The sequence below is a fragment of the Punica granatum genome, chromosome 2 (assembly GCF_007655135.1).
Source record: "Punica granatum isolate Tunisia-2019 chromosome 2, ASM765513v2, whole genome shotgun sequence".
Classification (NCBI taxonomy): domain Eukaryota; kingdom Viridiplantae; phylum Streptophyta; class Magnoliopsida; order Myrtales; family Lythraceae; genus Punica; species Punica granatum.
This window is the reverse complement of record NC_045128.1, coordinates 26,965,950-27,036,470: the sequence shown is the minus strand read 5'-3', so window position 1 is coordinate 27,036,470 and position 70,521 is coordinate 26,965,950. Positions and strand designations below refer to the sequence as shown.

At 38.6% G+C, this 70,521-nt stretch overlaps 7 protein-coding genes across 8 annotated transcripts; 5 read left to right on the top strand and 2 right to left on the bottom strand.

The window, feature by feature from the left end:
* Positions 1-10,214: 10,214 nt before the first annotated feature.
* Positions 10,215-12,419, top strand: LOC116193841. The gene has a single exon (XM_031522592.1). It carries the CDS (start codon positions 10,215-10,217, stop codon positions 12,417-12,419), a length of 2,205 nt encoding a protein of 734 aa, XP_031378452.1.
* Positions 12,420-14,249: 1,830 nt separating this feature from the next.
* On the top strand, positions 14,250-27,952 carry LOC116193840 (cleavage and polyadenylation specificity factor subunit 3-II). Its single transcript, XM_031522591.1, has 19 exons — positions 14,250-14,397; positions 14,490-14,673; positions 14,786-14,858; positions 15,585-15,702; positions 16,074-16,147; positions 17,485-17,621; positions 17,813-17,876; positions 18,508-18,573; positions 18,696-18,765; positions 19,406-19,510; positions 19,732-19,873; positions 20,344-20,440; positions 20,687-21,487; positions 21,630-21,754; positions 23,045-23,962; positions 25,578-25,697; positions 25,925-26,057; positions 26,684-26,842; positions 27,438-27,952. The coding sequence occupies exons 1-19, from the start codon at positions 14,373-14,375 to the stop codon at positions 27,597-27,599; spliced, it is 3,573 nt and encodes a 1,190-aa protein (XP_031378451.1). The 5' UTR covers positions 14,250-14,372; the 3' UTR covers positions 27,600-27,952.
* A 2,142-nt stretch (positions 27,953-30,094) lies between these two features.
* LOC116197863 (nuclear pore complex protein NUP155) lies at positions 30,095-39,535 on the top strand. The gene is made up of 13 exons (XM_031528118.1): positions 30,095-30,533; positions 31,927-32,096; positions 32,796-32,922; positions 33,323-33,585; positions 33,701-35,375; positions 35,469-35,681; positions 35,793-36,040; positions 36,294-36,705; positions 36,842-37,044; positions 37,482-37,821; positions 38,419-38,637; positions 38,801-39,126; positions 39,251-39,535. The coding sequence occupies exons 1-13, from the start codon at positions 30,375-30,377 to the stop codon at positions 39,366-39,368; spliced, it is 4,473 nt and encodes a 1,490-aa protein (XP_031383978.1). The 5' UTR covers positions 30,095-30,374; the 3' UTR covers positions 39,369-39,535.
* Positions 39,536-39,719: 184 nt separating this feature from the next.
* Positions 39,720-43,007, bottom strand: LOC116197864 (putative pentatricopeptide repeat-containing protein At3g16890, mitochondrial). The gene is made up of 2 exons (XM_031528119.1): positions 40,481-43,007; positions 39,720-40,298 (listed from the first exon to the last, which is right to left on the bottom strand). Exon 1 carries the CDS (start codon positions 42,842-42,844, stop codon positions 40,994-40,996), a length of 1,851 nt encoding a protein of 616 aa, XP_031383979.1. The 5' UTR covers positions 42,845-43,007; the 3' UTR covers positions 39,720-40,298; positions 40,481-40,993.
* Positions 43,008-44,815: 1,808 nt separating this feature from the next.
* On the top strand, positions 44,816-48,656 carry LOC116197865 (ankyrin repeat-containing protein At2g01680). The gene is made up of 4 exons (XM_031528120.1): positions 44,816-45,358; positions 46,358-46,767; positions 47,363-47,914; positions 48,065-48,656. Exons 1-4 carry the CDS (start codon positions 44,995-44,997, stop codon positions 48,386-48,388), a joined length of 1,650 nt encoding a protein of 549 aa, XP_031383980.1. The 5' UTR covers positions 44,816-44,994; the 3' UTR covers positions 48,389-48,656.
* Positions 48,657-50,186: 1,530 nt separating this feature from the next.
* On the bottom strand, positions 50,187-59,741 carry LOC116196198 (protein VAC14 homolog). The gene is made up of 20 exons (XM_031525801.1): positions 59,323-59,741; positions 59,116-59,229; positions 58,888-58,953; positions 58,041-58,130; positions 57,828-57,947; positions 57,703-57,731; positions 57,469-57,611; positions 57,294-57,388; positions 56,942-57,028; positions 56,681-56,788; positions 56,445-56,536; positions 55,996-56,077; positions 55,282-55,347; positions 54,998-55,113; positions 54,714-54,834; positions 54,416-54,577; positions 53,635-53,763; positions 52,883-52,951; positions 51,395-51,694; positions 50,187-50,715 (listed from the first exon to the last, which is right to left on the bottom strand). Exons 1-20 carry the CDS (start codon positions 59,410-59,412, stop codon positions 50,620-50,622), a joined length of 2,175 nt encoding a protein of 724 aa, XP_031381661.1. The 5' UTR covers positions 59,413-59,741; the 3' UTR covers positions 50,187-50,619.
* A 5,027-nt stretch (positions 59,742-64,768) lies between these two features.
* Positions 64,769-66,443, top strand: LOC116194997. 2 transcript variants are annotated; one of them, XM_031523941.1, is made up of 3 exons: positions 64,769-65,136; positions 65,787-65,967; positions 66,064-66,443. In XM_031523941.1, exons 1-3 carry the CDS (start codon positions 64,807-64,809, stop codon positions 66,093-66,095), a joined length of 543 nt encoding a protein of 180 aa, XP_031379801.1. In that variant the 5' UTR covers positions 64,769-64,806; the 3' UTR covers positions 66,096-66,443. The 2 variants fall into 2 exon arrangements, with proteins under 2 accessions (XP_031379801.1, XP_031379800.1); XM_031523940.1 differs by having other exon boundaries at positions 65,787-66,443.
* The last annotated feature ends 4,078 nt before the right edge of the window (positions 66,444-70,521 follow it).

The window sequence follows — 70,521 nt, the reverse complement described above, 5'->3', positions numbered from 1 at the left end:
CCGACTTACCTCTGGCATTGTCGTTTAGGCCATATTAGCGAGAATCGCATCTCTAGACTCCATAAGGATGGATTACTGGACTCGTTTGATTTAGAATCGATCGAGACATGCGAACCTTGCTTAATGGGGAAAATGACTAAGGCCCCTTTTACCGGAAAAGGTGAGCGAGCTAGTGATCTTTTGGCTCTCATACATACCGATGTATGTGGACCAGTGAACAAGCTTGCTAGAGGTGGGTATCTCTACTTCATTACATTTACTGATGATTTCAGTAGATTTGGATATGTGTTTTTGATGAAACACAAATCTGAATCCTTTGAAAAGTTCAAAGAATTTAAGAATGAAGTGGAGAATCAGTTGGGTAAGAGCATTAAAGTTCTTCGATCAGATCGAGGAGGTGAATATTTGAGCTATGAGTTCGCTGACTATCTTAAACAGTGTGGGATTTTATCTCAACTGACTCCACCTGGAACACCACAATGGAATGGTGTAGCTGAGAGGAGGAATCGAACTTTATTAGATATGGTTCGATCTTTGATGAGTCATGCAAACTTACCTGACTCCTTCTGGGGATATGCTCTACAGACAGCTGCTCTCATATTAAACAATGCTCCGTCGAAATCAGTTGAAAGGACACCATATGAGATGTGGTATGGGAAGCGTCCCAAGATGTCTTTTCTAAAAATATGGGGTTGCGAAGCTTATGTGAAGAGATTGTCTTCGGATAAGCTTGGCCCTAAATCGGACAAATGTTACTTTGTGGGGTATCCTAAGGAAACTCGAGGATACTATTTCTATAATCCCATCGAGGGCAAAGTGTTTGTCGCTCGAACTGCGGTATTCCTTGAGAAAGAGTTTCTCTCCAAAGGAACTAGTGGGAGGAAATTAGAACTTGGGGAAGTTCTACCACAAAATGACATTGACCAATCGACGGGCGATGTTGCAGAACAAGTACCACAAGTTGTTGTGGCACAATCTTCTACACAGGTGACACAGGAGCCTCGTAGGTCTAGTAGGATACGTCATGAGCCCGAGAGATATGGATTTCTCGTGACTCAAGACAATGACGTATTGCTCATAGATAATGATGAGCCTACAACCTATGCGGAAGCCGTAATAGGCCCAGACTCTGAGAAATGGCTGGAGGCCATGAGATCTGAGATGGAGTCCATGTACACTAACCAAGTATGGACTTTGGTTGATCCACCTGAAGGGGCAAAACCCATTGGGTGTAAGTGGGTCTTCAAGAAGAAGACTGACATGGACGGTAATGTGATTACCTTTAAGGGCCGACTTGTGGCAAAAGGTTTCAGACAAGTTCATGGTGTTGACTATGACGAAACCTTTTCCCCGGTAGCTATGCTTAAATCCATCAGGATTTGCTTGCAATTGCAGCTTATTATGATTATGAGATCTGGCAAATGGATGTCAAAACTGCTTTCCTGAACGGGAAGCTCCTCGAGGATGTGTTTATGACACAACCTGAGGGTTTTGTCGATCCCATTGTGCCGGAAAGGTTTGTAAGCTACAACGGTCTATTTATGGACTGAAGCAAGCTTCTAGGAGCTGGAATCTTCGTTTTGATGATGCAATCAAAGAGTTTGGTTTCATTAAGAATGTAGATGAACCCTGTGTTTACAAGAAGGTTAGTGGGTGCGTAGTGATCTTCCTGGTGTTGTATGTAGACGACATACTTCTGATTGGGAATGACATTCCTTCCGTACAGTCTGTGAAGACTTGGTTGGGAAGGTGTTTCTCTATGAAGGACTTAGGCGAAGCTACCTACGTGCTAGGTATTAGGATCTATAGAGATAGATCCAAGAGACTGCTTGGCCTAAGTCAGAGTGCATACATAGATAAAGTGCTTCGGCGCTTTAGCATGCAGGATTCTAAGAAAGGGTCACTGCCTATGTTACATGGCATAAGCCTTTCGAAGGCTCAAAGTCCTTCTACTCGAGAGGAGAGGGACCGAATGAATAGGATTCCATATACGTCAGCTATTGGATCTATCATGTATGCTATGTTATGCACTCGATCAGATGTCTCGTATGCTTTGAGTATGACGAGTCGATACCAATCAGATCCAGGTGAAAGACACTGGATTGCAGTAAAGAACATCCTTAAGTACTTACGAAGGACTAAGGAGATGTTTTTGGTATATGGAAGCGAAGAAGAGCTCGTTGTAAGAGGTTACACCGATGCTAGCTTCCAGACCGATAAGGACGACAGTAGATCGCAGTCAGGGTATGTGTTCTGCCTGAATGGAGGTGCTGTGAGTTGGAAGAGTTCCAAACAGGAGACAGTAGCCGACTCTACCACAGAGGCCGAGTATATTGCTGCCTCTAACGCTGCAAAAGAGGTCGTTTGGATCAAAAAGTTCGTGACAGAACTTGCTGTGGTTCCTAGCATCGCAGACCCAGTGGATCTCTATTGTGACAACAATGGAGCCATTGCGCAGGCTAAGGAACCCAGGTCTCACCAGCGATCCAAACATATACTCAGGCGCTTCCATCTCATTCGCGAGATTATCGACAGAGGAGATGTGAAGATATGCAGAATACCAACAGATGAGAATCTCGCAGATCCACTTACGAAGCCTCTTGTGCAGCGCAAGCACGAGGCTCACACTAGATCTATTGGCATTAGACAAATGCCAGATTGGCTCTAGTGCAAGTGGGAGATTGTTGGGAATTGGTGTATGCCCTAGAGGCAATCTATCATCAGTTCTGTAATATGACATGTATTTCATTATATTACGAGGCGTTTCTGTTATTGTGTAGATTGCGTTAAATATGATTTTATATAATAATGTCCTTGGAATAGTATGTTCAATAGGCATCAAGTGTGACTTGATTGTGAGATCCTGTAATTACCGAACATTATTCCTAAATGTCCATAGTCAAAGTATTATCGTTAATTAGGACAACGATAATACGGTTAGACTAGTGTGGGTGTTGATTGATGACCAAGTCTCACAGGTCATGGATATGGAGATATCAAATCACATCACATGTATACATTAAGAGTAATGTGTATTGGACTGATCCGCCATGAGATTGCTACATGGGTTGTTACGTGACTGTCATTAGCATATCTCAAAGTGACTATAGTGTAATGGTCCTTTGACTTGAGGTCACCATGGATTCCTACGTGTAATGTCGTATATTTTGATACTGTCAAACGCCACCGTAACAGGCTGGTTATAAAGATAGTTATTGGGTATGCCACAAAGCATGGAAAAGAATGTGAGTGACCAAGATAGGATTTGTCCCTCCTACGAAACGGGAGCGATATCTCACGGCCACTTGGTGGTTAAGTCTAAAAGTGTATGCATACCCAAATGAGTCGATATAATGATATCGAGCTCATTTGTTCTGATAGACTTACCCGGTAAACCAAGAAAAAGAGATATTGAGCCATACAAGGATGTCATCGACCATGCCTTGGGCTCAATAGAGATATAGAGGACAAAGAGATTATATTACACGGTAACGTAGGTCACAAGGTTCGTCGAGAAATTGACTTTCCGATTACTTGAGTAATAGTGATGCATTGCTAGATGCCGCTCACTGTTTGTAATATTGAAATAGAGATTTCGATATTACTATCAACGTAATTGGGAACCTACAGGGTCACACACTACGACTAAATTGACGAGATATTTTGAAATAATAAAATCGTCTAATTTAGATTAGATGATTTATGGTGCGACTAATTAATCGGATATTTAATGAGATTAAATTTGTCGATTAATTAGACTCGATTTATTAGATTAAATGGACACAATTGATGCACGATCCATGTGAGGACACATGGCAATTTGGAATTCTAAATTCCTCTTGTCCCACATCGGTAAAGAGACTTGAAAGTCTCCCCCCTGATGGTTATATATATGTGTGCATGTAAATGTACATAGATATATACGTGTGCTATATATATACATATATATGTGATATATATGTATGCATAAGCATATACATACATATGTGTGTACGTGCATTAATGAGGGGAAATTCAAGTTGAATTGTTCAATTTGAATTAACCCCATTAGTCTTAAAAATTCCGGGTGTCGCACCGGTGCTTCTTTCGAGTGTTGGCCGCTAGAACCGCCGATCTCGAAGACTCGTCGACAAAGTCGGTGTAGATACCGGTAGAGGCGTCACGAGTGGGACGCTCGGTCGACAATCTTAAATATTCCAGGTACGCTTTTATTTACTCTTATTCTTCTAGTAGGTCTTGGAATTAGTTTCATGGGTTAGAAATTTTGAATTTCTGTTCCTTTTTCGCTTCCGTTGCGCCCCGTGGAACTAGCAATATGCAGTGTTATTAAAATCGGATTGGACACTAAATCGGTCAAAATATGGATTCACGGGTTTATGGATCCAATCGAGGATTCGATGGGTCAAATTGAGCATCTAATTAAATAACAAATAATGCATATAAAATTAAGAAAGACTATGATATATTAAATAGATACACAATAATTCAAATATATGAAATAATGAATGAAGAAAGTTTTTTTATTGAAGTTGTTTCTTCCTTTATTATGCTTAAAGAGATAAAGAATGATCAAAAGGAAATAAATATGGCTATTGCCTAAATGGCTAAGAGGCTAGGCATGTGGCTTTTAGGGACGTTGAAGTCCTTGGTTAAAATCTTCATGTATGCAATTTAATTTTTCAATAAAAGTAAATCTAATAGAATCAACCGGTTCATATGAATTCGTCGGGTTCAATGAATTCGTCGGGTTCAATCAAAACTATCGGTTTAATAGGCTTGCCGGTCTAAAGGTACAACTTTGATCTTTAAGAGAATCGGACTAGACAAGGTGTCGGTTCTCGATCGAACCGATCCAATCGGCCTGTCCGGTCCGATTTTAATTACACTGGTAATATAATTGGGAGTTTCATCTCAGTTTTTATATTTTGTATATAGATAGGGATATTTCATTAATGGCTTTAATTATGATGGATATTGGTTCAACTTTTCGTATGATGCAATCGAGATGACATGGAGATGACGATTTCTTCAATAGATATTAGAAAGTCAAAATTTGACTTTGTAATATTTCTTTCTCTCCTCTCTCTCTCACGAACTTTTCGTATGATGCAATGGAGATGACGATTTCTTCAGTAAATATTAGAAAGTCAATATTAGACTTAGAAATATTTCTCTCTCTCCTCTATCTCACGATGGTTATCTCTGCTAATTGCGCGAATATATATTATTAATTATTAAGTCAATAAAAAAAATATAGAATAATGATACACGTTTTTATCTCGTGACTAAGAGATTCTGTATTCAACTTTAATGATAGGACTATTGGGCCTCTTAAGTGTTAAGAATTATTTTATAATTATATTATACTCATCAGTCTTTTTTATGGGGAGAGGTGATAAACTATAAAAAAAATTGAAAAAAAAAAGAAAGGGAGAGCCGTTTATCTAACTAAAGTTTGTCCATATCTGAATAAATTAACATATATTATGATCTGTACTCCTGCATGGGAAAGCGACCTTCACCTATTGAATTGGAAGGTTGAGGAATTATACCGTACATATAAACACGTTGACTTAATAAAAAACATACGGAACCAGAAGTTTGTGTCGGACGGTTATAATAATATAGATTTTAAAAAATCATACATGCAATTATATTTACTTCTTCGAAGGAAAAAAGTTTAGCATTCTCAAAATGTTTAATTTGATCTCCAAATCTTTACGAATAACAAGAAAACTATATTTAAATTATCAAAAATTCTCTATTATACAATAAATTCAAAAGATAATTGATAAATTCGGAAAAATTAGAGATTTTATTTTTAAGGAATGACAATCTTGTTAATAGTCTTTAAAGATTCTAGATAAAAATGGAAACAAAAATTCTGTCTTTAGTATGGATATATAAGTAAAAAATTTGCACTTTCACTAGGACAAATAAGAAATTTCGGGGGCAAATTTAGAAACAACATAGACGGGATAGGGACAGGGACAGGGACAGGGACATTTTTTTTCTGAGGATGGTTTTTTTTGTGTGTGTGGGGGGGGTGGGGGGGTGGGGGGGGGGGTGGGGGGTGGTGGGGGGGGATTGGTTGTTAGTTTATATAGCATCCTCAAAAATCACGGCCTCATTCCTTATACAAACGAACTCCCTTCGTTGCCGACTAGAGATGTCACCGGTGACATCGTTAGGAGGTGGTACCCGTTGACAAGGTCCCACACAGCCCTTCCCCTCTTCCTCCATTCCACGATCTGATGCTCCCTTTATTTAATTTTTATTTTCAAAAATATTTTTTATTTTAATTAATTGCCACTTCAGTGTTAATTGACGGAAGAATAACGGAAGGACTAAAGCTGCACTAGGTGAAAAGATTGAGGACCTATCCAACCCAAAAGAAGGTTTAGGATAAAAAATTATATTTAAAAAAGTATAGAAGGTTGGAAACCAAAATAAGCCTTTTCCCTTTGTTTTTCCTTTTAAGTCGCTCTCTCTTTTTTAGTTAATTCTTTTACCCTTTTTTTTTTATAATTAGGCCTTCTGTTTTTATAAACCATGAAGACAACTTGATCTACTCAAGCCTTCATCTCATGCCCAATCATCTCATATAAAATAGTTCCTTATGTGCCCAAATTCAATTTCGAATGGCCTTTTCTGCTTTTCTTTTTTGAGTCAAATCGTGGGGCCAAATTGAATTTTGAGATAGTTATTATCTATCACAGTGGTTCTATGCCGTGTGGGTCTTAGTTTCTCAGTTCCCATATTGCTAATTAGATAACATGTGGAAATCCAATAATGGATTGGTTCAACTCTTCATATGATTGCGGATGGATTTTGGGTTTTTTTTTTGGGTGGCAGTTTTGCCCTTGAATTCAGAAAAAATTATAATTTTTTTATTGAAAATTGTCGAGTTTATTAATTTTTAATAAAATTAACCTCTTTCACCCCCTTGAATTTATAATGCAAAGTTTTTTTGGACTTTGTCCCATGAACAAAATTTCTACATCTATCCCCTGCATACCATCCAATGGCTTTGCCATTATGAGTAGATGCCCATGCATTCTACTTCTCATAGTCCTTTTCAGGTGTGTTGCTGAGAAGTTAGAATAACATAGTGGACACAAAGAAAAAAAGGAATTGGATTTATATGAAATTCAGATTCCAACTGCTTAAAAATTTCAATTTTTTTTTCCCTTCTCAGTCGTATGGTTGGAGAGTCAAAATAACACATTGGAAGCTAAAAAAAGGATTTGAATTTATATGCAATTTGGTTTCCACTTCTCAACAAATTCTTTTTTTTTATTGATCAGATATGAACTTAATATATTCAATATAGATCCAATAATAATTTAAGACTTACGATGAGGATTATTTGATAATTTGCTACAACATAGCGATCAAGAAGTCAATGAAATGTCGACTTTCTAATATTTCTGTCTCTCTCTCTCTCTCTCTCTCTCTCTTTTATGTCAATCAAGAGCGGTTTATCTAACTAACGTTTGTCCCTATCTGAGTAGATTAGCTAAAAGATGAGCTGCACTGCTGTATGGGAATGCGACCATCGCCTATTGAATTGGAAGGTCAAGAATTATATGGTTACGTTTGGTTTCATAGTAAAATTTTAAAATTAAATTTTGATTTTGATTTTGAGTAGTATAAATGGGACCCACCCTTTGACTTTGTATGAGTTATGTTGTTTTGTTGTGGGAAAAAGTGATATAAATGGGGCCCACTCTTTGACTTTATATGAGTTATTTTGTTTTGTAGTTGGTAGAATTAAGTTAGAATTGTGATTCTAAAATACAATCGCGAAACCAAATAGGCCTATCTCACATATAAATTATATATATCTAATTCAAATGATTTGGTGCTTATCCTCCTTAAATAAAGTATTATAATTGAATATTATGAATAGAAAAAATTTACGCCGTGAGAGTTTTACCCCTTAATACCAATTTTACTCGACTGGATTAGTCGGGGTCGATTGAACGTATAAATACCATTGTTCACTAAAAAACAAAAAAGACGTTGACTTGACCTATGAAAAATATATAAAGCGTTTTCTTATTCAACATCAGAAAAAAAAAAGATATTTTGGAATATAAGTATACGTACTATTTATAAAGGATAATCAATTTCCATTTTTACCCATGGTCGCCAAAAATTTAATTGACAAATCACTCTTTGGATTGAGAAATAATGAATTTTAACAAAACGATAACTAAGTACTCTCTCTTTCCTTTTCGTTCTTTTCTCTCTTTTCCTCATTAATTCCTTAAAATTACGATACCCATGAATTATTTTTAAAAAAATTTGTTATTGTAATATCTATCACAATTTGCACGAATTCATTAATTTCTGGTCAAGAATGTATCCTGTATATTCAATAAGAGGAAATTAGTCCGTTAGGTTTTAAGGTCGGTTTTTAAAATTTTAACTCTAATTTTAATTCTATTTATTACACAACAAAAGTCAACAACACAATTATTACTTTTTCTCTTTTCTTCAATTTTTTTAACCATTCAATTCAATTTTTAATACTAAATTCTCTGAACTATTCATTATTTTTTCACACTTTTTCTTATAATTCAACAACACAATCATTACAATCCAATTAAAATCAAAATTCAACTTTACTTAACTCTAAAATCAAATACACTGAAAATCACTCTCACTATGGTTATCAAAGTGGTGTCAAGATATAATGAGAGGATAACGGAGACTAACGGAAGTTAGCACACAAAAGTCAAATGGAACTAAGCATCAGCTTTTCAAAAAAATGGGTGAGTGTAATTCATGCGGATCTCAGGGGTAGGGGTGTAATTTACTCAAGTATTAACTTAAAGATATAATTAGATCATTTTTCATGAAAAATAGTCAGAGAAAATTTTTCATTAAGAAAATAATAAATTGCACTAGTGGTTCAAAAAATTTTATAAATATTTCAATATGATATAAAAAGTTTCAGTATAGTACAAATCGTCATTTCGCCATTGACGCCGTCAAGTCGTCTTTTACAAGACTGTAAATTTTGCACTATTATGTAATTTACGTAAAATATTTTGTACTATTAAATTACAACTTCAAAACATTTTACATCACCATGTAACGTCCCAAAAAAACGGTTTTTGCACCATCAGCGTCGGCTTAACTGCATTAACGGCGAGATGACGGTTTGTATTATACTGAAATATCTTTGAAATATTTTGTATCATCAAGTAGAAAAAAAAACTTTTTGTACCATATTAAAATATTTATAAAAGTTTTTGGACCGTCAATGTAATTTATCCTTAAGAAAAAGAAAGAAATATTAAGGGAAAAAAACCTGTTGCAGCGAATTAAAGGACCTTTCATTGATTAATTTTTTTTTGTTACCAGCAAAATACTGGTTGAATGGCAAGCAGTTTCAATTCACGTAAGGATGATAACACAAATTCGAATCCGAGAAGTATACTGATTGGAAGAGTGAATAACCTTTTTAGTACTTATTAATTTTCAAGAATTACGAAAATAATATTTTTTTAAATTTTTATCCATAGATAAAAATTATTTTATTATTGTCTAGCCAGTCGAGCTCTGCCGCCCCGCTGCCCGCCCTCTCCCGTTTTGGCTGATTTATTTGTCAGTCGAGCTCTGTTGCAATTAATCGGTTGTACTTTGGCTAGCCTTGAGGTCGGCAGGGTTCGTGTGGCTGACTCCCCAGTCAGCAGGGGTTTGGCTGGCCCATGGTTGGCAGTCTAGTCGTTGTTTTGGACGGAGGCCGCAACGATGTACCAATGTCAATTATGGTGGTATCAGTAAATTATGTTCGTTCGACCACAAAAAAAAAAAAAAAAAAAACGCTTTTTTGCAAAAGATATCCTACTTTTAAGTGATCATCAAAGTTTGTTGAAGGAGGCATCGGCCAGTGTACACACGCTCATTTTAAAACCAAAATATTTTATATTTGATTCTCCGATATTCTGCAAGGAAAAAATGTATTTCTATATTAAAATTTGTAATTTTTTTTAAACTAGCTTGTGGTTCTCTTTTATAATCGAAATTTGAACGCCTCTTTTCATCAACCTTACAAACTAATTAAAGCATGTGCATGCGTGTGTGTATATATGTATTGGGGGTGATTTGGGGTTCAGTCATTTTCCATCTGACAATACCTCACAGCTCACGAGTACCCTAAGCTGACCTTTTCTTTAAGCAAAGCCAGAGATTGAGCGAGCATGGCATACGACCCGATCCCGGAGAATGTAAGAAAGTTCTGGGACTCATGGAGCATCCGAACCTTCGTCATCTTGAGCCTCTCACTTCAGATTTTTCTTGTTCTCTTTGCTTCGTTCCGTAAGAAAACCGGCAATACGGGGGTCTATTCTCTTATATGGTCTGCTTATCTACTGGCGGACTGGGTTCCCACATTCACCGCTGGTCTCATCCTGAACACTCTGAGCAACAACACTGGCGACTTCGGTACCTCATCCATTGATCATGGGTTGACCAATGATCTTCTGGCATTATGGGCAGCTTCTCTGCTGAGGCACCTTGGCGGCACCTTCACCATCACCGCGTTTTCCCTTGAAGATAATGAGCTGTGGCTAAGGCACTTCATTGGCCTCATAGTCCAGTTCACGACGGCCTTGTACGTCTTTCTCTGCACCCTCCCCAACAAGAAGCTTCTAGTCCCGACAATTTTCGCCCTTATTGGAGGCATCACCAGTTATGCTCAACGGGTGAGATCTATGTATCTTGCAACCTTGGATAAGTACCGCGAAGACATTGTGAGACACCCTTACAATCCAGATGAAGAGTACAAAGAACTTGGCCTGGATAAGCTGTTCAAGGAAGCTCGAAGAGAGCCGCTTGATCAATCTGATGTGTGCCAGGTCGCATACCACTATTTTCAGATCTTCAAAGGGCTCATCGTCAACGTAGAATACATGCCCACGGACAAAAAAGAGAGTATCAAGAGCTTCCGTAATAGGATCACGTCACAGGATACACTTCAGGTGATATTACGTGAACTCAGTTACATGTACGAGGTGCTTTACACCAACCACCTAGCTCTCACGACGTTTCTGGGTGGACTGTGTTCAAACATCTCCTTAGTTTCGGGTGCGGTTGTGCTTGGCAAGTTTGTCCGTGCAGGGAAGCAAGATTTTCATCATGTCGATATCAGAATCAGTTATGCTCTGTTTATCGTACCCATTGTGCTGGATGCATTGGTAAGCTATGGAGACTCGCTGCGCCCATTGTCTCCGTATCCATTGACATCGAGGGGCATAGCTGACCAATTTTTACACATGATAAAATCATTTTCAAATGATGTTCTTGACTTACTGTTTTGTGGAATTTTCCATAAAAGGAAGCTGAAGATGTTGACAGTTCAGATAGAGCCGGGTATTGAGCACGAGGTACATGGTACATTCATATTGTGGCGGGAATGGTCAGAGTGCATCTGCGCCCACAACCTCATTAGCTATTGTTTGAAGGAATGTCCTCGAACGATCTCCAAGCCAAATGGACCATGTCGAGTCCACATGAGTAAGATCCTCCATTTACCATTACTTGCTGTGATGAAAATATTACTATTTGTACGTCCTGTCCTCGATATGCTGGGCCTCAAGGACATTCTCGATAAGGCCATATATGTATCTAGATGTCCTTTTGACAAGCAACTGTGGGATTTCCCATTCGCCAGTTTGGGGGATATGTCCTCCAAAATGGAGAATGGAGATGTGAAGTTGGTATCTGAGGCCAGAGGTGGTTGGGCCCTCCAAAGTGATGGAGAACCGAGCTGTGATCGCCGTAAGTTGTTGGCTTGCATCAATGGTGTTGAATATGATGAGAGTCTTCTCCTGTGGCATATTGCTACTGAACTCTGCTACAATACAGAGGAGGATCAGCGCGCCAAGAAGATGGGAAGTCATGCTCGAGTATTCAGCAAGATCATGTCAGATTACGTGCTGTATCTCATGGTCTTTCAGCCCAGTATGATGTCCACAATATCTGGTATGTTCCTCAAGAACTATGAGGACGCTTGCGAGCAGACATATGCAGCTCTAAGGGAAATCCGTCGGGGAGGAGGTGACAGAAAATTGAAGGATGCTTGCACGAAGATTCTCGACTCCAAAGTGGAATTCAAAACGGCCAAAGATGGGAGTAAGCCTCTGCTGTTTCGAGCATGCACCTTGGCCGAAGAACTTAAGCAGTTGCAGGAGGGAGAAAGGTGGAGTATCATGGCGCGGGTGTGGGTTGAGATGCTGACGTACGCAGCTGCGCATTGCAGAGGAGATATTCATGCCCGGTCGCTGAGTAGGGGCGGGGAGCTCCTTTCCATGATTTGGCTCTTGATGGCTCATTTCGGGTTGATAGGCAATCAGAGAGACGGAGCAATCGTCATTGAGCAGGAAGAGGAGCAATCCTGTGTGTGATTAATGTCTGATTGGAATTAAGAAACTGCGGGTCTTGTCTTGCTCATTCATGTCTCTACTTATGTCTTCCTTTTCTAATTCTCCATGTCCTTGTGATTCCCTGTTAGTTTGTCCAGTAACTGCAACTGGTCGTGTTGTCTTTAGCTTTTCATGAAAGAAATGTCGCGTGACTTCTTTTTTATACGTTTTGTGGTGACCATCAGCTACAAGTTTGTGAGGTATGTAAGGATTTCGTTCATTACTTAGAAAAATTACATGATTGAGACAAATAGTAGAAACCTCCTAAGCTAACACGAAGGACAATATACAAGGTAAATAATCACCTAAGAATATCAGTGCAGTGCAAATTGTAGTCCACCCATCTAGAACCTCGGCAAAGCCTCCTTCCGGCTGCGAAGGATCCCCAATAAAGACCGCAGAGAATGTGGTTTAGTGTAAAGACACTCGCCCTCAACATACAATCAAGAGGTTGTGTGTTTAGTTCCCGTCAATGGAGTCTCTTAAGCACATTTATTGGCTTTTCCTTTCTTCCCCTTTATCTTTTATTAGGCTCGTAAAACTTCTCTTACCCCATATCAACGTCAGCTTATGTATTCAATCAGGGTTAATTGAGTAAAAAGCACAAACATTTGTTGTCAGTTTCAAATATATCCCAATGTTTGAATTATTGTAAAAATAGGCCTATGGTTTATAATCTTTGATAATATGAAACTCTTTGAATTTCTATCGACTTTTACCCCGTCTCTTGGCCACCGACTCAAAACTGCATAAATCTAGAGGAAACGTGAATACCATTAATATTTCTAAAATATGACCCATTGTGTCTAATAAAGAAAACTGTCAAGTTGATCGCTATTGTCTAATTGAATCTATTGTGAGAAATTTCGAAACTTTTAACCTTGACGGTGACCTCGAAAGAGGATGAGGATGCCGGTTGTGAACCACCGTAACATTTGGAAGACTAGAACTTTAAAGTTAGAGTCAAGAAAAGTATATGGAGAAAAAAGAAAAATCGCCAGCAATCCCCTTTTAGCAAACATTTGAAACAATCCTTTTTTTTTTTTTGGCTACAATGGTATAGATTTGAAATTGATTTTACGCAATTGACCCTTGTACAGCAGAAAATCCACCTCACAGTCATTCTTCTGCTTCGAGATATTCAACACTCTTTTTTTTTTTTTTGTTTCGGTGGGTATTCAACGCTCATTCTTCCTCCTTCCACAAGTAAAGGAAGAGATGAGTGTCTGTAGTTCATCATCATCTTCGTTTTGCGTGTTAGACTTGGTGGTTGTTATTATTAACTTTTTCTTTACGTAGTCTTTCTTTTTATTTTAAAAAAATCTTTTCAATTGTAAAAGAGGTCTTAACTCAACATCGTCTTTCATTCCTCTTGTATGGCCATGAAATAAGGCTTGCTAGTATTGCCTCGAGGTTGAGTATCTTGAGGCCGCATGGTCTCAAATCTTCTTGCTCTATCCCAAGAGGAATTGATATGCAGCATGACCTTATATCGCTATCCTTATAGTTCTCATACTCGGCCTCTACCTGCTACTTGCATGGATAGCTCTAGAACTTCTTGAAATCATCCCAGAGCATCTTCATTCTGGTGTAATAGGCGAGAAATTTTAAGATGATCACAACCATCATCAACTCCTAAAAAAAAAAAATTAGACATGATCTGATTTATTTATTTCCTTGGAAATTGTGGAAGCCTTTTAAAGCAGAATTTGGCTGTGAAGCGAATATCTTCTCTTTCCAGGCCAACCAAAAGATGGATTGGGGCACATTTCGAAAAGCAAAAAAGATTGTGGGTTATTTTTGAAATTCTTGAAAAGTTAAAATAGTGAGGACTGAAGACTGAAGAGTTTAGACGAGCGCGCCATCGCTGCTCCTCTCCCTTCCCGCGAAAAGCCACTCCTCCACCGCCGCAAGGCAACCGGCCGTTCCTTCTCAATGGCAATCGACTGCCTTGTCCTGGGTAAGTCTCGGCACTCCTTCTCTCACCGCACATGGGACTGCTGATTGATGCCATCTTTTTCTTCTACCTCAAAGCTCTGCCAATTTTCCCAGGGGCAGGGCAGGAAGTGGGCAAGAGCTGCGCGGTCGTCACCATCAACGGGAAGAGGATAATGTTCGACTGCGGGATGCACATGGGCTACCTCGACCACCGCCGCTACCCCGACTTCTCCCTCATCTCCCTTTCCTCCTCAGGCGGCTTCGACAGGGTCCTCGACTGCGTAATCATCACCCACTTGTGCGTACCCAATCCCCTCTTTCTTTCCTTCTTTTTTTTTCCCTCTCTCAGTCGTTCTGTCGAACATGTTTAGTGCGTCAGGAGCTCTGATTGTGTAGTGAAATCTCTGCAGCCATTTGGATCATGTCGGGGCGCTGCCTTACTTCACTGAGGTCTGCGGCTACAGTGGACCCATCTACATGACGGTAACTCACTTTGGTTATACTGTGCTGTTTATATCTGCCATGTTGCCGTGGATTTTTTGATTTACATAGGCATGAATCAAATTTAGGATTGTGGTGATACGAGCAATAACGTCAATATTTGAATGAGGCCATCTATCTCGAATTTGAACGATGCTAAACGGTGTCGTATATTGCCTTCTTATTTGTGTTTCAAAACAACATTGAACTCGTAGAAGAAGATACATTCCGTCTCTAAGTCGGCTTGAAGCTCTGCTTTATGTTAGTGAAAATCAAGTCATCATCTTTCGTCTTTATTTACGAAGATTGCAAGTTGATTCAGTTGAAGTGGATCTACTCTTCACATAGAACTTTTTCCCCCCTCCAGAATTAACAAATAACTTTATCTTACAGCATAATGTGTTCCGTGATTTGGTTTTGCCTCTTGAGGCTTCGCTTATTTTGAGTTATTGGTGTATACGATGATGAAGGTCCCAAATGCCTATATTTGTCTCACTGAAATTCTCGAATAGGATGGTGAATTTACTATGTCTAATTACAAATTTTAGAAAATATGAGGATGCACTCCATAGCATTGATTGGAGAATTTGAATACCTTGCAGAAAGCGTTATTCCTATCAGTGCTGGCTAGCTATTTTACTTTGTTTTTCTCTAGCCTAGGAATTCAGATGGATTGTCTTTTGTTCCGATTCCAGGAGTTTTAATTTACTTACTTCTGTTTCCTTGCAGTATCCGACAAAGGCATTGGCTCCTTTGATGTTGGAGGATTATAGAAAGGTGATGGTTGAGCGAAGAGGAGAAGAAGAACAATTCACTTCCGAGCATATTGCCAACTGCATGAAAAAAGGTGCTGCTTTTTGATAGATAATTTAGTTGGAATTTGGTTCATATGAGAAGAAAAGAAGTATCAATATCAGTTCGTATCAAGTATTCTTCTTGCTGTGTTTGCGCCTTGCCATCACTAAAATTGCTTCAAGATGATAGTCTTGATCCATGCTCTTTTAAAGTAGTCAGAAATTCGTGCTTCTCCATCCACGCATTGAATGCTCTTTTATTCTTATAATAGCTTACCTTAATAAAACTGAAAATTTTTCTATCATAAATATTTTGTAAAATATCATATGTGATTTGAAGAAAATGTGGTAATGCCCAAATCTAGTTATCTGCCCTTTTCTTCCCATTGTAGCAAAACTTAATATTTTTCCTTTTTTGGTTCAGTCATAGCCGTGGACCTGAAGCAAACTATTCAAGTTGATAAGGATCTTCAGATTCGTGCATATTATGCAGGCCATGTAAGTACTTTTCACTTAATCGGCTTAGCTGACACTCTTTCCAAATTTCCATTCAAATTTTCATCTTTCTGTGCTTGGCATTTTTTTCGCCTCCCTTCTGTTTAAACACTGGGAGATGGGACTTAGAAGTGAGAATTTTACATAATGGAAATGGAAGAACGAAGTGGTATAAGTAAGACTGGTTCATGATTGATGTCTTCTTAATATATCTCAATAATGAATCTCCAAGTTAGACCTTCTATTTGTATTCTAGAAGGTGCAGTATCAGAGATCAGAAGTTCAGCAATAATGGTGTTTCCTAATGTTTTCCTATCATAATGGAGTTGGTGTCTAAAGTTAGATACCCTCACTTAAGATTGGACTCTTGGTGAATAGGTTTGATTGTGTTGGGACTGTTGATAGTTTTAACCCTTCATATGCATTATCTTTGCTATTCTGCTATCATGAAGTGCACCCACCAACCCCATCCCCCTCCCCCCACAGCACACACCCAACACCCAAAAAAGAAGAGTATCGAGGGTTGCTTGTTTATTGGAAGTGGAAAACTCAGATTGAATGCCAATCTAAGAATTGATCTCATCTCTTCAAAACTAATCTTGTCTCTCAAACTGATCTACATTCTACTTACCTTTCGTGCGACTAACATGCGATAATTCTAGTGTTTGAAGGATCTCTGTGACAACTGTACTTTCATTATTTCTTTCTACTTCTCCACAGGATGATATCAATCATCACAGAATACCCCCAAGAAGATATTCTCCATTTTTTTGTTTTCATATCCATCCAATTTCCAATTAAGCAGCATAAGAAGCCTAATGCTTTATCCAATATCTGAAGGATGATATTCTGATTGCCCTATTCCAACATCCAGAAAATGATACTACTCTTGTGTATGTTTTTTCTTCAATCAGACGGATCCAACCTCTAGGCAACGTGTTTCTGAAAATTGTGTTTCGGGATACCAAACTTTAATGAATTGCCTTGGTCGTAAAACCTTAGCTTAGTCCTTTTATGTTTACCGAACATTTTTCCTAAATAGACCTACGTTTTGATAGTAAGCTATCTAAGAATGTTGCTGAGGTTCCACTTGTCTGAGGATTTCTTTCTCTCTAGGTTAGTTAATGCTCGTTAACTGTAGGATATTTCTTGTAGGATGCCCCTATGCTCTTCTGCATCACATGAGCATTCAGAAACCATATTATGAATATTTCTGCTTATCATGGATTTGGTATATCCTACATTGTACTTGCTGTATGACCTTCTTCAAGTGCATAACCAAAAGAGAAGGAACTGCTCTAACTGCTCTTTTCTTTTTTGTTGATTATGCTTTACTGAAGGTTATTGGAGCTGCAATGTTTTATGCAAAAGTTGGAGACGCTACTATGGTATATACTGGAGATTATAATATGACCCCTGATAGACATCTTGGAGCAGCTCAAATTGATCGGTTATCACTGGACCTTTTAATTACTGAGTATGCAGCCTATTTCTCTTGAAACAGCACTGTCCAAGCCTTGAGTTGATTGGTTGAGAAAGATCAAGTTTTAGTTTTAGTTTGAACCTTTTGAAATATTCTTTTGTTTCCTCCGTCAAGATTTTTGAAATTTCTAGTGTCTTCTTTGTCTTAAGAGAGTTTGTTTTTATTATGATATTATATTTCTCCAGGTCAACATATGCCACAACAATACGGGATTCCAAATATGCACGGGAAAGGGAATTTCTTCAGGCGGTATGTGATTAGTGTGCTCACACATATGTACCTTTTGTAATTTTACATTATTTCCCTGCTTCATCACTCATGCTTATCATATTTACAATTCATTGCTTTAAATTCGATGGGCTCTTTCTGGATTTTTTTTTTAATTTAATTCATGTTGATGTTCACCTTTCAATTGCTATTCCTAGTGCTACATTAAAACGATTTAGATCCCACTTGTTTGAATTTTTATGTTCATGATATCTAATGCTGAGCATCTATTATAAGTTTGATGTCTGAAAATTTCCTTCCTTGAAAAGCCCTTTTAACTCTAACCTGTCCCTGTATAAATCCCAATGTTGCTTACCCATTTTCATATCCTAAGATGATGGGTTATTGGGAAAAGTGCTGCTTTCAAGGTGTTTTCGAGGATTTTAAGATATGATGATGGTGATTGCATGAACAATACTACGCCCTTTTCATGTTTCACTGCCATGTAACTGGACTGGGTCTGAAATGAAACAAGAATCTCTCTCTCTCTCTCTCTCTCTCTCTCTCATGCATTTGGAACTGGTAGGCATTATGATTTTAGACCTCTAAATTGTATCTTTGAGATTCTGCTTCTTTTCTGGTGATTACTGTAGCTGGATTCTGATAAATGCAGGTGCACAACTGCATAGTGGGTGGAGGGAAGGTACTCATCCCGACATTTGCCCTAGGAAGGGCACAGGTATTAACATTTATTAAATTGAACCTCTTTTTTTTTTAATGCTGATTGATAGTTTACAATCAATTTAAACATCACGTGGCCATTCTTTGCTGTCATACTAACATTATTGCTATATCTTTAAGGAACTCTGCATATTGCTGGATGACTATTGGGAGCGTATGAATATAAAGGTCCCTATATACTTTGCAGCTGGTTAGTTGAAGTGCTGTTCTTTCAGTTATGATGCGTGTATATTGTTATATGCCTGCACTCGAGTTGTGATGTATTTTTGTGGTTGCACTTAAATGGTTATTAAAGGAAGGGTGAGCTACGTATAGAAATTATGCATCTTTGGAATGTTTTTATTTTGTGAGATTCTAGGTTTTGATTCAGTAACTGCAAGAAACTATAATTTGCTTTTTGTTTTGGTAATGCCTAAAAAGTATTGTGAAACCTTTATATCGTGTTATATGTATGACATTTCTTGTATTTGTGCCAATTTTATGGAGTTAGTGATGCTTCTCGAGTATGCTAATGTAGTCCATATTGTTCTTTCTGGGAGACTGCTTGATTTGCTTTTGACACTTCCTGCCGGGGGCCCTCTTCTAACACTAAATTTGTACTTCTAGATGGCTTTATGTTGGGCCTCTATCTTACCTCTGATAGATGAAATCATATGTGGTCTAAATTATGAGATTGGTGTTTTATTCTTTTCTTAATAATCTTCGGTAGCTTTATACTTGATATTATAGTTATTGATTTGGGGAACAGTCTGAAACTATATTGTACTTCATAGATGAAATTATATCGGGTTTAATTATTAGTTGGCAATTCCTTTTTTTTTTTTTTTCAGGTTTGACCATTCAAGCCAATATGTACTATAAAATGCTTATCAATTGGACCAGCCAAAAGGTCAAAGAGACGTATGCTACTCGTAATCCATTTGATTTCAAAAATGGTATGTTTATCCTTTTCTAGCGATATAGTGATGGTGAAATTGCAAATGCGAAGCGATTGCATTCTTAGCTCTGTCTTTGATATTTCATAAGAGCGCAAGTAGGCCTCTGCAAAAGCCATAGTCTGCACAATTTGGATAAGTCGGTGAGAATTCTTTCATGACTGATGGAACAATGCGTTTGCTGTTTCTTTGTGTTTCTTATGGATTTTTTTATTTTGCAGTCCACAAATTCGAGCGCTCAATGATACATGCTCCTGGACCTTGTGTTCTTTTTGCTACACCAGGGATGATCAGCGGTGGATTCTCGCTTGAGGTTTTCAAGCACTGGGCGCCTTCAGAACTGAACCTGATTACATTGCCTGGGCAAGTCTCCCTCTCATGATTTAGATGGTCTCGGACATGATACTATTTGATGTGTGTGGTAATTGGGATTTATATGCTTCTACTTACAGTTTTATGGTTTGGTTTCGAACTTCAATTATGGGAATCAAGACATCAGCTGCAAGAATTTTTATTTGATGTTTGAAGTTTTCCAATGATTCATGTGATTGAAACTTTTTTTTTTTTGGTGAATAGCATTTATCACTAAGTATCGGTAAATGCAAATTCTGCATGGGATTTCTTGATGGCAATATATTAGTGATCTCTAATTGTTAAAGCTGTCATTAAAAAAAGCATGTGCATATAGAAAAGTTTATCAGATAAAAATCTTAGATGATGCAGCTTAGCTTTGGTAAAGATCTAATGTTGGTTTTCATGAGAGCACACCAATGCTATTTAAAACATATGACAATTTGGTCTAAAATTTCCTTGTGAATTGTTGCTTTTTGTAGGTATTGTGTGGCTGGAACAATAGGACATAAGCTAATGTCTGGAAGGGCGACCACAATTGACTTGGACAAGGACACCCGGATTGACGTCCGATGCCAGGTTTGTGTTTGTCTTCATTTGTTAGCATCTTTTTCAATTGTTTACATTGTCTTGGGTGATTCCTCTGTTCAAGTTAAGTTTAAATTTTTTTTGCAATTGTATGCGTCAATAGGCTAAAAAGAGAACACGGGAGTAGGTAATTTGTTTCTTTGTTGCCTAGCATGAATGCGATGGGAATGATGCATTTTCATCTTGACAACATTCTATCGAGTAGAACCATCTCATAAATAATGTTTTCTCGGACAGATTCACCAACTGTCTTTCAGTCCCCACACTGATTCCAAGGGGATTATGGACCTGGCAAAGTTCCTTTCCCCGAAGCACATAGTACTCGTCCATGGTGAGAAACCTAAAATGGCTTCTCTCAAGGCAAAGATTGAGACGGAGCTGGGAATTCCATGCTATGACCCCTGCAATAACGAGACCGTGAGTGTTCCCTCAACTCAGTACGTGAAAGCAGATGCTTCGGATGCATTTCTGCGGGCTTGTTCTAGCCCAAACTTCGAGTTTTCAAAGAGACGCCACACGGAAGGTGAATATTTGGGCTTGGACGATCCAGAGTCTAGTCAGTGTTTGCATGTGAATGATGAAAGAGTCAATCACGGGATTCTAGTCTTGGAAGGGAGCAAGAGGGTGAAGGTTATTCATCAGGATGAGCTCCTTCACTTGCTGGGAAAAGAGAAGCACGGGATAGAGTATGCTTATTGTTTGCCCTTGAGCTCGAAACAGCTAGCAGAAAACGAAGGCACTGTTCTCCCCTCAGCAACGGTGAGAAGCTTAAATTTGCTCCGGAGTCTGCTCTTGAGACTCTCAAGCGAACTCCCAGAGGAAAGTATCCAAGACTTTGGAGAACAAATTCGAGTTGAGTCGATTCAAATCAAAGTCTGTTCGAAGGATAGTTGTCCTTACAGAGTAAGGGGCTACGGCGAGAATGACTCAGGAGCAGTGTTCTTCTGCTGCAGGTGGTCAGCAGGAGATGAGGAGCTTGCATGGAAAATAATTACTGCCATGGAATGTCCAGAATCGAGTTGGATTGCTCCAGTAACTTAAGCTGATATAGACCGTTTGTGTGTATCTGCAACTTGTAAACAAGAAGATGAAGATCTGGTGGATCGGATTCTCAGACGGTCTCTCGGTCCTTTTCTTTGTATTGTCTTCTTAATCTATATAGCTTTGGGTGTCTGTTTAGTCGGCTACTCATCGGAGCAGGAACTCCGAAGAGGAGGAAGGCTTAATCGGCTGTCCTTTTTTTGCTGATGTAGATTCAACATTGAAGATGCAAAATGATTCGATTGATGTCATTCATGATATCATGTAGATTTTTAATGATGCTTCTGGGTGTCATCTGCTCGTTATGATTGCACCAATCCTAGATATGATAAAGTACGAGAATTGCAATCATAACAACCTTTAATGTGATTTCAGGGGAAAATTGTGCCATGCCGTACATTAGGCACCTCTTACCGTTGTATTGGGGGGTTCGAGCGCTCCTACTAAATTAGCGATGGTCGTGGGCAGTATTTAATGCTGCGTTTGATTTGTTAGAGTGATTTTAAAATCATGATATTGATTTTGATTGTGAAAAAAGATAAATGAGATGGTATTATAAATTTGACTTGGGAAACGTGTGTTTTTGTTGTTTAGTGGGCAGAGTTAAAATCAAAATTACGATTCTAAAATAACTTTTAAATTTCAAACGGGACATAAGATTGCTCGATCCTTCCCAAATTCAAATCCTTTAGAAAGGGTTCGTTTCCAAACGTTATTCAAACCCATTAATAATTTATAGGAAAAATCTCATTTCCCACTAAATTAACAGGCTTCCACTGGGAACCCGTCTTTGTCGTTAATGTGTTCATAAGGGTAACGGTGTGATAGGGTGATAGCTTGAGTAAATTGGTGCTTGACCGGTGAGGAGAGGCCAGAATAAAAAGGTAACGGTGAGGGTAATGCATAAGTGTGGAGAGGACAAAGGAAGGGAATAAAAAGAGAGGTGCAGAGGTAAAAGGAAGCAACGATGAAGGCGATGAGTAATGCATGAACCCTTAATTGAAGCGTATTTTATAAAATTAATAAATGAATTGAGGTATTTTTTGGGCCGGACTTTAATGCCAAATATCATATCCTTCCAAGCCGTACAGAATTTTGACGAAAAATCCCTGAACACATTCCATAATTCAAGAGCAAAACTCTTTTATTATCCATTAGGATCCAATCAGGGTTAAAACTCTCTTAAAGAAACCCACCAACATTCTTATAATAAACGTTACTTTCTCTCTCCAATGGGAATGACGCTTGAAGGTATCGGTACCGCACTGGTACGTAGAACTTCCCCGATTGAGGAAGGTGTTGTCAAAGGGAGAAATATCACCATAATATTTTGTTTCATCATTTATTTTGGAAACTCGTTCCATTTCATCTTCATTTCATAATAATATATGAGAGTTAAAAAAAAGAAAAGAAAAGTATATAGTGCGGTGATGCATGTCTTCTACCAATGATTTAATGACAGGTTTGATATCGTGCACACTTGATAATAAAAAAATTGAGGTTTGATATTCGTGGAATTTCATTTTCCTCCGTGTAACTGAATAAATAATAAAGGAACAAATATAAAAACGAACGTGAAGAAGGGCAGTTCTGGTTGTCTACATCAAAATTCCCGAACGCTGTCTTTCTTCTCTTCACTCTTTTCATCTACCATTCAACCAACAAGAACAGAAGCAAAGCGAGAGAAGCTGTTGTTCTCCTCGTCCTCCTCCTCCTTCGTCTTCCCGAAAAGGCTCAAACTTGGAAGCAGGAAAGCCAAGAAAAAGACAAAGGGAAGACAGGATCTTCACCTCCCACGCTCTCTCCTTCTTCTCCTCTCACTCTCTGCCTCTCTGCGTCTCCCTTTCCCCATCAATTTGTACCCTTTAACCCCCTTCAAAGCCCCAACCCCACCCGCCCAAATTATGCAATAGCAGAGTCAAAACCCATGTCTTCCTCTGCAGCCCGCTCCTCCTCCCCCACCGCCGCTTCCCCTGCCGCATCAGCAGGGTCGGAGGCCGAGGGGGCCTCCGATGTCAACGCGCCTCTCCTCACCCCCCGCCAGGGCACCCAAGAACAATCCGCCTCGCTGGCTGCCCTCCTGGGGCGCGCCACGGGCCGGCGTGGCCCCTCAATGCTCGTGAGGGAGACAGCCGCCCAGGAGCTCGAGCAGCGGCGGGCCGACTGGGGCTACTCGAGGCCGGTGGTCGCCCTCGACATGGTGTGGAACGCCGCCTTCGTAGTGGTCTCTATTATCATGCTGGTCTGCACTGTCGACGAGCACCCCAACACCCCAGTTCGGCTCTGGATTTGCGGATACGCTGCCCAGTGCCTCGTTCACGTGGTCCTCGTGTGGCTCGAGTATCGGAGGCGGAATGCCCAGAGGGTCCAGGATGAGGAGCGGCAACAGGACCAGACTTATGCCAATAACAGCGATGACGAGGAAGCTGTTGGCGGGTCTGATCGGCGTTTCAGCCGCTTGACTCAGTCCAGGTGAGCCCGAGTATTCCATTTGACCTCCAGGTTTGGGTTTTCTTGTTCTAGCATCGATATCTAGCTAAACTGGATGTGAATTTTGGTAAATGGGAGATTAATACGAAGAGCTGGTAGAGGATTTTGACAAGTTTGTAGCGAGTGATAGTTTCGAGTTGTCTCGAAGCAGAGACTGCAAAGCCTGTCTTCTTAGCTGACTAATCCAAAGTTCGGGTTTTTAGCGGATATGGGATCAGTAGGTCTCACAATTCATGATCTGATTCCGATGACAGGGGAAGAGTTATGAAATGATTGATAGGTGGGGGAGCTCAGATTGAGATGATGATTCATTCCAATCTTTTATGGTGAGATGCGTGTTTGGGTTTCCACTGCGAGTATTTTCAACCCTGACAACTGGCATAAGGGCATACTTATGCCTTCTCCATTATTGTCAACTTGGCTGCTACTTGGGAGTTTGCATAATATAAATCTTAGATATATTTACTACTCAAAAAAAAAAAATTGTTAGATGCTCCGAGATCCATTTGTCATTGAAGGCTCATTCATGTGGGAGAAGAAAGATTTCTTTAATTGTTTATTCTAAGAGAAGGTTTCTTCAAGATAACCAAAACACCTACTTTAGGTTCTAGACGGGTCATATGTTGCATGTGTGGTTTACCTTTGCAAAGGGGTGACTCTTCCTTCTTCTCTTGTTTATGAGATCACCTCGGGTTTCATAATTATGATGTCGTCCTATCGGCATTGGTGTTGATGGGAAACGTCGTCAAGTGGCTACTCTTCTTTCTCTTCAAGCCAGGGGAAATTATAGGGAATGAAATGGACCATATTCAGTATCAAGGAAATAGTAATTGATTGTGCCATGAAATGGATGATTTCATCCTACGGGTCATTTCCATCCTTTTGTGCCTTATGCGTGGAAAAAATAAAGAACTAACTGTGCTTGCAACTAACATTCCTAATGTGAGGGATATAGAAGGTTGATCAGGGAGTGATGTGTCTGCCCATTCTCCTTCCCAGATTGATTAGGCTTTGTTAGAGTAATTCACAATGACGGAGGCCTATACTAGATTTGGAATATCAATACATGTGCACGAGAGGAATATAGGTTATTAGAAGACTCAAGGATGTAAATCTAGTAAATCTTGGGTCCTTAAATTCTACTACTGGACCTGGTAGTGACCTCTTGAACTTCCTGAACACATGTTTTCAGTGTCTGGATTATGTCTGTTCTGGGCCTTGAGTACAAGTTGCTACAGATTAGTGTGCCTTCTGTCATAAATATTTCTATGAGTACAAGAGTTAAGATGATTCCTCACATTTTATGTTTTTACGACTTTTAAGTAGAATTCGAAGGGTTTTGCATCTAACCAGATCATATTATAATTTACGGGTCCATCACCTATGCTGAGCTCAGTTTTCATCTGCAAGTTACCATTATATTTCCAAGTGTTACTTTGTCGAAGAAATTGATGGATAGACTAACATGATTGCCTTCTGTCACTTTATATGGATTTCTCTTTCGTCTCTCCATTTTTTTGTTTTTTTTTCTCTCTCTCATCTCAATTTGTTTTCAATTGTAACCCATTTACTTGTACATGTTGATGGATTCTTTTAGTGCTGCTAAACGCTGCGAATCAGTGAACACGATGGCCTCGTTCCTCTGGTGGATCGTCGGGTTTTACTGGGTAGTTTCAGGTGGCAATGATCTTCTCCACAATGCTCCACGCCTATACTGGTACTATTTTCACAATCTAACTTTTTCTTCATTCTTTACTTGATCTAGCTCATAAATGAAGGATTATCATGAGGTCTATTAAGTGAATTGGATACCCTTGAGTATAGCCATATTGAGATGTAACATCATTCTTAAAAAATTAAAAAAGATGAAAATAAATATTTTTTAAAAAAATCCATGTGCTTGTAAGTTTCATGGACCGATATCTAATTCAGAAATTTGTGCAGGTTGGCAGTGGTATTTCTGGCATTTGATGTGTTCTTTGCCATCTTTTGTGTTGTTTTGGCATGTTTGATTGGAATCGCTCTTTGTTGCTGCCTCCCCTGCATTATAGCCATTCTTTACGCTGTTGCGGGTCAGGTATGGAGAGAAGTTGTACTTCCATTCATCTTATTTAAGATCCGGTTTGGTCCTATTTTATGTTATTGATAGCTGATGCCTAATAGAGTTGATGGACAAAGGAAATGATGCATGGCAAACTGATATTTTGATTGGAATTTCGGTTCTTTGGTTAGTGAGAATTAGTACTTCTGTATTTTGTTTTACATGAATAATTTTTGGAATAGGAGAAAGCTACAGATATAAAATCACATATTTATTTCTTTAGAAACGTAAAAATCAAAGAACAGAAGAATGCAAAAAGAAATGGCTATGGAACTCGGGCAATACTGAAATCAGATGTTGTTGAGGTTTTGGGTAAATTGGAAATTGTCTTAGTTGTGATAGGGAAAGTCAGTAGTTCTACTCTCCTGATCAACCAGGGATTGTCGTGGTTGACAATCTATGAGGCGTGCCACATACAGAAACTGGAATCGACGAGGGTTTCTGATGGAGGATAATCTGAGCCATGTACTGAAACTAGAATCCTGATAATACATGAATTCCATTTGATGATAACCTAGACGAGAAAGGATATTGCGGTCCAATCGAACACTGTAAAGGTATTGTGGAATCATAGTTCTCTTTCTTTATTTTCTTTCATGTAGGAGGGTGCATCAGAAGCGGACCTTAGCATCCTTCCAAAGTACAAGTTTCAGATAGCGAGCGACAATGACAAACAAGCTGTTGGGGCAGGGAAGATGATTCCTGTGGAAACAAGTAGCGGATATTTAGCAAACGAGCGGATACTGTTATCCGAGGACGCAGTAAGTTCTTGTGCTCCTATCATGGAAATTTTTCTATTTTAATATATATATATATATATATAAATTGAATCAACCTGGAAAAGTCCAAAGGGAAATTAGTAAAAGGTCCAGCAAACATTTTCAGGAAAAGGCGATAGTTATCAACCTATGGTTTTGTGGTTTCTGCGTATCTCGTGGTCTTGTTCAAAGGGACATTAATTCTTTTATATTTAGCACTTAATATTTAGATTGGTTCTGTTCCGAGGTGAATTAATAATTGGAATGACAATTCTTTTATGGCTAAATATTAGAGATCATTTTCATACAATTTTCAGCAAACATTTAGATGTACATACAATTTTGTGCATATTTTCACTTTATCAGATTCCAATTCCGACCCCTTCTCATGCACAAAGAAAGTGTTAACTTCAATTCTGCCTAGCACGTTGTGAAGTGGGTATATACTTTGAAAATTCCCTGAGCAACTAGTAATTACCGGACCCGGAATTGTAACTGAATGATTAGATATGATGAATTTGATCTGTCCTGTCGGTTTTAAATCAATGATGGATTTGATTTTGAACCTTCTCTCTTTTTCCTACCTCTTACTCTTTAGGAGTGCTGCATATGTCTGAGCCCATACGAGGATGGAGTGGAGCTCCGCACGCTCCCCTGCAACCACCACTTCCATGCCACCTGCATTGTGAAATGGCTCAAAATGAACGCAACCTGCCCTCTCTGCAAGTACAACATTCTCAAGGGCAATGAACAGATATAACGCATAAACGCACACAGAAGAAAATGGGGAGGGAGAGGAGGAAGATAGTTCCCAACAAAATTTCCTTCTGTATGTACAGGACAAGTCGAGCCAAAGGCCTCGGATATTCTGAAAATTTTATTTATTAGAGTGTAATAAGTCGTATAGCGGTAATCAGTTGGTCTGTCGGTTTGGTTCAGTGATTTGAGCTTCAATGCTGCATACATGTTTTGGTTGCTTCTCGTCAGGCTATCGGGAGTTTCTTGTGCACTTTCTTGCACTTGTAGCTTCAATTGTTCGGACAGATGTTTTTCGAAGAAGAGGTCATTCCATTTGTTTGGCTGTCTTTTGACCCATTCAATTATTTTTGTACATTTTTTGGGCATTTCGTATATTTTTGCATATATTTCGTAAGCCTTTGAGGATTTGCATTACCTTTTGCGAATTGTCAGTCGCCTATTGAATGTTAACCAAAATATTACTGCAAAAGCCCCCACTGCCCCCTCCCATTTCACTGTGTCTGTGATCCTTTTTTAAAAATTTTGTAATTTATTTAAATGGTGAAAATTAGTAAAAAAATTGTTCATTGGAAAAAAATATGAGTTTTTCTGACAGAAAATTAGACAGTGGGACTAAAACGGCAAAAAAAAAAAAGAAGGAAAAGTTGAGGATAAGACCAAAAAAAAGAAATTAGGATCAAAATGACAAAAAGATGGAGAACCAAAACTGTCTTTTTGGTAACAATATATTAGATGGTATACTACGTAGAGATATATATAGACATTCTTCAATCCGTAATCTCGAAATCTTGATATATATTGTAAAAACGACTTATATGAGCATTTATAAACATTGACATGCCTTTTTGAATTATGTGGAATATCCCATAATTTTTAATTGGAATAAAATTATATTACCTAAATATATATTACTTACTTAAATTATTTCGAAAATTAGCTAGTTTACATAATTAAAAAGTTGGTAAGGTTGATAGAATAAAAATATATTATCTTAATATATATTACCTTTTTAATTATTGAGAATATCAGTTTACATATATTAATAATTACATACTCAAATTGATGATGTAACAGTCCGAGAATGCATCATAAAATAGTGAGAAACTAAGTACATAATTTTTAGATAATAAGTGCTTAATCAATTAAGTAAAACTTGTTTAGTAAAATAAAATCATATGAGTTAATTTTGTCACGGCTGCTACCACCTTTTTACTCATCAAAAGAAAAGATCACAAGTGCTGAAAATTTGGAACCCATATAATTGATGGCTCAATAATTTACTTTTTAACACTTTCAACTCAATATTTTATATTGTATTATTCTTAATTTCCAAATAAAAATTTTTGAAATAAAAAGAAAAAACAAAGTAATTTGTCGTTTGGTGTCAGTGGCTCATCGAATGACCACATGCACCCGTGGCAAGGTCATCTACAACCCTCATGGACTCTGGCGACCTCGATTGGAGCTATGATGGCCGTTGACGAGCCACTAGAGCTCCGATCTCCTTCCTAATCTCTCCTCGCGAAGAGAAAAGGAAGGAGATCGCAATTGCAGTGGCTCATAGGCAGTCGCCGTAGTTTCCGTCGAGGTCGCCAGCATCTTGGGGGTCATCGACAATCTCATTATGGGTACCGATGGCCATTGATGAGCCATTAGCATCCGAATCTCCTTGGCGATCACTACAACTCCAATCGAGGCAGCAACATATCCTCAAGGATATAGGTTAAAGATAGTGGTGGATCAGATCCTGACCACCACCGACCATGCGAGGTTGCCGACGACCACTGACGACGTTGAAGACGTCATCGATGTCATAGAGGCCAACGACTAGCGGGACCTCTATCTGTTTCTTTGATCCGTTGCCCCTCTCTCTCAATCTCCCACTCTATCTATAGTGGGGCTGAGATACAATTACACAAAAAAAGGGGGTTTAGTTGTAAAAACTGAAAATTTGGCACGGAGATGAGCAAATTAGTGAAAAAAACAATTAGGTTTGTGTTTTTTCTTTTACTTATTAAGTTACGCCTTTTTTTTCCATTATCAAAGTGAATTTAATTAAATATAATGAAATTTTAATTTAAGCATTTAATTTGAGTAGTCAAATACTACCGTGGGTTGCGAGCAATATTTGTGGAGACCTGATGCTAGCTTTGTTGATTTTCCTTTGACGATCAGAGATGGAAAGATATTGAAGATTAATAAATATTTTAGTGTGGTGCTGACGAGTGACATTGTCACATTAGCGAGTGAATAAAGGTAATATTGTTTTCATAAGTTTAAGGAAAAAAAGAAAAATTTGTCGTCTGGCTTGCGTAATGCACGAGCCAACCGACTAGTTTTCTTCAAAATCGGAAAGAAAAAGAAAAAAAAAAAGAAAAAGAAAAATAGTAAGTAATCCTCAATAAATAAATTATTTTTATTTAAATTTCAGAAACAGCTTCTTTTTTCTTTTTCTTTTTTTAAATATGAAAAAGCTTAATTTGCCCGCCACCATCACCATTAAACCCTTTATCGCTTCTCAAAAACCCTACTTCTCAAAAACCCTTCATTACTTCTCAAGAAACTCTCACTCATTAATTCATTCAAACTCCCTCCCTCCCTCCCTCGCAATTTTGAAGGCCCCAAGCCAACCGATGATTTGATTTTCCCGGGGAAATTGCAGGGCGCTGGAATTCGAATTAGGGTTCCTCGCCCGCACAAACAGACAAAGTCCCACAGCTGCTCTCCGTCCGTCTCTGTCGTGTCGACCCTCCAGTCTAGGGCATACGCTGGGAAGATGTCGTGGGAGGAGGAGATTGTGATGAGGGATGTCACCAATGCTGGTACCGTCGTGACTGACCGGATTGTCCGCGAAGCTGCTTCTCACATCGACCTCGAAGATGCCCTTGAAGCTTCTAGATACGCTAGCCATCCTTACTCGACGCACCCGAGAGAGGTAATGCTGAAAATTTCTCTCTTTTGAATTTAGGGAATTTTGAGGTCCTTTTGATGATGACGATGATGCTGAAACTTTATCTCTAGAATGCAGCATAGGTTGAAGTTTGGGATCTTCTCTTTGGGTAGAAAAGCAGCTTTTAGTGCGCGATTCTGCTTTAGCTCGATTTCCATCGTTTTCCGGATTTTCATTGGAACAGTTTCTGGTTTTATTGAGAACAGAAGAAAAGACCAAGGAGCTAATTTTCTTTTCACCCAACAACGAGAAGAGTGAAAATCAGCAGCTATTGGAAAGTTTTTATTTTTCTTCCACTCAACTTTCTGATGGTTATAGACCAAAAAGATGTTCTTTTTACTATTGGCTTGAATTTATGGGATGGAGAGTAGAATTCTTGCTTTTTTGGTGAGTGACGTGGTCCGATCAATATGATAGCTATACTGTTCTTCGTCGTTTCTGCAATGAAATGCATATGAAACTCCTGGTCCTAAATGGTCATTGGGGATTGACACTCCATGGATCTGCTGCAATATCTTATTTATCTTGATGTGGCAAACTAGCCCAAATGGCTTTCCCAATGTATAGGACTTTCTTTAGCTAGTGTTGGTTCAAGTGCCATTTATTAATACTTGGTTGGATTTCATAGCCGCAGCAGCTAATCCGTATGGGTCCACTGAGGTTAATAGTGGCAGCTTGAAATCGGAACCTTCTCAGCTTTTTTGGCCTTAAGTCTGGAGATTTTTAGTCGGATATGAATTTATAGCTTTGTGGGAAGTCTAATTTTCTTCTTTACTTTTAGATCTTAGATTCCTGTTGTGAGCATCTCGGAGGGTTGCACGGCCCCTTGGTCTTGTCCTCCTATTTTGGATTAGCGATATTTGGCTTGCTAAAAGTTAGGTATTTGAAATTATCCCAAAAAAAAAGAAAAAGAAAAAAGTTCTGTATTTGATTTCTTGATGGGGTAGCTTTAGCTTTCTGGTTGGCACGTATGTAAAATGCAATGTCAGCTGACGAAATAATACTTCAAGATTGGTACTCAAACTGATGGAGATATACAGAATTGAGTCTCATAGTGAGCTTTACATTGTTAGATTTCTCCTCTCTCTCTCTCTCTAAACAGTTGCAGACAATATTTTTCTCTTAGCATGTTAATATGGCTCAAATTAAGTTTCCAATTGGGATTTGAAACCAAGGATTAGGTATTGGATTTCGATTGGTCTTGATCAGTGACCACATGTTTCACTTTGTGCACCTCTCCCTTATCTTAGAATGAGCATACTAATGCCTGTAACCACTATGAAAAGACCATCAGCAATGGGGTGCTTACTGTCATCATTTTTTTAAGTGGAATTTGGGAGGTTCACAGACTAATCATTAATTTGAAATTACATTGCAGTGGCCTCCTATGGTAGAGGTAGTGGATACATGGGAGTTGCCTTCCATACTTATTGAAAGATATAATGCAGCTGGTGGCGAAGGAACTGCTCTATGTGGGATATTTCCAGAAATACGCAGGGCATGGGCATCAGTAGATAATTCTCTGTTTCTTTGGCGGTTTGATAAGCGGTGAGCTTGTCTTTATCTTTCTTGCTGAATATTCACATCCTGTAAGTTGCTAAAATAGGTCCTTTGCCAATGATATTATTGTTTCTTTATTCAGTCTAGGTTTAATTGATAGAGTTAAATCCAACCTGATTAGCTGAAAGTATTCATTTAATGGGCAGATCTTGTCATTCCAATTATAAAATAATATAATTTTCAATTCGATGAAGGTGAGAGACCTCATCGTTTGTGAAGATAGAGGCACATAAGAAGCCATGACAGAAAGAAACATGGTTAAGCTTTCTTCATCTGAAAATTTATTGATCCATATGCAATTGTTGCTTCCCATTAAGCTTTCAGTTGGATATTCCAAAAGATAATTCTTAATATATGCAAGGACTGGAGGTTTCTCGTAGCAATTGAATTGGACTAGGTGCAATTGTGAAGGAACATTTTTTTTTTCAGCTAGCTAATTTTATTAGCTCATTGCTCTAGTCTGCTGTTTCTTTGTTCATATTTATTGCCTTAGGTCATTGGAACTTGTTCTTTTTACTAGGTTGTCTTCTGTTCAATTTGATGATGGATGTATGCAAGAGTTATTTGGCATTACTTTTTGCTGGAAGATCTTCCTTTGATGTCACCTTCTATCCTCCAAGAAGTCATGCCATGATTTTTCATGGTTAACAAATTCGTCTCTTTTCTTCACTTTTTTCTGTTGATTAGGGATGGCCAGTGTCCTGAATTTAATGTTGAGGAACAAGCTATATGTGCAGTTGGCCTTGCCAAATCCAAACCTGGCATTTTTATTGAAGCAATCCAGTATTTGTTGATTTTAGCAACGCCTATTGAGGTACTAAAGTTTATAGCATTCTCCCTTTCTTCTCTGATTATGAATGCATATAGGGAAATTGTGATTGGGAATAACTCTTTATTTCAGTCACACCAGATGCTTGCTGCTGATTTTAACATTGAAATTTCTGCATAATTCTGAACTTTAGAGAACTCAAAGGGGTTTGGCCTAGTGGTAAGGAGGAGCTTAATATCCCCACCCGATCCCGGGTTCGAAACCCCTTGGAGCCACTGGAGTGCCTTTGGCGTGATTACCTGTCCGTGCATCGCCGGGGGTTCACGGAGCCCTGGGAATTAGTCGGGCGAAGCCTACACACCTAGGGTTAGCCAAAAAAAAAAAAAAATTCTGAACTTTAGAGGCCAAATCTTGTCATTTCTTATCAGTCTATTGCTTTTATCAGCTGATTCTTGTTGGAGTGTGCTGCTCAGCTGGTGCTGATGGTACCGATCCGTACTCGGAGGTCTCACTACAGCCTTTGCCAGAGTATACAGTACCCTCTGATGGAATCACTATGACTTGCATTACCTGCACGGCGTTGGGTAGAATTTTCTTGGCAGGTCGTGATGGGCACATTTACGAACTGTATTACACCACTGGTTCAGGGTGGCACAAACGTTGTCGTAAAATTTGCCTTACAGCTGGTATAGGGAGTGTTCTTTCAAGGTACTTTTCTTCTTTCTGTCACTATATTTTTGAAGGTGCAGATTGGATTTTGTCAATATCTTGGCATTGCGAGGATTTTCATGCCAAACTTAGAGATTTTTTATTACTTTTCCAGGTGGGTTGTGCCAAATGTATTCAAGTTTGCTGCAGTTGATCCTGTTGTAGAGATGGTCTTTGATAATGAAAGACACATTCTATATGCACGGACTGAGGAGATGAAACTCCAGGTGTTTGCCCTGGGATCCAATGGAGATGGTCCCCTGAGGAAAGTTACTGAAGAAAGGAACCTAATCAGTCAAAGAGATGCACAGTATGGTGCTAGACAATCTTCAGCAGCACCAAGAGCCCCAAGCAGATCAGCTAAGCCCTCCATAGTATGCATTTCCCCTTTATCGACCCTAGAATCAAAGTGCCTACATCTCGTTGCAGTCTTATCTGATGGAAGAAGGATGTATATTTCCACTTCACCGTTCAGCGGAAACACAGGCAGTGTTGGAGGATTGGGAAGATTTAATTCCGACCATTATAAGCCAAGCTGCTTAAAAGTCGTGACTACTAGACCTTCTCCGCCTCTTGGGGTCAGCGGTGGGCTTTCCTTCGGGAACCTATCTTTGGCAAGTAGACCCCAAAGCGAGGACCTCTCTCTGAAGGTGGAGTCAGCGTTTTACTCTGCTGGAATTCTTGTACTTTCTGATTCATCTCCCCCGTCCATGTCCTCTTTTCTTATTGTGAGTAAGGATTCCAGCACACAATCCTCTTCAACTGGTAGTTTAGGAACAAGTGCAAGGAGTTCTCGAGCATTGAGGGAGTCAGTGTCTTCCCTACCTGTTGAAGGTCGAATGCTCTTTGTCGCAGATGCCCTGCCCCTGCCAGATACAGCCGTCACTGTTCAGTCACTGTATTCAGAGCTTGAATACTATGCGATTGAAAGCTCAGGGGAGTCCCCTGAGAAGACAGCAGGAAAACTTTGGGCAAGAAGTGACCTTTCCGTACAACATATCCTTCCCAGGAGGAAGTTCATTGTTTTCAGTACAATGGGCTTGATGGAAGTCGTCTTTAATAGGCCTGTTGATATTCTGAGGAGGTTGTTTGAATCCAATTCACCTAGATCTGTATTAGATGAGTTCTTCAATCGTTTCGGTGCAAGTGAGGCCGCTGCTATGTGTTTAATGTTAGCTGCGAGGATTGTCCACTCTGAGAATATTGTGAGCAATGCTGTTGCTGAGAAAGCTGCTGAGGCATTTGAGGATCCAAGAGTTGTGGGAATGCCACAGCTTGAAGGAAGCAGCGGATTGTCCAGCACTAGAACTGCAGGTGGAGGCTTTAGCATGGGCCAGGTTGTGCAGGAGGCAGAGCCCGTCTTCTCAGCGGCCCATGAAGGGCTCTGCTTGTGTTCATCAAGACTGCTGTATCCACTGTGGGAACTTCCAGTAATGATCAAGAAAGGGGACTTCACTTCCTCTTCTGATGCACCACCTGAAGCTGGGGTAATTGTGTGTAGGCTTCCTACGGGGCCTATGCTACTTCTTGAGAATAAACTTCGTTCTTTAGAGAAGTTTCTGAGGTCCCGAAGGGATCAGAGGAGAGGTCTCTACGGATGTGTGGCTGGCCTGGGAGACTGGTCTGGCTCTATATTATATGGAGCACATTCAGAATTAGGGGCTGGGGACAGGAGTCTGATGAGGAACTTGTTTGGTTCTTACTCTCGCAATGTTGAGTCTAACGGTAGTGGGACCGCTAATAAGAGGCAAAGGTTACCATATAGTCCTGCAGAATTGGCTGCAATGGAGGTAGGTCTAGATAGTATAATTGAAATACAAATTCAGACTTTATTCTTTGGCTTCTATTCTTATATATCTGTTCATCCTATTTCTCCTTGGCAGGTTAGAGCAATGGAGTGCATCAGGCAATTGCTTCTCAGATCAAGTGAAGCTCTTTTTTTGCTTCAACTTATTTCACAGCATCATGTGACACGATTGGTTCAGGCTTTTGATGCTAATTCACAGCGGGCGCTACTTCAGCTTACATTTCATCAACTAGTTTGTTCCGAGGAAGGTGACCGGCTTGCGACAAGGTTCATATCTGCTCTGATGGAGGTAATGCAGACTTGACTGATATAAGGTGTTCTTTTTAAAAGTTTTTCCCATTTCCTTTGTAGGCTGTCTGCTCGATTGATTTTCTTAACAACTTTATGAATATTTCTCCAGTTTTATACTGGTCCTGATGGCAGGGGCACAGTAGATGATATAAGTGCAAGGTTACGGGAGGGTTGTCCTAGCTACTTTAAAGAGTCTGACTATAAGTTCTTCTTGGCTGTGGAATATCTCGAGAGAGCTGCGGTCACTACAGATACTAGGGAGAGGGAGAATCTTGCAAAAGAGGCCTTCAATTTGTTGAGCAAAGTTCCAGAATCTGCTGACCTGCGAACTGTTTGTAAGCGGTTTGAGGACTTGAGGTTAGTTTAATGTTATATCCTGCATCTATATATTATCACATAATAAAACCTGGTAAAAGATAAGCAGTTCCATGTTGGAAAACCGGCAGTGGCTTTTCCAGGGCCAATTTTGATTGTGGTGATTCTTTCTTCTCCATTCTCTTCTTTCTACTTTTCTATCCAAATTTTTTTAGAAGCATTCTCCACTAACAAAGACCAAAAAGAGAATGTGTAAACATCTGTTTCCATAATGCTAACATGGAGGCCGGTGCAGGTTCTATGAAGCAGTGGTTCGGTTACCTCTTGAGAAGGCACGATCACTTGACCCTGCCGGTGATGCTATAAATGACCAAGTTGATGCAGTGATTCACGAGCATGCCATAGCTCAGCGTGAGCAGTGCTATGAAATTGTAGTTAGTGCTTTACGCTCTCTGAAAGGTGAGACCCCCCGAGAGGAATTTGGGTCTCCTATTAGGGCTGCCACTTCCTCAGTCCTCGATCAGGCTTCTCGAAAGAAATATATATGCCAAATCGTTCAGCTTGGTGTTCAATCACCTGATAGATTGTTTCATGAGTATTTATATCGCGCTATGATTAACCTTGGCCTTGAAAACGAGTTGTTGGAATATGGAGGCCCTGATTTGGTTCCTTTCCTGCAAAGTGCCGGACGAGGACCCGTGCAAGAGGTATTATCTTTGTTTTTTTCCTCTTCCAGTTTCATTTTTATGGGTATAGATTGAAGTAATACATGAAGTTAATATAGTCTTTAACGAACCATTTTTAGCACCTAACTCATGGAGATATTTGCCATCTGCCTTGCAGGTTAGAGCTGTTTCTGCGGTGACATCTACATCTGCTATAGGACAACTTGGAGGAAACATTCAGGCTAATCAGGCCAAGTACTTTGATCTTCTTGCTCGGTATTATGTTCTAAAGAGGCAGCACATACTTGCAGCTCATGTCTTACTAAGACTGGCAGAAAGGCGATCCACTGGTGATGGAGATGTTCCCACTCTAGAACAGAGGTTGGGGTCCATCGTTGATAGTATTTTATCTTTCAAATATTTGGTCTCTGAGGTTTAATTTTTATCCTTTTCTTTTAAGGTAAAATTAACTATCATGATTCATCTAGCACCCTTCGGTCATGTTTCTCGTGAAATTAAGTTAGTTGCTTTTGTGGCTTATATTGTGGTCATAATTCTATCTCATCTCTGAGTCTTCTTTTTTAATGCAAATAATATTCTGATTTAAGTGTTTTATTCTGTGGCTGAAATTTATATGGTAGATATATTTTCCTGGAAGAATACTATCACTAGCAGCCAGTAGTTGGTTACTTCATTATTCTTATAGAAGAAGTTTATGAGTTCTGCGCTGAAGACATGGAAAGAGGGATATCGATTGCCAATTCAAATTGAAATTGAAGAAATTGACTTTCTCATTGCTCCTTATCTTCCTCTTTCAGGTTCCAATATCTGAGTAATGCGGTTTTACAAGCCAAAAATGCTAGCAATGGCAATGGCCTTCCGGGACCACAGGCTTTCGATAGTGGACTGCTAGATTTGCTGGAAGGGAAACTAGCCGTTCTGCGATTCCAGATAAAAATAAAAGAGGAACTGGAGACAATAGCCTCGAGGTTTGATTCCCAAGCTGAAACCTCCGATTCTACCCAACCCAATGGCAATGTGACTATTGACCCGAGTTATGCCAATGCTGCACGGGAAAAGGCCAAGGAGCTATCACTGGATTTGAAGAGTATCACTCAGCTTTACAATGAGTATGCTGTTCCATTTGAGCTTTGGGCGGTAAGTCCTTTTGATAGCTTCATTTATTTCAATCTTCAGAATGTATGTGGAATTAGGTAAAGAGATTTGTTCTCATGTGTCTTCTATATTGACACAAAACTGTTTGAGAGTAAATAAAAACACTTATACCCATGCCTTGCTATGATTGCTCTTGGTGATTTCTGAAGTCAATATTGAATATGATGGGAAGGAAAAGAGTTGGTTGATGATGACCATTTGAGATAAAGCTTCTGAATTGTTTGAATATGAGAGGGAGAGATACCAGGGTGGAATTTCAATGGGTAGAAAAACATGGACAGAGCGACTTGAATGCTTAGTCGGAAGTTCCATAAAATTACTGACATAAACTAAGTTTTCTATTTCTTTTTTTTGTTTCTGGTTATGAAAGTTGCAAGAAGGGTATAGAGAATTGGAAAATTCGTCATGTTGAGGCGTTATATCTTACTAAGAAATTCTGGTTCCGAGCCAGAGATCATCACGAAGCTGCAGTTTCTATGTTTATTTAAATTGGGATATCATTAAGCTGGTTTGCATCTCTTGTGCTTTCTTTCTCTGCTTCTTCACTGTTTTTCCTCGCCTCTATTTTGTTGTTCCTAGGTATGTCTTGAAATGCTATACTTTGCAAACTACTCTGGTGATGCTGATAGTAGCATAGTGAGGGAGACTTGGGCTCGACTTATTGATCAAGCCCTATGGCGAGGTGGCATCGCCGAAGCTTGTTCGGTGCTGAAGAGGGTTGGTGCAAACATCTATCCTGGCGATGGAGCAATTTTACCGTTGGATACTTTGTGTCTTCACCTCGAGAAGGCTGCATTGGTTTGTCGTCTAATCCTCTGACAATTACCTCGATCATGTCTACAGCTGTTCTTATGTTTCTTTGTTTCTTTCGGATGGGAATTATATAGGAGGGGACAATTGATATTTCTACCAATGTCTTGTGATAGCTCAATTATTTGACTGGTATTTTGATTTTGTGCAGGAGAGACTGAATTCAGGTGCCGAAGCTGTCGGAGATGAAGATGTCGCAAGGGCTCTTCTTGCAGCCTGCAAGGGTGCCATTGAACCCGTGCTTAACACATACGATCAACTCTTATCCAACGGAGCCATTTTACCATCTCCAGCTCTTAGGCTACGCCTCCTCCGGTCTGTGCTGGTAGTGCTCCGGGAGTGGGCCATGTCCACACTGGCTCAGAGAATGAATACGAGCCCTGTGGGTGCATCCTTAATTCTTGGTGCACACTCGTATGACCAGACAGCGGCAGTTAGTCAAGGTGTCCGAGACAAGATCACGAGCGCAGCAAACAGGTCTGATTTGTTGTTTCATTACTATCTTTGACCCTCTTTGTCTTTTCACCTTACTTTGAAGATCGATAGTTTTCTCGGTCCTAATTGTGAACTCTACCTATACTAATTGGTTTTGCAAAAACAGGTATATGACCGAGGTGCGCCGGTTAGCCCTTCCACAGAGCCAAACGGAGGCAGTCTATTTAGGGTTTAGAGAACTTGAAGAGTCTCTCATAAGTCCGTACTCCTTCAATCGGTTCTGATTGTTCATTTACCATGGATCTTGTACGAGCTTAGCTTTTCACTCAGTTGCAAATTGCTTGTGCCAATAATAGCATTCTTGTTGCATATATATGATGCTGATTCGGTGTTATTAAATTTTCCGGAGAAGAATGCAAATTCAGAATGAAGCTCCTGCTCGTTAAACAGTTGACCGGTCTGGTGGCGAAATTTATGCTCTGTTTTGCTAACTTCCATTCTCCCATTCATCTCATCCGTTCATGTCATTAACTTTGTAACAAATTCCAACGAAAATTCTTAACATGTAATTGAATTTATCATGCGGATGGACACACCTATCTCAAGAAGTGACATTGGAATATTGTTGTTATAGATATAGAACTTATTTCAGCTTAGAAAACGACACTAGAATCATCATCAGTACACAATTGTAATATATACCGAAGTGGATCATAAACTTCTAAGGTAGAATACCAAGTATTTGTAATCACGTGCACGGTAAGTAATTGACATAAACATGAACTTGCCACGCAATTTTCCATGGAAAACACCTGAAACAACTTAGAGATGTTGCAGAGTCGAAAAAACTGGTACAGCGTCAACAGAATCTTACAGATCATGGCTGATTTTTGGCACTCAACCCCTTCTGGCTTCCTCTTTCTGTGTGGTTTTTCAAAGTTACCCTTCACAATTCAGTCCAACATACAGTGATCCATACTATATTCATTTCGAATATGACAATTTTGAAAGCGTTTTTTCGCAGATTAGATCCGCTTTGTTTTTAGGACAACGTAGAAATAGTCCTTCGGATATGATGACATGCAGTAGTAAACCTTATTATTCATGCTCCCAATAGTAATATGGTGGCAAACCTTTCATTGCTTTGAGATGGATAGCCGGACGCCACTTTCCAAGACCAAATCAAGCTTCTTCCTGCCAACGGAAATTCATTTCTGGAAAAAAAAAAAAAAAAAACAGCAGTGTAAAATTTATTAATTCTCGGAAAATAACTCAAATGCAGCACCAATCAAAACATCCATAATTCTAAGAATCACAGTTTGTCCTGTACTCATGTTAATTGACAATGCACTTGTTGAAGCATACACAAAGGAATCACAAAAGTTGATAGAAGAACCTGGAAAGTGGACGATCTGTCTAGCGATGACCTTGCCGACAAAAATATCATAAATAGATGTTGCAGCGGTTAGTATTCCATTCCTCTGGACCTTTTCGACCATAAAAGGCACTCACTTCATAATTGCTTCCAAACTGAATTTTGTGATATAGTCCATCATCCGAGAAATTCCAGTAGAAGGTGCTTTCATAATTTACAGCTTCCATAACTTGCTCTTGCTCTCAACAACAGCGAACTCATCCTCCTCTCAGAACGGTAAGGTCACAGTCAACATGTCCATTTTTATTACCTTTCTGTCCTTCAAAGCCACATCAGCACTGAGGACAGCATTAGTTACATGCTCACTGAAGCACACCAATGTGACCTATCTGATCAGTTCGAATAATCTTCTTCCCTCGAAAAGACAAGATCATAAGCTGAATGGATTCCTCTTTCTTTTCATCTTGTGAATGCACCTCTTGCCTCATGTCAGCTATGCTACTGAACTAGATGATCCTGAATCAAGTCACTTGGTTATTTGCTTTCAGAGACATGTGGATTACTGCTGGGATTCAAACCCAATCTTGACCTTGAATAAACAATCTTCTCTGCCTTCTCAATCTTATTCATCGTATAGTAACTTCGAATGACAGAGTTGAAAGAGAGGACCTCAGGGTCAATGCCACTTTCTTGCATCTGTCTAAGAAGTTCCTGTGCCTTACCTACATTTCCAGTGATACATAAGGAGCGTATCAAAGTATTGTATGTGATTGAATTAGGGGCAACACCCCACTCCACCATCTCCATGAAACAACTTAATGCATCCTCATCTCGGTTCACTCTACATAGGCCATCAATTACAGCACTAAAAGTAACAACATCGGGTTTCAATCCAAATTCAAAAAGCATCCCTAACATATTGCGGACCTCGTTTATCTTACCGCCCTTAGCATACGCACTTATAAGAGTATTAAAGGTAATGAGATTCGGCACAACACCCTTATGATGCATCTCCCTGAGAATATCAACTGCCCTTTCCAACAGTTTAGCTTTGCAGAAGCAATCGATCACCATATTATAAGAGACAACATTTGACACAAGTCCGTGCTCGATCATCTGAGCAAAGTATCGATCACCATCCACAGTTCTTCCTGATCTGTACAATACTTCAATTAGCATGAGAAAAGTACTGAACCCAGGAATCAATCCTCGGCTGGTAAAACCCTCTAATATCTCAAGGACTTCATTTAGATCCAAACCCTTGATTAGGCAGACCAGCGCGATATTAAAAGTACCTCCATCAGGAACATAGCCTCTCTTCCCCATCTTACTCAAAAGAAAAGCAACTTCTTTTGCCATGGAATTGTTTGAGAGGCAATACACTAGCGTATCATAGGCCACTTTAGGCAAGACGGGTTCCCTTATCATAAAATCCAACAACAACCGAAATGCCTCCTCCTTATCCACAGCACGGAACACTCCGTGAACTAACGACCTCACAGTCGCTTCACTTGGGTATACCTTCCTCTTCCTCATTGTCTCCACAATCCTGAAGGCTTCACTAACCATCTTTGCGTTACAAAACCCATCGATAAGTATAGTGTATGTATAGACATTCGGGAAATATCCCGTTGCCTCCATCTGTTTGACCAAACGGAGAGCTTCGTCCATCACACCCGCCCGACAGACTCCGTGTATGAGTATGTTGTACGTGAAAAGATCAGGCTTACACTTATCTGCTGCCATCTGCTGGAACTTCAAATAAGCCATATCGAGCGAGTTCGATTTCACCAGCGCATCGATAATAGCGTTGTACAGCCTAGTGGTCGGCGAAAACCCAAGAAACGAAAGCTGCCCGAAAACTTCATCACTGTACTTTGCCAATCCCAATCTCCCCCAGCTGCCAATCAGAATGCATAGCAAATCTTCCGTGAACCGATACCCCGAGTTCCTCATATCCTGAAGCAGCTCAGGAGATAGCACGACAGGGCCTTTCCTGCAAAAGGCTCTCGCCAGGATGGCTCGAACCGACTGATCCCGAGCGAGCAAAGGGTCGATATTTGAGACCCAAACGAAAAACTTCAACGGGTATGCTGGGTTTTCTTGATTTTGAAGTATGCTCACGACGGAGTGAGGAGTGAGGAGGATCCTCTTGGCCTTCAACTCGGAGTTTAGGAGCAAAGACCAGTCCTTTCTCGAAAGAATCCGAGAGATGTAGAGGTGATCGATCCGATTGCGACGTGAAGTGGGCTCCGCGCCAATGGGAGCTGAAGCGGAGGAAATACCTTCTGCGGCGATGGAGAGGAAGGGATTCTTCGAGCACAGGATACTTCGAGGAAGGGATTTCAGTGCCGGTGAAGCCCTATCAGCTAATACTGCGTGCATGGAGCCAGTCTTAGTTACAGCTCCGCCGGAAAGGGCGGGCGGGCGCGGGGAGAGGTGGGGGCTACGTTGCCGCGAAGCAGCGGCGGAAGAGTAAGGAAGGGGCCGGGGTAATTCGACTGTTGAAGGCTGAACTGAAGCAGCTCCTCCAGGTCGAATGGCGAGTGCCTCCAAAAAAAAAAGAGTTAATTGCGTAAAAATTCCCAATATTTACTGAAAATTAAAAATCGATCCCCGAACTGAAGCTTAAACCGAAATTATAACCCAGCATTAGGAGTGGCTTTTTTTTTTTCCTTTTCCTTGTAGGTTCCGTATAGTCGTATGCACGTTTTTACGGTTAATTGAAAAAAAAAAGAAATATTCTCCAATTCAAAACTTTTTAACAAAGTGAATGACAATGTCTTAATTGATGGGTGGAGCAATTTATGAAGCAATTGATGATGAGATTCAGAATTAAGACTTTTAGAAAGATTATAATAGAGCGGTCGGAATGAGAATAATGTTATTAAGACCTATATCTTATATTCAGCAAAAAAAAAAAGAAGAATTTATATTATATTATTAGGGTCAACTATTCAATCAAATGATATTAAGCATACTTCTCATATGTTCTCGAGAAACAAATTGGCTATTTCTCTGCAAAATTGTGCCGTAGAGCATGTCAATTCCTCTGAGTTTCATTCTTGCGAAAATACTCCCCAGGCGAGATACTTAACGCGTTAGTTACAACACTGCACATATCAATATGCACAGCGCCAACTATATTTATGACGAGCTTAATATATTCACCATATATATAATAATCTCACATTTGAGTTATATATTTTCCATGTAAGCTTGATATTTCATATGATATAGTAATACTCAAACCAAATGCTCTCAAGAATTTTCCAACAATTCCTAATCACATGGAAGAGCTCCGTAAACTGTACGATAGATCTTCCTCTTTTTCTCCCTTGAATTTCAGATCTCAAATTGTGTGTGTGTGTTTTTTTTTCCATTAGTAATTTTAGCATTACTCTTGATGATATTACATTTAGCATATTATATATTTTAGCCTAGCCTAGCTTCTTTTTTTTTTTTTATGTAAGAAGCCTCAAATTTAGCTATTAATTAGCAGACAACTGATAACATGCACTCAACTAACCTCAATAAATAAAGACACGTTCGCACCGCAACTAATGGGAAAAAAGAAACTACTAGACTTGAAGTTGGGTGGTCCTTGTTATTCGGATATTATGAGGTCCAAGAAAAATATCGTAATCATGTTTAGAAGAAGATTCTAATTAGTCTAAGACTGAATAGAATTAGAGAAAACATGTAGATTAAGGAGACCAGCACTGTCCAATATTGCAAAAAATGGAAAAGGAAAAAAATATATTAGAAGCTCTACAATGGATTTTCTTTTTTCGCCTTTTCTTGGAATATATATTTTGGTACTGTTATTGGATATGACATGACACCATTAATTGCCATTGGCACTCCGTCTTGACCCCACACCACTCACCACAGACAATCAGCCATCAAGCATGTGTAAACAAGAAAATAATAGAAAGGACTTATAAAAAAAATAATAGAAAAAAACGAAAATTTCTAGAAAAAAAAGATTGGTGGAAATCGCTAATAATAATTTAGCATAGACTGATAAACATGTGATTTTGGAATAAATTCATCAAAAAAAAGGATATTATTATTATTATTATTATTATTATTACATTATATAATAATATTTCTTCTTTCACTAATAAAATGTAACTCAACTGACAATGCGTCAGTATTTTAAGTGTCGCGGTTCAAGTCCCCTTGAGAACGAATAAAAGGAAAAGTTTTCTATTTGTTGTTAAGCTCGCTTACGATAATAATACTCCGACTATAGACGCTCGTTGAGTTGCTATCCTATGGACACCTTTTAACCTAAATATATAAATATATATATATATATATATATATTTTTTTTTACTTCCATGATAATAAATCCTAGCAGTCCAATTTTATCTGAAGATGATGATGATGCTCCCACGGTCTTCTCTCGGTTGAACTTCTTCTTCGTCCTCCTCCTTCAGGTCTTCCTTCCAACCGCTTCATCACCCAACCGCTTCCTTCCTCCTCGTCTCTGTTGAAATCATGATCCTCAGCGTTTGAGGAGAAGAGAGATGATGACGGCAGACTCCAAGTCCCTCCGCTTCATCACCCACCAGTCCTTCTTCTCCGCCGTCCGATCCGGCGACCTCCCCTCCGTCCAGAGGCTCCTCGGCAGGGCTGCCGCCGCGGAGAAGGAGGAGGATGAGCTCGACGACCCTGAACGGCAGCACCCTCCTATGCTTGATGGGTCTGCTGTTTCCGATCTGATGGCCGTGCAGAACGACGCCGGTCAGACCCCACTTTATGTAGCCGCGGAGAATAACCTGGAGCAAGTCTTCAGCTACTTGTTGAGGTTCTGCGATGTCAGCACCGTCAAGATCCGGTCCAAGTCCGACAAGGACGCCTTCCACGTCGCCGCCGTCCGCGGCCACCTGAGTATCGCCTTCTTCCTTCCCCCAAACAAAATCTTCCTCCTTCTTCAAAGTTTAGAGCTTGAATTATTGGGCTTACTTTATGTGCTGGTTGGAGCATAAAGAACTCCATTCAGATCGTGAAACCATTAGCTCTGTTATTCATTAATTTTTCCTTTTAGATCAGTCCTCTACGACATTCTAGATAATCCTCAGAATTTGTCTTTAAGCTTTGTCGGTATTTGCTGATTGAGTTCTTGCCGTGGAATTTTGGGTTTCCCTGCGACTTCACTCTGTCATGATTTTCGGTATAGTCGATGAGCGTATGCATAGAAGTCAGAGAGTTATGACATTGTTCAACGAGTTTGAATTCACTCTCTGTTAAAAGCTTCTTGACTTAATTGCGTTTCTGATGATATTTGAATCGGTTCGACTTGAATTGCTCTGTTGTTTCATAGCAGACAAGTATGAACTTTCAGACACTGATGAAAATCAAATGCTTTTAGAAAAGGAATGACTGGAGTTTGACTCTCGGTAAAACAGTCCAACTTGAGCTTCTTCCTCAGATTTTTTACCATACACAACTTTTTCTACTATATAGAGCCGTCTAACTTCGATCCCAAACGGTATTTTATCCCTATATGATGAAAAAAATACATGTCGTAATTAAGTTATTTTGGGAAATAACAGCTCTGACCCATACATACCTCTATGAGATTCATTGACTGCTCGGAGTTCTCCGTGTATCAATTCCTCGATAGAGATTCCCTATGCTTGAGAAGGGTTGTTGACCAGCGAGATGTGGTTTCTTGAAATTAGGACCTTGTTTTGGGAAACAGAAAGTACATGACCAATACTCAATCAGTTATTCCAAGCTGGAACCCTTTTTATTTTTTTTTATTTCAACTCTTTTGGGATCTTAGGTAACTGCACATCATTTGCCTCCTTTCAAGTCAGCAATTGTGTAAGTTCAAAAATTTGTTATTCTCCACAACTGAAATCTTTCCCCGTTTATTTGATGTAGGAATTGTGAAGGAGCTGTTGGCCCTTTGGCCTGAGCTCTGCAAATCATGTGACTCTACGAACACGAGCCCACTGTATTCAGCTGCTGCTAAAGACCACTTGGATGTAGTTAATGCTATCCTGGATACTGATCTCAGCTCAATAAGGATTGTGAGGAAGAATGGGAAAACTGCTCTGCATACAGTTGCAAGATATGGAAATCTTCCAATAGTAAAGGCTCTTATAGAACGGGACCGGGGAATTGTCCCAATCAAAGACAAAAAGGGCCAAACTGCCCTCCACATGGCTGTTAAAGGACATAACCCTGCTATAGTGGAGGAAATTTTGGACGCAGACCACTCGATTCTCAATGAACGTGACAAGAAAGGCAACACTGCTGTGCACATAGCAACGAGGAAATGCCGTGCTGAGGTAACTATTATTGGTGAAAAGTTTGATAAAAAAACTGGAAGTAATTCCTGAAACTTAATGGACCCTATAGCTTGTCTCGACTCTCTGGTCTTATTCTTCTGCATTTCATGATTTAAGCTGTCATGGTGTCCTTTTTTGGCTTTAAAAAAAAAAAAAAAAGAGCTCATGCCTCTACTTGAAGTTCTGAAACAATTTTCCTTTCTATAACGAGTAGAGAGCTATGCGGGTTTTTACGCTTTTTGGTAAACCAAATAAGGAAGATCTTTTAGCATAATAAGATAGGATTGATAATTCTGAGGAGTTTGTGGATCATTTTCTTATCCTGTACTTGGCTGGAGAGCAGAAGTGAACACCTGCGATGCTTAATAAATGACAAAACTGCTCCTGTTAATATTTAAAGAACAGCTGATATAAAGTATTAACTTTCCGGTTCATTTTTATGTCTAAATTTTCCTCTGGTTTCTACAGCAGTCATGCATGCTCATAATAACCTGTAATCCACTCAGGCATTCATATAAGCAGAGTGTTTTCGTATCTTTATTCATGAAAGTTTTGATTTATAACTATCGCCCCCTTTTACTGGTTACTTCTTTAGAACGTGCGCCTTCTGCTGAGCTACACATCTCTTGATGTCAATGCCATCAACAACCAACGTGAAACGGCCATGGACCTCGCAGACAAGCTTCAGTATGGAGAATCAGCCCTGGACATAAAGGAAGCCCTAACAGAAGCAGGAGCCAAGCACGCGAGGTATGTGGGCCAATTGGATGAGGCAATGGAACTCAAGAGGACCGTGAGTGATATAAAGCATGAGGTCCACTCACAGCTCATCCAGAACGAGAAGACTAACAGGCGGGTCTCAGGAATTGCTAAAGAACTAAGGAAGCTCCACCGGGAAGCTGTTCAGAATACGACCAACTCAATCACAGTTGTTGCTGTTCTATTTGCCTCGATTGCATTCTTGGCCATTTTCAACCTTCCGGGACAATATCTTGAGGTAGGATCCAAGGCAGGAGAGGCCAACATAGCCCATGAAGTTGGGTTTCGTGTTTTCTGTCTCTTAAACGCTACATCCCTTTTCATATCCCTAGCAGTTGTGGTGGTTCAGATCACTTTGGTTGCTTGGGACACGAAGGCCCAGAAGCAGGTCAGTATAAGTTCCATATATTAATGTGGAGGCAATATTTTTTTGGCTGGAGAAAACTCAAAAATCTGATAAGACCCAAAATTGGGATTATGTGTAGTTAAGTAGTTTTGCCTACTATAATATAATTTTGATTGGTTGATCATCACACAGGTGGTCTCGGTTGTGAACAAGCTTATGTGGGCTGCCTGCACCTGCACCTGTGGGGCCTTCCTCGCAATAGCCTTCGTGGTCGTGGGGGCTCACAGCTCATGGATGGCCACCACAATAACCCTAATGGGGGTCCCGATCCTTGTGGGAACCCTCGCAAGCATGTGCTACTTTGTCTTCAGGCAGCGCTTCGGTTTCTTTCGAAGCGACTCACAAAGACGCATCAGGAGGGCCACCGGGAGCAAGTCCTTCTCATGGTCCTACTCGGCGAATATATCCGATATTGATGACTATAACTCCGACCACGAGAAGATCTATGCCCTGTAAATAGAGAATCCGATATAGCTCTGCAGTTACTAGTTTGGAGAGTTCATTGGCTATGGTTTGCGTAATGATGTAAGGTTGGTCTTGGCTCGTGCTGGTGAGGGTTGTGAAGTCTCTTCGTCGTTTGTTGTATGTGCGAGGAACTCCACGTCACTCTGTTGTAGATAAATGTAATGTAACTGTAATGGTGTCTGCAGATAGATTTTGAATATGCAGACGGTGTATGGCAAAAGTTGCTTGTATACTAAGATTGGCTCTTATCTCATGTGTACCTGGTTCCTCGAGCTTCAACTGTGCTGGAGTTTGTCTCGAGAGTCGTACGCGGAACTGAGTCTGTCAAAAGGAAGTAAATCGAAGTTGACTCCATCGAGTATGCTTGGAAGTCTAGACTCAAGTTTATACTCGATGGATTGGTGCGGTTCTTGCATTATCCTTGCTCGTGAGTGTTATGCGAGATGCTGAAAATCGAGCCAACCATTCAACCGGAACAATGGGGATCTGATTATTTGTTTTTCTCGTATTATCACGAAAACATCTATTTACTAATTTCACCCAGCCGAATATTTGCTGAAACCACCAGATTCTTGTAGAGCAACTACGTGCGCTATCCATGGTCTGTGATGGTTACTATTTCTATAGGCTTCTCTCTGATTTTACAGCCTGATTTTCTTAATAAAAGGCATCAATTGAGTTGCATCTTCTTCCAAGCACATGAGGTCTTCAACTAGGAGCCATTAGTGGGGCTGGGGGGAAATTACTCATTTGATACAAAATGTTTTACTGATGGAACACTTTGGTACAAATATAAAAAATTATAACAATCAACTACACAACATTTTAATTTAGTAACAATTATGTACAAACCGTCAATTTAGAAACTTCGCCGTTTAGTCCTGTTGACGCGGCTGCCTACCTGTCCATGTTACGACGTCTTGGCCTTGGATGGCAAGAATTTATTTCCTTTTCTTTTCTTCCGTTTGTCTTAAAGAACTTAGCCCTAAGTCCCAAATCGAACCGTAAATATCATATATGAGACTATTCACGCTCCTTTTCTCTTCTCCGTCATCCTATACTGCTCCAGTTCCACGCGAGTGTGCTAATGGAGTCTCCGCATGCAATGCTCCCATTGTGCCATTGTCGAGAGGTTGCAGCGATGAAGACACAAGGTAATCCAGGTCGGAGGTTCCTCGATAACTAAAATTTCGAGGTAAGGTTAACAGTATAGGGAACTTTTAGGGTAGCAACTTAGACAGGTAGCCAGCTAGCCACGTCAACAGAGCTTAACATCGGGATGTTTAAATTAACAGTTTGTACAATATTGCTACAAAATAGAAATGATTTGTCGTTGACTGTTACAATTTTTTAGTTTTGTATCAAAATTTAACATTGGTAAAACATTTTAAAACTATTGAGTAATTTCCCCAGTGGGGCTAAAGTGGCAACGGCCGTTCATGCCGGCTTTGGACGGCGCCTACTTAAGCATCAATGCTCCGTCAAAGCCTTGCGTGGGCTTATTGATGTAGCAGTCAGAGCATAGTGGGCGTTCATCGTGCTGACAAGCTATGTCGCCTATGCCATTATATTGAAAATAAACGTATACCAATATAAACATCATATCTGGATCGCTGGTCGACATCTATCTACCTTTAGGTCCTTCACGCCAACTATCTGCTTTTTATCGGATGCAATACGAAACATGCCATCACACGGAAATGAACATCGACATATCAGTCAGGAAAACAATGTCCAAATAAATAAAATTTTCTTTTCTTTTTTCATAAGAGGAGAATGCAGCAACAGATGAACAAAAGAACCATATATAACTGTGTCTTCCCCCTAATATATTTTATTTTATATGATATATATGTGGATATATCATCTCCTGTTTCCTCCACCATTCCCACCATCACCATGTGGCTTTTAATTGAAAAAATAACACAACCACATGGTATCCAGGGCATATTCTGTCTGTGTGTCTCTGCTTTTAGGAAGAGGGACTTTCTTTCTACGTAAAAGACATCTTTTAATCTAAAAATTAAAAGGAAAAAAAAAGAAAAAAAGAAAAATCAAAACCCCAACTTCCACCAATTATCCCAACACCTCCAACTTTTGTTCATTGTAAAAAGAAGATGATTCTACTAAGAGATATACAATTTTACAGATTATATGAAAGATCTCTCACCGCCTCGAGATCGTGTGTGGCCACTGCTACATAGTGGGTAGGGGGACCTGAATCACAACTGTAGCTGACCAGGGCCTCTCCTTGATGTTCTTGAAGGAGGCCTGCTGATGTCGGACGCTGAAGGTTGCTCTTCAGATTTTTGCTGCTCCTGCTCCATAAAGACAAACGAGTGGCTCTTTACACGAGAAAACAATACTACACACTGAACGAAACAATCATCATCCCTTAGAGAAGCCAATGAGTGCGCATAGATCACATTAATCTAACTAGCCGTTTCAGATAGGATATCTATGCAAGTACCAGGATGTGCTATAAATATATTCTAGCAAACGACCAGATGTAAGAATGCAAATTATTCTCTTTATTTTCTTTTCCCTCCTTATCGCAATTCTTTGCACTAGCGAAGGCCTGACAATCTGCCTCAAGCAACATGTCTAGGGCAGAGGTCAACCCGTCCGGGGCAGATTCAGTCCAACGTTGTATGGATGCAAATTATCAATCACTAAAAAAAAATGCAAAAAAACGGGGGAAAGTATTAAAAAAGGTCGAGTACAAGCTGTTTTTGTTTTGAAAGTGTAGTCTGATCCGAATGTTCAAGGGATTTTTAATCCTCTTCGGGCATTGGTAACACAGGACCTGTTTGTGAGATGGATTCATTACCTACTAGTCCCATCGCATATCTAATTTCCCCAGAAAAGCACCTGAACACACTAAGTGTTCAATTTCTTCTGAACCCTATCCCAATATTTCATTCAGAATATGGCAGACCACTGCTGCCGCTCAATCGAGTAAATAAGGCTAGGAAACCAGAAATAAGCTTGACAAACCTTTGATGAAGTGGGATTATTGCGATGCTTCTGAGACTGTAACTTCGCATGCAAGCGATGCTGTCGCTGCATTTGCTCAAACTGCTGGAGCCTTGCAGCAAAGTTGATTCCGTTGTGCAAGCTCCCGCTGCTGTCTTGTCCCAAGTCACCATCCACCATGATCTGTGATCCGCTTGGCATGTGCTGGAGTCGTTGAGAGTAGGGAGTCCCTGAAGATGTTCTTCTAATTTGCTCCCCACTAAAGGAGTATGGAGGGACGGTCTTCAATCGTGTTCTAAGTATCTTAAAGGCAGCACTTTGCTGCAAACAGTAAAAAAAGAGGAAACAAGAGGAGACAGCAGGATGAGAACCAACACATATGAAGGTTTTCACAAACAGAATACACCTTGACCAGCCATACTTGTTCATGGATCTTTAATTGGCAGAATTATAACAGAAATCAAAGAACATATTAGACTAAATGTGGCATACCATCAAGAATGTTATGGGTAACTCCAGAATATAACGATTAATTTTCGTCCTTTACTAGATTAAAGATGCAACAAAAAATGCCATCAACAATGTTCACCCAAAGGAATGAAATTCCTTCAGCTATCAGAGCAAAAATCATTTGATCTGAATACGATCAGTTGATCTAAATATTTCTTTATTTGTAAATGATACAGATAACATTTGGTTTAACATAAGATCAGCAAAATAAGCAGTGTGAGTGCAAGTTGGAAGAAGGATGGCACTTATTTTCCAGCCAAGAAAAATTTTCTGCGATGTAGTTTCATGTACTTCAATAGGTCCCATAAGTAACTACGTCGGGCAGTCAGTAGAGTACTCGTCTCAGAACATCGTATGGTGGAATTAGGCCTACTTAGTTTGGTAGTTAATATCGCATTCGTTTTGGATCACTAATACAACTTGCTCTTTCATATATTATAATATGTGCATATATATACATATATATATATATATATATATATATGAAAACGTAACTTACCCAAAATATATATATATATATGAAAATGTATGTGGCAAACAACATTTAGAGGAAATAACTCAATACCAAAGACCTCTATTTAACATCGATAATTTGAATCGAGAAATAATATACATTCTAACATGGAAACAACTGCTAATAACTTCTGTTCTTTCCAGCTGTAAAATCTACAAGCCTACTGGACCCCCATTTGCTCTAAAAATATTTTCCAGAATTCGCAAATATAAATTAATAAAAGACAATTAGATCGGGATGGTCCTATTCTGGTCTCTTTTGTTCTTTTTGAATTTTATATTCGTTCTCCTCAGCTTTTCATCCTCGTCTTAAAAGAAGAATGGTGCCAGGGTTTCTGGATCTCTGATCCGAAATCAAAAAAGCAGAATTACGGGGGTTGTAGCAAATTAGGTAACAACATTGAGCTATTCATGCAAACTGCTCATCCTCCTATTTAAACAAATCATCATCTGGAGACAATAGGGTTGGACATATATCATATTTACCTGTGGAAGCAGCATTAGGAGCCCATACAAAACCTTTAGCAACCATGTGTATCTTCCAGGATCAAGTAGCTGCAGTGAAAACAGAACATCTTACTATGCTAATTATTTATTGTTGCTGACTTCATAACATCTCAAACACCTGTAACCGTCAAAAATGGTAAAATCCCTGAAAACAATTAAGGCGGATGCCCATGTTCATGAATGCAGGCAGTAAGTTTGCTGGCTACTTATTCCGATAGGCAGAAAAGCTGCCAGGTAAAGTAAAGGTTGGTTAAGCAAAGAAGCCATTGTAACAAAAAGGTCAAAGCATTCTTATTGCCTTTGCCAGCATACCTGTAGTTTTTAATGAAACAAGACGGGAACAATTTCTCTTAAGCAAAAATGGGAATTTATTTCCAACGGATATATCTGAAATCATTGAACCACCAGGTATTATGTCTTTTCAACTTCATTTCAACAATACACCTGTTGGGCGTTAGGTATTTTCTTTTTTCTGTTTTTGTTTTTTGGCAAGGCAACTCCCAATCTTTCTTCTCTGTGAACAATATCATGGAAAGCCTATTAACAATCCAATCAATTGACAATTATTAAAATGTAGGATGAACAAAGAACAACAGAGACTATCAAATGAAAGACAAGTATTCTCTGCAATACCCATATGTTACTACGTGTCTAGATCCGACCATAAGATCATCACAGTAGATTAAAGAAAATTGAGAAACAAGATAGGATGCCACTCTTCATTGTCTAACCTGCAACCTAAGATAAGCAAATATTGGTGTCTCCAGCAGCCGAATTAATTTATCCAGCTGAACTAAAAATTTGACATTGATGTCTTCTTCACCAAGTGAGCGAATCACAGCACTTGCATGCTGATAAGCCTATCAAGCAACAAAGAGGAGATCACTAATTGCAGACATGTGCAACATTTAAAAGTATCCCATAAGCAAGGGCTTGGCAGAATTCACATATAAAAAGATGACCCTTGGGAAAAAGGTAAAGGAATCAAATCTAGCAATTCACCAAATCTAGCAATTCACTATTTTCCTCTTACGAGCATATTGGTTATTGAGAATACGGTAATCATAGAACAATGAACCTATTGATTCAACTATCAAGAGAACAACTGATTTTCACAAGCATACAACCTAGATGGATCAGGAATTTTATATATTGTTAACAGGTGTTGCTTCTTTGCCATGGGAAATGAATTCTTAATTTGGTCTCCATTTTCAGATTTCGATTTCTCTTCTTTTTAACTCTTTTGCATTCTTATTCTTCTTATTCTTATTATGAGCGAGACAATTCTATACCATTTCTGGAACATAATTCCTGCATCTTATAGCAAAACTCCCAAAAAAGCTGGTATAAAGCTCTGACGGGAGATGGAATAACCCATACTCCCGTGTAGTTTGTGATATCAAACAGAAGGATGCAACAAGTCAAGTTTTTTAAACTGGTAAGAGGACTATGTTGACAAGACAATGATGATCATAGATGTGAGAAAATTGGCAAGGGGTGAAGTGTCCTGACCTGAGCCAATAAGCAAAGACTTATGATTGCCATGGGCGAGTGGCACCACGAAGCATACAAAGATACAAATAAGTCTTTCCCAGTGGCATTGGTCAGTGATTGTTTCAACAGGTCACGCAGTCCGGCTAACTCTGACGAAGTAAGCAATATGAGATTTAAAGCCTGCAAAGGAGAGGTGAAAGTAAGTAGCTCCATAAATTTCAAATCAGATGCCAATATCACTGAATTATGGGTGGACGAGCGCGCAAGTGCGACAGAGAGAGGAAGAGGGAGTCTGCTACAAATAACAGTCAAAAACCTGAACCATTGTAGATGCAAAATCCAAGTCTGCTTCTCCTTCCAGTATCATGGAGAGTTCGCGGTAGACTCTTTCAGCATCTAAGAGAACACAAAGCCTGCGAATTATCAGAGCACCACGCCTGGTGGGGGAAAAAGTGAAAAAATGAGTTCCAATTCAGATAGTGTTGATATAAAAGCTATCTGCACAAACTGCATAAGATAAAAGAAAGACCATGAATAAAAATTTGCAAAGAAGAATGAACTGTAAGAATGAAGAAATAATACATAAACTATGAGACTTACTTCTCCAGAAGAGTATTATCCACCCGAAAATTGTGCACAAGGAAAACAACAAGCTGCCGGAAGTGCAGCTGATCTTTCGCAATGCATGCATGAATCTCGAGAACAAGGAGGACTACCTATAATGTAAAGCAACAGATTTAACCAATTATTCATGGGTTGTGATACCCAGTGTTTCCATATGGAAGTGCTCAATCTGACACCTCTTTATTTTTCATTCACTGAAAGTTTTATAAAAAGTTAGATAGTATATTCACATAATATATGATATCAGAAAATAGATTTACCTCATCTGATTTATCTGATAGGGCCTTTAGAAGGGTATCGAAGATGTCATTCAGGTAACACAAAACCTGTTTAATTGTAATATTAGTATATGATGTGATGCTCCTTTAGAATAGGAAAAGAAGCACACAAAGGCAAGTGTACGGAAGAAAATTGAAGGTAGTACATGCAAACCTAAGTAAATAACCTAGCAAGCCAAAGAAATAAATTATCCGTCACAAAAGAATCTACAACTCTCCTAAGCCATCCTGAACCTCCACATCTTTAAGAACAATTTGACAATTCTTTCAGAATTTCCATTAACTTGCTCAATATCACCAGCATGCCTCAATCCCAACTAGGTCCAATATAAGATAGCCAGCAGAAAGAAATAACTTATTCGCATAGCAAGAGACAGCTGCTCACTGCAAGGAGCCAAAAGGGCTATCAATTAATGGCATGCATCCTCTTATATAGAAGGTAGAAAAAACTGTAGTAATAACTGAATTGCACCGCCTCATGGGAACTATTTATATATCTGTTAACCATCTAATATTCTGAATAATCAATTTGCTTCATCTAATACATCTAAAAACACTGCCCAGATCGTAAAACATCACTGTTCGAAAGTTGAAAAGTCCCAACTCTCACTCCAACACAGAAGGTCACACTTAGAACTAAGATAACACAATTTGCAAAAAGTCAAAACAGACATGCATGTACCCATTTGGATTTACCTCAGGCCGATGTCTGTTTAGGAGCGTTGATATCCATTGTAGTGCTTCAATTCGAGTAGCCTCCCACTCACTAGATAATTGCCTGAGTAATCATCAGAGCACATTGTTACGGGACTACATTTCAACACCCTGTCTATGCAATTTATCATCGCAAGAAAATTAAATGAGCATCCACTTAAACACTTTTCTCAAGATCCTAACTCACTTCTGGTCATATCCACTCAGATACAGAATTCCTTGTCTTATAATTTCCAAGTAAAGAATTTTATGCACTGGTGTATAACTATCCATCACAATCCTATAGCGCTATCAAAAGCCCTATGAAAGGCATAAAAGCCAAAAGGAGATATTTTCTGAGCTCTTTTGTAGATATCAACAATAAGACATGCTCATGGCTAGCAATATCAAGAAGACCAGTTCTATTTCATTCCAGTCCTGAAACAACATACCTCCTTGCAATGGATAGGATTGCTTCGACATCAAAACCTTCGGCAGGATCAGCCTTGATTGCACGAAGCTCTTCATTGGTTTCACGAGCAACCTAAGACATGAGTTTGACCATAGAGTTACCATATGTTCACTTTATGTAAAAGGAGTATGGATACACATAATATGCTCCAAAAATGGTATGCTAAAAATAAGGCGAGAATTGAAAGAACCAACACAATCTTGCAAATCAACTTACAACTCTAATTTTCTCTTCTTTATCAGATATGCAGGGCAGAATAGCTCCCAAAATATCAGCATAATAAGGAACAAGCTGATCCCCACCAAGTTTTACAAATTCATTTATCTGCAAAATAGAATGCCATGAATAAGTTTGCGTATCACAAAGTAAAACTGAGATTTATTCCGTCCCAAACTAAATAAAGTGCTGATACTCAGATTACACTGATGGTTAATAGTCAGAAAATTCTTCACGGTTCACATATGTTGTCATACTTACCCAGGTAATGGCTGTTAACCTCGTGAATTCATCTGGAGAGTCCGCTCTCTGAACCAGAATTTCAGCCATGCGACCATAATCTACAGACTTCAAGAGTAGCACTGCTTGAGTCAGAAAATCAAATTTAAACCAAAATTTGGGAACATAATAGAACTGCCAAGTGGAAGATAGAAAGTATAATACAGTGCTAGGAAATGAATATCAATGCCACTATTCAAGCAAGAAACAGAAATAGGCTAATATTATCTTTCTTTAAATAATAGGAAATAGAAAGCTCAACACAAGCAAACCGTATTATAATGATTTATATGTACAAGGGAACATGATAGTCAACTAAAAGTAGAAGCCTTACAGGAGAGTTTTTGATCTCTTGAAGAAACTCTGAAAGAGCAGAATCCGCTTGTTGCCGTATTTCATGGCTAGAGTCACTCAACATATTAAATAAGCCTACATAAAGGAGGTATCCAAGTCAGTGTACCTATTATCTTAACCAAAAAAAGCCAACGAAAGTTTTTAAAGTCAGTTACCATCAAGAAAGTCTGGAAGAAAACCCAGCATATCTATGTCTGGAACACTGTCCAATACTGTGATCCATCCAACCAGAAATTGGCGGACAAATGGGTTCAAGACATTCATACGCTCTCTCAGCAAGGGTATAAATTCCTCAATGCTGTTTCAAAGAGAAAAGATAGAAGTCAAAACTACATCAAAATCCAGAACATGTATCACTATGACATGGCTTGTCAAAAACAATCTCTCACCTGAACTGATCACTTTCGGTAACAATGTCCTGTTTCATTAGAGGATAAGATTTAAGAATTCGCTCAACAAACTGAGATAACAAGCAAGTGGGAGTTTCTCTTCATGATGGAGGAGATGTCACTACCTTTACAAGCCGATCTAATAAATGAGCAGCACTTTGTACATTGGCATCTGAATCAGCGGAAAGCTTACACAAGGCATCAAAAATCTGATTAAAAAATATTATAAAATCCCCCCTTACAACCTGTGAGAAGCAAAATACACCTCATTAAGACCTGAATATGTTTTTAACACATAACACGATAAATTATCAAAGTCCAGTGTCGTCAATTTTTACCTTTGCAATATTATATAAAGCTTCACATGCATAATACCGAACTCTGCTATCTTGGTCAGAAAATGAATTAAGCACAGGTGGCACAATTTGCTGGTAAGAAGGAAACAGAGATAACATTACGACACTTTCATAATGAAGGAACATAAGAAAGAAGACAAGAAATTACTTAAAGATGCTTCAGAATATGCGGATTGGTGAAGATAAGATGGTGCTTGCTCTTTCATGCCAAATGGTTTCCAGATACTATGAAACATCATACCTCGAAGTTTCTGTATGAATCACATTCCAAGATACTAATGGCAATCTATTCCGCATATCATGTAATATATGCAAGCAGTTAAAGCAAATGACACAACCTCTGTAGTCTCATCTACTTAAAGCAAATGATAATTGCAGGCACGACAACAGAACCTTTCCCTTACTTAGTGTCCAATTTCAGCTAAAAGGTTCATATATATGATCGTATGGACAGGACATGAAGGCCAATATCCAAAAGAGAGGAACTCTGACATCATCAGTGGAAAGATCAAGTTAGAAGCCCTAAGTCCAGTTGCAAGCCCCAATGTAATATGGAAATCTTTCCTACGACCGATCATCACAACAACTAAATGTAATACAATCTGTCTATGACACAGTTTCGATGTGGTACATCACTGTATTTCTCGCAACAATATACCGCCAAAGTTGTAGGCAAGAGTGCTTGTTTAATGACTCTACTACTAAAGTCAAAAGCACATTTCTATCCAATCGTAAATCAGTCTGTACTTAATATAGAATCATCTCCACACTACTATGAAAAAAGGGGGTAAATACTTAATTGTATGTATCAACAGTTGCAATTTCTCACCTCGAGATGCTGAGCTGCCTCAGTACTCAAGCCCACTGTCGCAGCAGCCAGTCCTATCAATCCTCCCTGATCAAAGGAAAACCCTTTATCAATATAATTCACTCCACTCGACAAACCGAGAACAGTGAAAGGCAAAAAATTTCATAAATTGGGGCTAATAGATAACAGAGAAAAGACTAAAAGTAAAACGAAAAGGTTCTGAGGATCCGCAGATCGATATCCGCAAACCTTCCGATGATTGGCCTGCGGAGAGTAGGTGAATTCCGTGGTGAGCAAATTGATCACAGCCGTAATCTTATCGTGATCCCCAGCGGCAGCGAGCTGCCTCACAATCCCCTCAATCTGCAAAACACGTACATCACACAATTGAGGATTCAGAGCACCACAATCAGCGTGTATCGGTGGAATTCCAGCAGAGGGAAACAGTGCAGAGACCTCGAGAGCAGCATTCTTGCGTTTCTCGTAGAGCTTATCGGACAAATTGCGAAGCAGGGAGGTGGAAATCACGTTCAGAGCGTCGGCCATAGCAGGACCCCAATGCTCCAAAACCCTCGGACGGACTCGGGACTCAGATTCCCCAACTGTCAGAGCCGCTCGGTGGTCCCGTCGGGCTGGAATCGGAGGAGCATCTCGGAGTCGGGTACAGAGCTAGGGTTTTCAGCATTCCACTGTCAGAGATCGGCCGATTAGCAACGGACGACGAGGAAAGAGAAGCGACTCCGACTCTCTCTCTCTCTCTTCTTCTTTCTCAGAGAGGAAGAAATTCAGATGATATTCGATTTGACGAGGGAGGGAGGGAGGGAGGGAGGAGGAAATGGAAATTACGCCCCAAAATTTTAGATCTGTTTTTAATCGTCGATAATAATTAATGCAGGGCATGATGAAGGAAGAAGGTGGTGTGGAATTTTGAGTTTTCCCCTTTTTTGTTTTTTTTGGCCAGCTGAGGTTTTTCTTCAGTTACATATTTTATACATATATTTACTTTTGTTTTGAATTGAATATATTTATATATATTATATTATATTTTAAAAAAAGATTGGATATATGTAATGTAATTTTTTATTACATTTACATTTACATATATTTTACATCTTTCCTTTTGTTTTGGATTGTATATATTATTATATTTTTTAAAAAAGGACATATGTAATGTAAATTTTTTATCCTACACGAATGGTAATCTCAAATTAAAAAAAGATTAATTACACCATGACATTTTAAATTTTTTTACCAGATATCACATATCGTGATATTTTCACAAGATTGCACGATATTTTGAAATTTTTTTACAATATAGCATGACGTTAATTTTTTTCGTTGAATGCTTAACAGAAAGCTAACGTAACCGATGATGTGGACTTACTTGTACACAATTGGATGTTTTATAGGCCCCATTCCCTTCTCCCCATATGATATCGGGTAATTTGCTCTATAGAATATAATATTTTAAAAAATTTTACCTTATAACACATAAGATGACTTTTTTTACCGGATCGCATGATAGTTTGAAAAAAATTTTATTTCTTACTAGCAGAATTTGAAGGACTAGTTTCTGTTGGGGTTCCCTTTGGCCTAATTCCATGCATCTTTCTCGTGCGTTGTCCTTTTCCTTTTCGTTTTCTCTTCATCTTCTTTCATTGCCATAATCGAGACTAGGGATACCAGCAATACTTGTGAATAATAGATGAAAATCGATATTTAATTGTCGATTTTAGAATATAATAGATGGTGACGTCATGTCAAGTAATAGGTGATTTTAATTATTTTATCCAAAAAATATAATTAAAATTTTAATCAAGTAACATAATAATTATCAATTAATATAAAAATAAATTAAATTGCTAATTATATTATTTTAATGATAAAAGGAAGCAGTCAAATTAAAAATTGGGAAGAGGGGAGACGTGAGAGGAGGGAAAATTTTATATCGATATCTATATATAATATAATGCCCATACGATATTTCCTATTTATGCTATTTGTTCAAAAATTTGAAATGGGAGCTTTTTAGACATTGAATTTTGTATAATAAATGTAATAAATTTATATAATTTTCTTTAGAGTAAACAACGAAGAAAATCAATTGTTAATAATAATAATAATATCTCCATTTGACAAACCCTTACCCAACTATCAAAATAGAGTAGCACGAATACAAGTATATACATGTGTATCAATTATTATTGTATATAAATAAAGTATCATGATTATGCAATAATAACGGTTTCAATTTTTTCAAAAGAATAATTTGGGAACCTATTGATTATAACAACTAATTGCAGAGTTGATCATTCGAACATTTCCATTCATAGACATGGGTCTCGGACATGTGAATGGGGATATTAGTTTCTCTTGGAAGGCAATTAATTTTATTAAAATTGCAAAAGGAGCTAAATATTATGATCTTCCTTTTTTTTCAACCCTTAGTTCAATAATTTTATTCTTTTCGTCTTAATTATTATTATTTTAGAGATAGAGGACTTTTTGGAATTAATTTAAATTACTGGTTTTGATTTATTTATATATTTATTTGTAAAAGAACACGTTTGTTAATCTAAATTGTAACCGTATATCTAAATTTTAAATCTTGATCAAATTAATGTAAATGAATAACAATTGATAAGATTTTTGGAATTGGTTAACCGAGAAATTTCTCAAACAAAAATAAAAACAAATCACCCGCATTGCGTGTGCTTATACGCTAGTAAGGGAATGGTTAAGGGAAAAAGGAGATCAGTGGGTAGATTTTTGTAAGTAATTTGATCAAATTAACACTAAACTGATGGTTTGTAATGATTGAAATATATTTAATATAAGCAATATTAGAAACAGAAAATGAGACAAAACTCTTCACTCTCCCTTTATAGTCGTCCTAGATACCTGATCCGTACACTACCCATGCAGATATTATGAATTAAAACTATTTAATAAAACCCTAAAAACCTTAGTCTTACCAGATTAGATAGAATTTTGAAGGAAAGATAAAAACAAAGTGAGGTGATGGTGAAATAGGAAGTGAGGGGAGAGGGAGGAAAAGAAGGAGAAAAAAACAAAAGAGGAAGAGGAAAATGGATGTGTAGTTATTTATTGTATCAAGTTTTTCTTTATCATCTAGTTTCCATTAATTACAATCATTTTGTCTAAATCTATATAACCAATTTAGTTCTTTCTGTTCATCCAATGTCATATACGACTGTAGCACCTCAAATCTACTATGTTATAACTGGTAAATAATAAATAAATAAATAAATAGATAGATAGATAATCAATAAAAGTAGAATTCTCATACGAAATTGAAATATAACAAATAGAGAAAATACTTATTGCTATAGATGATTGAACGGAACAATAACAACTCATAATTTACTATGCTATATCAATAAATAAATAAAGAATGGGAATTCTTATGCAAAATAATAATAAAAACAATGGAGAGAAAAGACAGAAAAAATAATTATAGTTTTGACGAACCGAATGAGAAAATCCCACGACTCATGAAAATTTATGCAGAATATATAAATGAACTGAAATTTTATTATCGAATGAAAATAGAAAATAGGAAGTTGTTGATGGAGGAAAACATCACTTTCCTTTAATGAATATATATTAGACTTATATATTATATTCATAAAAAACATAATTAAGTATTTCAATATTTATAAAAAAAAGATCGATTTTCCTAATATTTATAATACATATTTGACGTTTGTTTTTATATGTATAATTTATATATATATATATATATTTCCTTAACTGTATATGTATATATTTGAAGACATATATATATATATATAAAATATTAACTACGTTATTTTTTAGGTTTCTATATATTTTATATGTTTCTATGTATATAGAACTTTGATTTATTTATAGTATATATAATTTTTTCGGCATGAATCTTGATATTCGTAAGTCCAATCGCATTCCGACTAATCAAGTCGAGCCGGGTCGACCGATTAAGAGGTAAAACTCTCACAGCGTGAATTTTCTGCATTCACAATAACTCAAATCCGATATCTTATTTAAACAAAATAAACGTCGAACCACTTAAACTAAGTCACGTTGGTTATAGTATATATAATTTAAATCCCTTCCTTTATTTTTCAAATATATTATATATGTATGCACGCAATACAATAGAAAGAAAATTTCCTATAATGTAAGGATAATGTATAGATTCTATGATATATATTGTATCAAATGAAATTTCACTAAACTAATATTTATGGGAATTATTAACGAAACTTTCTTAATATAAATGATTGATATATTTAAGATATTATGTGTAAAGACTACACCATGTATATTAATAATAGAAAGCTCTATCTTAATAGGAAACCGTATTGAAATTATATCATTGAAAATTCTTAAAAATTTATAGGTGTTGATGTGTTGACATGAGAATACTGGCTACGTTTGATTTGTTAGTGTGATTTTAAAATCATGATTTTGATTTTGATTTTGATTTTGATTTTGATTGTGGAAAAAGACAAATAAGATGATATTATAAATTTGATTTAGGAAACGTGTATTTTTATTGTGTAGTGTATTGAGTTAAAATCAAAATCATGATTCTAAAATCAGCCTAACTTTTCAAACGCAGCCTTAGAATTTCGATGATGTGACAGCGTGAGTAAAGATGATTTTAATTTTGATGAGGTGACTGCACAAGACGCCGGCTCGGGACTTTGTTTTCATATATATATATATTTAATATGGAAACAGTAAGTGAGACTAGACTTTTTCCCATTCCTTTGTAATAATAGATGTTATGTCTCATTTTTTGCAGTTGCAACTTACAAGGAATATTATTCATACAGCAGGATTCATTTGAGTATCATGTTTGCATTTATTTATGGGATAAGGTTTCTTGTCATGTATGGTGAAATTTTTTCATTTTGTGTTGTGATGTGAAAAGATTTAAAAAATGCTGTAATTTAACTTATAAGAATTATGATAGATAAGCACATAGCTTGGACGCGAATCTTATATATATATATATATATATATATACACAGGCTCTGCGCATACTGAAAATTTGTAGGACTTAAAGTATTGCGAAAGAAAATATAGGGGTCACAGGAAGAGTAAGAGGAGAAGTAAGATTTGAGGGGATAAATGAGAGAAAAGAGCTAGCCGGAGATAATGCGAAGCTTTCCTTTAATTTTACTCTTTTAATCTTAATTTAAATTTGGCTAAAAAAACCTTAATCCAAGTTGAATAATTTATTTTGCTATATAGTATAGATTATAATATATATACTAAGAAACTCGCCCCTTGTTACCGGGTATTTATATCTTATAAAGTAAAAGATTTTACATTCATAATTAGATTATGATGATTTCAAAGTCGTTACAGTTTTTTTTTCATAGTTCCAATTTATGTTATAATTTATGGTGAAACCTCCATAATATACTTTTTTTATTTATAATCATTCTATATGTGAATATATATCATTTTATTATATAATAGTAAAATGATGTTGAATTAATATAGATAATTTATTTAAAATACAGAAAAATTGAGAAATGATTAAAAAGACCATTATAAAAGATAAAAATCAACAGAATTACATGATATCAAGATTACGTAAATGTGCCAATAACATTGAAAAAGATTATGATGAATTACGGGTAAAATATTACGTTCAGCTTTTGGCAAGTCAAATTTTAGAGTATATTAAATTTGTTGAAAATTTTATGATGAATTAAATAACTGCCCTGTGCAATCACAATCACAAACATCTCCTCTATGAAGCCACACGTGTGTACAAGCCACCACGTGTCATCCCTTCCCTTTTGTCCCTTACACCATGTCCACCGCTCCGCCCCCCATCTTCGAGGAATATAGTCACATAAATAATGTCATTAACATATTTATATACAAGCAGAAAAGAGAGAGAAATTTTAACCGAGTAATATGAATACGAGAAACACCAACGAAGGAGGAGGAGTAGAATATCAGCAGCAGCAGCAGCAGCAGAAGAAGAGGAAGGAGGAGGAGACCCCGTTGATGGCGTTGAACCATGTCTCGAGGCTGTGCAGGTCGGTGGACAAGTCGAGGGACTTCTACAAGGGCATGCTCGGGTTCGTGGAGATGGAGCGGCCCGATTCGTTGGACTTCAATGGGGCATGGCTGTTCAACTACGGCGTCGGGGTCCACCTTGTGCAAGCCCGGGACGAAGACCGACTGCCTCCTCTTGATGAGGCCAGTCAACTCGATCCCATGGACAACCATATCTCCTTTCAGGTTCGCACCCCGTACGTAACCTTTTTATTTATTTATTTTGTTTTGTTTTGTTTTGTTTTTTTTTATGTTCTTATCCGGGTCATGAGATGAAACGAAAAGCTAATATATTTAGAAGCACGGAAGTTCCATTTGCAATTCCAGAAGATATACACGTGAAAATGTCACCTAATTATAAAAGCTCACTATATTCATTGCATGATGTGTGATCTTTTATGTTTAAATGTCGGTCTATGCGAGAAAGAGGGCGTGCGTCTTTTGGCCTGCAAGAGTTTTTGATCCTTGCGTTGAACTATCTATGCATTTTATTAGTTATTAAAATTTTTATTTCGTTACGGTAGTATTATGAACTTCTTTATAATTGAAAAAAGAAAAAGTCCTTTATGCCCTTTGCTTAAACACAAATTCTGATGTTGTTGAAGAGTGGAACAACATCGCATCGAGATATATAAGTTTTCTGCTTAGCAGTATAACACTTATATACGAATTTTTAACCTGTGTATGTTGGAAGGCATATAGTGTGGGACGAGATTATATTGCAACAACCAATCCGGATCTCAATTGGTTGTTCAGTCTAGTTTCATCAACTGGATTCTACAGAGTCCTCCCTAATTAAGTCAACTGCTCCCTGATTTTTTGCTTCTTGATTGTAGTGCGAAGACATGGAAGCGATCGAGCGGAAGCTGATGGACCGTAACATCAAGTACATGAAGACGACCCTCGGAGACGATTCCCAGTCCAAGATCGATCAGCTCTTCTTCACCGACCCCGATGGTTTCATGATCGAGATCTGCAACTGCGAGAACCTCAGGCTCATTCCTCAAGGCTCCCTGGGTAAGATCAAGCTCCCATCCAATCAACACAATCCACCCGTCGAGCTCGGGAAGAAAGATGATGCACGATTTTAATCGATTTCATTATTGCTCATAGGAGAAGTGATAGGTGGGGATGACAGGATTTAGTAATGCCGACTGACGTATACCACGGCAAAAGCCTCGAGCAGGTAGAAATATATAGTCACTAGTCTCCCTACTCATTTCAGTTATGGAACTCACGTGTTAGGAGCTGAATCGGAACTTAGTTGTTGTATTGTTCTTGAGTTGTTAGCATTTAGGTCTTTTAGGCCATAATGGCCATATCGACGTATTAAGAGGGGAATGTCTCACGTATCTCTTGTGGTTCAAGGGGATATCTTACTATTGTTGTGATGGTGCCTCTCGTGTTTGAGGTAAATGACGAGAAATTGAGAAGGCAGGTATCATAAACAGTACTTGCTCTTGATTTGGAATTCAATGAGAGATTAAGTTCAATTTTTGTTAGTGAAAATGATATTGGACTCATTTAAATCCAGTCTACACAGAACCTACTCGAAATGGGAGGTTCTTATAGGTTCCGGGTCTATCCATTACCTAATGCTCTTGCTTGCAATTAGTGTTCCCATATCCTCTTTGCTAATTGAAAAAGAGAGGGAGAAAGTTAAAAAGAGTTGATCTATGCATCCATCAACTTAGCATGGGATTGATTATATTTCAATTTATTAATGGATTCATGTGAGCGGTAGTTGCTCTCTTGAAATTTTCGGAAATTTACATATAAGTTTTCAAATTTTGATTAATTTTTTTAATATTTGCCTCTAACTCGGAAAAAAACTATCTTACTATTCGCCCTTTCTAGAATCTCATTTCCTTTTTAAGTTCAAATCCCGGATCTGTCCATGATTCCAATTATCTAAGGGGAAAGCTGAGTCTTCTAGCCATTGCCCACCTTTTGTTTCATGAAAGGGTAGATGGCACTTTTCAACTTTATCAGTTCCATCCCCACGCGAAAGAGCTGAAAATTTGCACTTTGAGGTCCTAAAAGCTTCTCTTTCTTTCACTAAATGTAAGTGACATTTACCTCAACTGTCTTAAGACGAACAAGATTTATTGAATAAGAGCCAATGGTTTCATAGCTTCAGATGCGTCAAGTCTTGAATCTTTGACCTCCCCCACCCGAACCATTTCTGACTCAAATGGGATGCAACTTAAAAAAAAAAGAGTTTACAATTTTAAAAAATGAGAATTCTAACATAACTTCGAATCGCGATGACACACTTGGTACGTCGGTTCAATTGTTTAGCATTTCAGTTCAAGTGTTTGGTATATCTACTATTTGTGGTAAATTATATCAAATACTAGACATTTAAATTTAAATACTAAACATTTGAATTGAAAGTAAAAGCAACAAATACTTGTACTAATCATGAGTACTAAAAGTACTAAACACTTGAGCTGAAATCCTAAATGCTTGAGCTAGAAGTATTAATACGTATTACCGTGACTTCGAGTCATGCTAGAAAAATGAATTATTAAAAACTTCCGTGCCTAGTCCTCCCTCTTCGGGCAACATTATTTCTCATTCTACACTTCCGTGCTTCTCCTCTTCAATAGCACCTCTGCAAATTTAACACAAAATCAGGGGCCTTTCGATCATTACGAGAATAATAATATCCTAACGATCAGCCTTTATCTCACCATCTATCTTGCGACATTCTAGTCCGATCACCACCAATATAGGCCATCTTGTCCCGCCTGCTAAACATGGACTAAGACGGGTAAAGCCGTTACTTCCTACAGGTTTGAAGTTGAAACTGGTGAAAAGGTACAGCATCTTCTCTAAGCTCGCAGCTGCAGCGATACACTCCCATTCTCGGATTGGATTACTTTCCCTTTGCTAAGGCCCTTTCGTAATTTCTGTACCTGACCAAGTTTTGATTCGAATGATCATTCTTCACCACTCCAAATGAGTTTGAACCTGTCACGAGCATGTGCTTGATTTTCTCATCCGCCAATTCGCCTAAAGGTAAGCTGCGATTTGGAATTTCGAAGTAGAACTGATGTCTTAAGCATGGATTAATCACCCCCGGTTGGATAATGAGTTGCTTTTGAGCTGCTCGATGTTGGCGAACTTAATGAGGACGTGAGGGGCCCGGCGGAGTAGGATACCCAGCTGGAAATGTCCGAGGAAGTGGAGGAAGCAATTGATGACATAGTTAGTTCGAATGGATCTACGTGAATATGAAACCAAGTTCGGCTTTATATATGCTCAGAATGTTTTATGTTTTGTTTAATCTCATCCAGCAGTAATTCGTTTATTTGATCGTATCAGACTGTTAAGAGATGGTTCGGGTTTTCTTTGGCTTTACTGTGGTTTTATGTTCCTCAGCAAAGAGATGCTTCAGAATAGCATCAGGGATATATTTCCTTCAATTTGAAATATAATGACTAGGGAATCTTGTGAACTCTCAGTTTCCATTTCCTGGATATAATGTTGAGTGCAGGCTTTAGTATCTGTTTTCGTGTTCTGGTTCGATCTCTTCATACCGAGGAACATATATAGGAATTCATGTCTTGGCTCAATTTCCTATATATATCCGTCTTAATGCTTTCTCGATTCTTGCTCAGCCGCGATCGAAAACTTTATCAGGGTTAATTTTCATCTTTATAGGTATAAAAGTATTTCATAAAAACTAATTGCAATAAAAAATAGAAACTTATGGTTCGCAATTTGATTATACTATTCGATTATGTGGACCCTCTCCCATTTTTTCCAAGAAACTCCATTTTGATAGACTTGCTCCAGACTTAAGGAATCAGCCTTCTAGTTTGATCGCCAGCAGTTCCTGCAAATAAGCTAGAAGCTGCAAATGATGAGTTCTGCTCTTTCTTCCTCAATATATCACATGCCAACTCCCTGATCTCGTTTCTGTCGACGAAGTCCGGATTAATTCATTCGGGAGGTATGCTGGTTCTTCTGCAAGATCTGATTTACCAGGTAAGTCTCTGTTTCGTCGATGAATCATAAACTCGTGAAAGAACCGCCTAGAGTTGATAGCGTTGATAGATACTTCAGCATGCTAGGATGACACTTTGCCCTTCTGCCTCGTGCGCATAACCATTAGTAACCAGCAATGGGCTTATTCTTCAAAACTGCACGTGTTTTTCCAGCGGAAGTGACCTAGTTATAGAATTCTGTCTGCATATTCTGGTTATTCGGAGCAATTTCCTTAGTTTATATGCGGACTTGTCACTGCTTTGAGGTTCTAACGCAGCGGTTTGTACCGTTGGCTGTGATTACTCTCACTTGGCACTACTTAAAGCTGTGAGATGGCTGCGATTTATCACAACTGAATCTTTGATTTATGCATTTATATTTGTACTATTGCTGTATTTGCATAAGAGGCCGATAAGAGACTTTGCTGCGCGTGATATTTAAAATTTTATCCATACTTTCTTAGAGCGGAATGTTTGCTTCATCGTACATCTGTTGGTCATATGAGATGTTTTCATCATGCACGCTACGGAGGAATTTGCGAAGTAGCTGAAATTTCGTTTCACCCCATGAATTCAAAGCTATATCCCACAAAGGATGAAGAGTTTACGATTTATCGTCATAATAATGATTAATGTCAAGCAGGAAGTTGATTTCATCCATATTTAACCTCATGCGGAACAATACTAGCTTGTCGCTGGGACTGATCCAAAGGGGAACAAGATGATCGGTGCTTCTCTCGGGGTGCCTATTAGAAATGAAAGGGGGGCCAACAAAATCAATGATTATAAACTTGTATATGACACAACAAACAAACTATATATCATAAAAGCTCAATTAAGTTCATGAGTTTCTCGAGTCGAACACTGTTGAGTTTGACTCGGCTATTGAGCTCGATAAGATTGAGCCTAATTCGAGCTTTCCTCGAAACCAGACAACGTTTGTATCAGCCCGAAATCCAATTAGCTTGCATGAGCCCGTGAAGGCCTTCAGGCCCATCACTGAAGGCCTAACCCACCTCATACTCCGCCTGCACCCTAGCTACTATCTTCCTCATTGAGGATATATAAGAAATTCTGGTCAGGCAACCCTATGATATACACATTTTTACTCCCTCTCCATGCAGTAAGCCGTCCAACTTGGGCGTTGAAGGGGGTTCTCAGTCACCGACCTGATCGAGAACCTCTCTTGCTGGTTTAGTGCGACAGCCCGACTGGGAGGTGCAGTCGAAGAATTTTCCCACATTAGGGGGGTAAAGAATTTCATCGAATTATTCTCATAGATCAGCTAGTGGCTGGTTGAGGAAAGGAGCAAAAATTTACTTTTTGACTGATAACATTCACGGGTCGGCAAGAAAAGAGAACCATTTACAGCAGCATGCTTAGGCATCCCCATTTTAAATATATAAGAGGGCGTTTGGATTTAGAGTTAAGTTGAGTTGAATTTTGATTTTAATTGATTTGTAATGATTATATTGTTAAATTATGAAAAAAAGTGTGAAAAAGTAATGAATAGTTGAGAGAAAGTAATGATTGTGTTGTTGAATTGTGAAAAAGTAATGAATAGTTGAGATAATTT

Excerpts from the sequence above, each read along its gene's own strand:
- LOC116193840 (XM_031522591.1), top strand. The coding sequence starts at position 14,373 with ATGGCAATCGACTGCCTTGTCCTGG. Across the intron at positions 19,511-19,731 it reads TCCATTTGATTTCAAAAATG|TCCACAAATTCGAGCGCTCA; the intron begins GTATGTTTATCC and ends TTTATTTTGCAG. Across the intron at positions 19,874-20,343 it reads AACCTGATTACATTGCCTGG|GTATTGTGTGGCTGGAACAA; the intron begins GCAAGTCTCCCT and ends TGCTTTTTGTAG.
- LOC116197864 (XM_031528119.1), bottom strand. The coding sequence starts at position 42,844 with ATGCACGCAGTATTAGCTGATAGGGCTTCACCGGCACTGAAATCCCTT.
- LOC116196198 (XM_031525801.1), bottom strand. The coding sequence starts at position 59,412 with ATGGCCGACGCTCTGAACGTGATTTCCACCTCCCTGCTTCGCAATTTG. Across the intron at positions 58,954-59,115 it reads CGCAGGCCAATCATCGGAAG|GGAGGATTGATAGGACTGGC; the intron begins GTTTGCGGATAT and ends TCCTTTGATCAG. Across the intron at positions 56,789-56,941 it reads GGTTAACAGCCATTACCTGG|ATAAATGAATTTGTAAAACT; the intron begins GTAAGTATGACA and ends TCTATTTTGCAG.
- LOC116193841 (XM_031522592.1), top strand. The coding sequence starts at position 10,215 with ATGGCATACGACCCGATCCCGGAGAATGTAAGAAAGTTCTGGGACTCA.
- LOC116197863 (XM_031528118.1), top strand. The coding sequence starts at position 30,375 with ATGTCGTGGGAGGAGGAGATTGTGATGAGGGATGTCACCAATGCTGGT. Across the intron at positions 37,045-37,481 it reads GTTCCCACTCTAGAACAGAG|GTTCCAATATCTGAGTAATG; the intron begins GTTGGGGTCCAT and ends TTCCTCTTTCAG. Across the intron at positions 38,638-38,800 it reads ACCTCGAGAAGGCTGCATTG|GAGAGACTGAATTCAGGTGC; the intron begins GTTTGTCGTCTA and ends GATTTTGTGCAG.
- LOC116197865 (XM_031528120.1), top strand. The coding sequence starts at position 44,995 with ATGATGACGGCAGACTCCAAGTCCCTCCGCTTCATCACCCACCAGTCC. Across the intron at positions 46,768-47,362 it reads CGAGGAAATGCCGTGCTGAG|AACGTGCGCCTTCTGCTGAG; the intron begins GTAACTATTATT and ends TTACTTCTTTAG. Across the intron at positions 47,915-48,064 it reads ACACGAAGGCCCAGAAGCAG|GTGGTCTCGGTTGTGAACAA; the intron begins GTCAGTATAAGT and ends ATCATCACACAG.
- LOC116194997 (XM_031523940.1), top strand. The coding sequence starts at position 64,807 with ATGAATACGAGAAACACCAACGAAGGAGGAGGAGTAGAATATCAGCAG. Across the intron at positions 65,137-65,786 it reads ACAACCATATCTCCTTTCAG|TGCGAAGACATGGAAGCGAT; the intron begins GTTCGCACCCCG and ends TCTTGATTGTAG.